This window comes from Panthera uncia, unplaced genomic scaffold, assembly GCF_023721935.1.
Source record: "Panthera uncia isolate 11264 unplaced genomic scaffold, Puncia_PCG_1.0 HiC_scaffold_1550, whole genome shotgun sequence".
NCBI classification, from domain to species: Eukaryota; Metazoa; Chordata; class Mammalia; order Carnivora; family Felidae; genus Panthera; species Panthera uncia.
The window spans coordinates 1-53956 of NW_026058196.1; the positions used below are offsets into that span (position 1 = coordinate 1).

Below are 53956 nucleotides of genomic sequence, written 5' to 3' on the forward strand. Positions count from 1 at the left end.
CAGCTTTATGAAGATTTGAGGGTGGTGACGGCGGGGTTGCTTGGAAAACCAGTCCCTCAATCCCTCTGAGGAAACTTAGTGCTGCTGTCTTATGTGCAGCTGGTTTGTTATAAGCATATTTTAATTAAGCCACATAGTGAGTGCTGAATAGGCTTTGCAGAAGTTCATGTGGAAAACAAAAAGGGAAAAGAAAAATGGCGAGGTAGTTTCTTTCCCGATAGCACCAAAATGAAGTGGTCGGCTTAGTGAAATCAGTTTTATTTGATTTCCGTGAAGTAAACTGATCGGTTTGTTTGTTTGGCTCAGCTGATTGTCCAGTCAGTATTGTATGCGTGAGAATGGAAGAACCAGGGACAGCAAGAAGGGGGAGACTTGGCTCATTGCTCAGAGTGGCTGGAGTTTCTGTTCAGTCATGAGAGACGGCAACGGGCTTATGTGTGGAATTTACAAAATGGAAGAAATGTCCCTCGCCCACTAATGGCCCCTCTGTGTTTCATGAAATCCTAACAGTTTTGTCCCTACCATCTTGGGCCCTGAAGAGTGATATACAAATATAAATGATAGACAAATGCAAAATACAAAATGCCCCGTGGAATAGTACATTAAATCACTATGATATAGTCATACGACAGCTCAAATTCATGTATAAGGGGCCTTCTGGGAACCTACCGGGGTCCTCATAAATGGGGGCAAAAAGAGAACGATTCCAACGGGCAAAGGGGAGGCAGGGGAAACGCAAAGGGCACAGGGGATATTTGACTAAGGTGGTAATATAGTGAGAATTGGAGCCTTGAGACTGGGGCTGGAAAGAAGTCTCGAAAAGGGAGCTTGGAGCCAGGGATTAAGTCGATTTATTTTCTAATTCTGCATAGGGCCAGAGCTGCTGCTGCCAGAAATGGAAATTTCACATACACCGCACTGACCTCCTTTCCTAACATTATCCTGAAGCCCTCTTCTATTTGGGCTAAGAGGTGAGAATAAGGAGGACAAAAGAGCAAAAAAGGGCCAGTTATTTTGGGTAGTCAGAGAGGGAACATAAGAAATACTGCAGTTAAAATTGGACAGAGAGAAGCAGCAGTTAAAAGCCAACCTGTAGGAAATGAGACCAAAGGGTAAACTTCAAAGTCCCAGCTCTGCCTCCATGGAGTGTCCCCCTTCTCATCCTTTTTCAGCAAAAAGGACACCAGTGAGTTTGTCCCAGTGATGGCCAGGGACCAGGAGCGGATGCTGTAGTGTGTGGTGTTGTTTCAGTCTCAGGACAAAGCCCTGTGTCCCGGGCCAAGCCAAATGATGTGTGGAGGTAGGTCCACAGAATTGCAATCTAATTGTTTTTCCTTTGGGAAATTCCCTGGGAGTTAATCCTTTGCTTGGAGGGGTCATTGTGTGCTGAGTACTTTGTTTAGGGACTGATCTGCTGAGCCAACAGTTTGAAACATCCTGTGTTGAGAGTACTGATGAGGGACAGGGCTGAGAATAGAAGCAGAGCCCCAGAAGTACAGCCCCTGGGGAAAAAAAAATACCACCGTGCCTGTGAATATGAGCACGTCGGAAGAGGAACTGTGCCTTATAAGTTGTTGTAGGTTGGGTCCCTTGGGAAGCAGACTGTGAGAGATGGGTATCGGCAGTAGGGAGTGCCTTTGAGATCCTGGCATCAAGGGAAGGGAAGGGAGCAGGATTGGATAGAAGGAGAAGTTGAATGTGCCCATGGGGAACTCTGGGCCTGGTGTGGCCATTCAGTTGACATGAGTACAAGGGAATGAATGGGCCTTTATATGCCCGCAATGATTGGATTCAGGCAAGAGGTGGGACCTTGGGTAAGGCAGGTTTCTCCTGATGAGGGAGCATAAGGCAAGCTGAGGGCAAAGCACAAGCTAGCACACCTGTACCCCCCACCCCCTCCTTGGGACATGTGTGACATTCCTCAGGCACTCCTGGCTGCCCAAGAACAAAGGAAAGAAAACAAATGGTTAACTGATAGAGATCACAGTCATGCAGGACAGGAGTCTCCATCACTTTACACGTGTCTTAAGAAATTACAAGAAAAAGGCAATCTTACCAATAGCCTGATCTCCAGAAACCTGGAGGAAACTCAGTTTCCTGGAGGCCCAACATCACCCATCCCTCTATGGTGATGTGGGGAAGAAAGGCAAGAAGGGAATGGCAGGTAAAATTAAATGTCCTTCTGACCTGCCGCCCGTTGACAGATACTTGTTTCTCGAAGAACTCCTACTGTCCTATTGTTAGTGTCTTAATAGAGGGAAAACAACCTTAGGTTGTTGTTGGTATCCTAAGATACCAAGCCTCAGGTATCTTAGGATTCCTCTTTAGCATATCAGAGTCCCTCTGGAGGCTTCCCCTTTGACTCTACCTCCCTCACCTCCATAGTATATGGAGCCACTCTTCACAACCCCAGTGCAGCTCTTCCTGCCCCCGGGTCCTGACCCTGTGCTTTAATAAAATCACATTTCTGCACCAAAGGCACCTCAAGAGTTCTTTCTTGTCCTTTGGCTCCAGACCACTGCTCCCCCCCGCCCCATTCCAAAATCCCATAACTCCAGCCAAGGCAGGCACCAAAGAGGGACAACAGCTTAAAACTGTCTTCCGGGAAAGCTCCGGGCAGCTGGGAAATAAATCCATACAATCTGACATCCTTAGCACCTAACTTGATACAAGGTGTACGGTCAGTGCTGACACGTATTTTCTGCCCAGGTGTTGGACTGGTTTAAGAAATAAGGAAAAAATGACCAACCCATCCTTCTCTGGATCCCATCTCCGTTAATCCTGTGACTTCCATCTGTGCTTATCCTTGGCAGGTTGGGATGAGTTAAGGACGGTTTATAGAAAACCACCGCCTGGACATTATCCACGTTAGTGGAATCGTCCCTGAATGCAGAGTGTCACTTACATTCTTTCCAAGTGATAGTCCCAAGTGGGGCCACTTCAGCCCGCTAAAGGACATTGGGCACGTCTGGAGACATTTTTGATTCTCATGATAGAGGACGCTGGTGCTCCTGGCATCTGGTAGGGGGAGGTCAAGGATGCTGCCGAATGTCCCCAACGCGCAGGATAGCGCTCAGCGCAGAGAAGCATTCGGCCAAAATGTCGGTAGCTCGCGAGTTGCCGTCTCGGCCCATGGAGTACCGAGCGTGTCTGACGTACTCTCTGCCCTTGCCGGGAGCCCCGTCCACATTACCACAGGTATCTTTTGGCTTCCTGTCCCACCGCGCCTAACTTCTGTGTTGATTCAGCGTTGCGGGATTCCGCCTCATTCCCGCAGTAGACTGAGGGTGCCTGGAAAGCCAGAACGGTTCCTGTTGACTCTGTGTCTCGCACACACCCCGCACGGGGTAGGAGCTGGTGGAGTTGTAGTGAGACGCTTTGGGCGAGCACCGATTTCAGGAGGCCGGTGCTCCTGTGACCGACAACACCGGTGTTCCTCTCAGGGTACCGAGCACTTGCTAGAAGGCACCACGAGGTGGGTCTTAGCGTGGACCGTCAGTTGAACTGGACGGAGGAGAGCGGAGCGTTTGCAGCGTGCGCCGGAGACTGTGGCTGACCGTGGGCCTTGGTTCCTGTTTGTATAGCAGGGTGACTGGCGACTCGGGGGAATCCTGGCCCGAAGGTGGTGGGTGGTGTTTCCTTATTTCCTCAGGGTCTCAAGTAGAGGCTAACCAGCGTCTGAAGCTGAAGACAGGAGGAAGCATCCTGGGAAAAGAGGACTTTGGCACATTGCTCTTTTGTGCCTTTCTTCCCCTCTGGTGATCTGGACCCCTTGCCCTGTGCACAGAATCCAGGGGACATGCGGTCCTCCTCCTGATTTCTTTGTGTCTCTTGGAATCGAGACTGCCCGTGAGCTTGGGTAGGGGCCACGCGCCGGCTGCAGTCCTCTGCTGGGGGAAAAAAGGGGTATAAAAACCTCTTCCGCTTGCCTGTGCCTGAAAGGAAAAGCAGAATTAATTAATTATTATTATTATTATTATTATTATTATTATTTTTTAGAGAGAGAGAGAGAGCGTGAGCAGTAGAGGGACAGAAAGAGAATCTTAAGCAGGCTCCATGCCCAGTCTGACGTGGGGCTCGATCTCATGACCCTGAGGTCATGATCGGAGCCTAAATCGAGAGTGGGATGCTTAACCGACCAAGCCACCCAGGCACCCCTAATTTTTTTAAATTCATTTTAATTTCCAGTATAGTTAATATACAGTGTTATATTAGTTTCAGGTGTACAGGATGTGATTCAGCAATTCTGTATGTTACTCAAAGCTCATTACAATAAGTGTACTCTTAATCCCTTTCACTTACTTCGCCCATCCCCCCTCCTCCCCAGTGGTTACCGCCTCTTCTCCAGCGTATGCCTTTTGGTTTGTCTCCCTTTCACTTTTTTTTTTTTTTTTTTGCCCCTTTGCTTGTTTTTGGTTTGTTTCTTAAATTGCACCTGAGTGAAATATGATATCTTTCTCTAATGAACTCATTTTGCTTAGCATAGTATTGTTTAGCTCCATCCATGTTGTTGCAAATGGCAAGATTTAATACTTTTTATGACTGAATAATAGCCCATTGTATATATATACAGAGCATATCTTCTTTATGCATTCATCTATCGATGGACACTTGGACAGCTCCCATAATTTAGCTATTGTAAATAACGCTGCAATAAACATAGAGGTGCGTGTATCCCTTTGAATTAGTGTTTTTGCATTTTTTGGATAAATACCCAGGAGTGCAATTCCTGGATCGTAGGGTAATTCTATTTTTAATGTTTTGAGGAACCTTCGTACTGTTTTCCACAGTGGCTGTACTAATTTACATTCCTACCAACCGTGCACAAGGGTTCATTTTTCTCCACATCCTCATCAGCACTGGTTGTTTCTTGTGTTTTTGATTTTAGCCATTCTGACAGATCTGAGGTGGTATCTCATTGTAGTGTTTTATTTTTTTACTTTTAAAAAAATTTATTTATTTTGGGAAAGAAAACATGGGAGGAGCTAAGAGGGAGGGAGAGAGAGAATCCCAAGCAGGCTCTGCACTGCCAGTGCAGAGCCCATTGTGGGGCTTGAACTCACAAACCATGAGATCACGTCCTGAGCCAAAATGAAGAGTCAGATGTTCAACTGACTGAGCCACCCAGGCACCTCATCTCATTGCAGTTTTGATTTGCGTTTCCCTGATGGTAAGTGATGATGAACATGTTTTAATGTGTCTGTTGGCCATCTGGATGTCTTCTTTGGAGAAATGTCTATTCATTTATTGTCCCTATTTTTAATTGGATTATTTGTTTTCTGGGTGTTGAGTTGTATAAGTTCTTTATATATTGTGGGTAGTAACCCTTCATTGGATATGTCATTTGCAAATATGGAGAAGCAGAATTACTAATCAGTTTTCAAATTGGCCTCAGAGGCTGGATCCTTGTCCCTACTGACAATAACCCTGGGTCAACAGATTGTGTCATTGTCCCCAACAGCTTGTCATTTTAATGTGCAAGTTTATTAGACCACCCAGTATAATCAGTTCAGAGTATTAAAAGTCCCCAAGATTAAAACTGCTTCAGTATAGGGTATATATTATTGTTCATGGAGTGATTTATTTTTCTGCAAGAAAACTATAGGTATTTCTTGTAGAGCCGTTCAGCCTCGATTCCTAGTTCTGGAGTCTCATGTGATCTATCCTAAGTGGGATTGTAATGCTCCTCCCTCTCTAGTCCTTGAAGACCTACTTTGTGGTGCACAGCCCTTAAGGAGACATCGGAGGCACTGTTTTGCTCACACCTATAAAGCTCATATCCCCCCTGTGGAAGAATATGTCACTTACATAACACATTCAGTCCAATTGTCACAGTCATGATCTATCATTCAGTTAGGTGTTTAGGATGTGTTCTCGTCTACTCAGAATAAAATCATTATGAAAATCCAGGGAGATAGGCATTTTTCTTGGGCAGACATTAGTTTTTAAATTGGAACATCTCCCTCTGTTATTGATTATTTTTGTATGAACATACCGTAAGTGATTGGATCAACTTATAAATCAGTCATCTGCCAAATTAAGTTCTTAAAATCACCATCACTACTGGGTTATGCTAATGTGAAACCCAGTAAGCATGAGAATGTTCTTATATATCTAACAAGTTGAGAGATAGGTTGATGTTTTCCCAAATGCTTCATCCCCCAAGCTGCCCACCTTCTTTCCATCCCCCTAGTGAGTGTTCATGCGTGCACGCACACACACACAAGCACACTCCTAACAACCACCTAGCAATAGATCAAAGTAATTAAAGCCCTAAATCCATAAATGTAGTCATATTTGGAATAATGACTTGTGAGCCTCATCATTTGTGATCACTGGTTCCACCTGGTTCATATCGCTCTGGATGTCTGATCCCAACTCAGACATCTGGTCTTTTACTTGGGGAGACACACAGAATTTTAAAGTAATTTTTTAAGGCAGGATGGGTAGGGGGCAGTGTTTTAGTGAGAAGAGAAACTTCTGTAGATGTAAGTGCAATATATTTATTTATTGCACAAAACATTTAACCTAATATAAAATTTAAGCAAATTTGTATGGGTGCAACCACCTGGAAACTCAATTTTTTCCAGATTTATTGTGAAATAATTGACGTAACATTGTTTAAGTTTAAGGTATACAACATAACGATTTGGTATATGTCTGTGTTGTGAAATAATTACACAGAAGATTGGTTAACACATCCATCACCTCACGTAGTTACAACTTTTTCCGTGTGTTCACTGAGAACTTTTAAGATCTCCTCTTAGCAGCTTTAACATACACAACACAGTATTGTTAAAGACAGTCACCATACTGTACGTTACGCCCCCAGAACTTACTCATCTTAAAACTGGGAGTTTGTACCCCAGCTTTCTTCACTGCCCTGCCCACCCCCATCCTGGACAACCACCAATCTCCTGTTTCTAATGAGTTCTTTTTTTTTTTTTTTTTTTTTTTTTTTAGATTCTCCATGTAAATGAGATCCTGAGTGTTTGAAAAAGATTTTTAACAACAAATTTATTAATAATGTATTAATAACATAGTAAATATATTATTTAGAGGCAAAAGCCAAGTCTGAGTTCATAGTATATCAAGCAGTTGCATAGAACATGGAAGAAGAAAAATGCTTGCTGAAAAAACTCCAGCTGGAATGACAGGAAAACATAGATTAAGGAAATCAGAGATTCCATGAAAGTGTTGTGAAAGAAGATGAAGTTTGGAATAAGAAAGCCCAGGTTAGAAATTTACTGTCTTTTGAGGCTCAGCTGTAAAATCAAACAGGCCTTCTAGGTTAAGATGGAGATCAAGGAGATGTGTGTGAAGCTGTTTTATGAACTCCAGTGGCGTATCAGTTACTACCTACCATCATCATCATCATGATTTATTCAATATTTATAGTGAAACTGATTTTCGTTGAGTGGGGCACTGAGTTCTAGTCTCCAGGGAACAGCAAACACAGTGGTTTTTTGTTTTTGTTTTTGAAAGATGGAAATAATTCCCTAATCCTTCTGACTTATTAGAAGCATCTGTTTCACCAGACAACCTCTGATTTCCTTTCCTGAGGTGCTTTTTACAACTGAAGTAAAAGGGACTCTCGTGGAATAATTTGGCCGGGGCAGGACGTTTTAAGACTTTTCTAATCGTCACCCGTTTCCCTGAAGGAGGGCCCTGTCTCTCAGGGTTTGAAGCACAGGGGAGGTTCATTTGATGAGAAAACTGAGGCCGTGGCACCATGAAGCTGCCTGGGTCGTAGGGCATGTGTTTGGGGGCATCTGGAGGGGCAGAGAGTTAGAGCAGGAGGGTCCTGGCAACTAGATGCAGGACCATATAGAAGTAGGAGAGAGCTCTAAGCCGGCTTCCTGACATCACAGGCCAGTTCTGCTCAAGAAAGACTGATATTTATATGTCTTCAATATTTCCCACAAAGAAAACCCTACCTGAATATGGATTTTATAAATCTGGCTTTCTCTCATGCCTTATGTGTAGTTCTTCCTTTTTGCTCTTTTCTTCTTTGGCCAAGAGAGAGAGAGAGGAAGAGGGAGGGAGGGAGGGAGGGAGAGAGAGAGAGAGAGAGAGTGATTGATTGTAAAATGCCATGACTGACCAGCCCAGAGATGGTGTTCTGATTCCTGGTTATTTCGGGCTTCTGGTCCTAAAGGAGGGAGGCTAAAGTCCTAGGCGGAGAGAAGCTATGTGCTAAGGGTGGGGAACTTGGGGTTCATGATGTGAGGTGGAGCCAAAGAAGGTAATTCTTTGATGCAGAGTCAGCAAAGGTGCCCAGAGCATCCGCTTGGGGGAATCTGATGGACAGGAGCACCTTGGATCGCCATAACTTGGTGTCACATCAGGGCCGGCTGAAGGCTGCAGGTTACTGATATGCTGCTAGACTCAGAAAAGATGGACTAGGGTCCAGAGAGAAGGTGGCCGCAGGCGACGTTAGCCCAAGTCTGCAGTTTGGTAACAGCCCGGCCCGAGCAGTGGCTTGATAGGCAGCCCCTGACTTGGATAGGATGACGGGAGTGCCCGGATCCCCCTGCCCCCAATGGGGCACCTGCATCTCCGCCTGTCACAGCTCTCCCTTGCTTTGGGTAGCTATTCTCTCTTGGATCTTTTCTCTCGGTTCCCTGGCCTCTCATACCCTGCTTGTCCCCCACTCCTCAGTTTGTGAGCGTACCTAGATCTTCCACACCAGTGTCTGAAATAGTCCACTAGTCCTTTCTTGCCTTCACAGCCACCCTTCACCCCCTTCTAGAGCCGCTTGCAATCCCAGGACTAGCAAGGCCCTGGTAGGAGAAGGCCTTTTCGATGGCAGAGTCTTTTCACCAGCATAGAACACAAATCTCTACCACAGGTGAACCAATTTTATTTCTGCAAGATGCCACCAAGTTCAGTTAAGCAACTACTCAATTTGGCCACGGGTGAGGGAGAGCATGCGTTGGAAATAAATCAATTAAACCAGTTGAATTAAATTGACTGGTCATTTTGGCCCAAATGCTTGATTGCTTTGCACTGGAGAGACATAGCCTTAGAGAGCTTCCAAAACACAGTTCCCATAGCAACCATACAAAGAAGAAATGGCAATAAGAAACAGTGCATGTGAAATTTATTTTATCTTCTTTTGCCTCACTTCCTGTAGGCCCATCTCATATTCCCTTAGGCACTGGCCATCTGGGCATGTTCTTTTTTTCTTAGCAGTTTCCCCCAAGAAAGGACTCTGCATAAAATGCCCTTTCTTATCTGCCTCTGACTGACAGCTTGAGATTGTGATTTGCAATTGCGGACTTCAGTCCTTTGTGTCTCTAATGAAATCCTGCCTCAAACTGGCCCGTCCTTCTCCCTTGAACTTTACTGGTTTTCTTTGCTATAGGATTAGGGAGTTTATTGCAAAAAGGGATTAAGATTTTAGCTCCAGGACCTGTTCTAGATGGTTTCTCTCAGGGAGCACATCATTTTGCACATAACTGCTCCTGCGACTCTGAACTCCTCAAAGGAAAATCCCGGCTTCCAGGGTATCTCGTTCTCCTCCTCCCTGCCCTCCTTTTCATCAGTAACGAGGAGGCGATTCAGAACTTCCCGTGTTTCAGCAATTTACAGGCTGACGTTTAATTCAGCCTCCTCTATTGATCTTCGTCTTAACTCGGATGTCCGTCTTCTGAACATTGGACATGTCTTCATTTGAACCGCACTGGGTCTCTGCCTTCAAATAAACACATAGCACAGCCGAGCCACTGGTCTCCCCAAAGCCCCCTGACTATGTGGAAAAGAATTTATTTCCTCTTCTTTTTGAAATCACTGTCCCTGGGAATTGCCTCCAGCTCCTGTTTCTAATACTGGTGCAAAGAGCTTTTGTTAAAGTTGCCTGTTCAGTCCCGTAACACAAATGCGGCTTCAGTCTTTTTTAACCATTCTTTCTAGGATACGCTTCCTGTTTGCTCAGGCTGACATTCAGAATCTTTCTTTTGCACATTCATCCCAACTTACCTTTGCACTTTATACCAAAACAAGAAAAATGAAAAATCTTTTGCTTCCTCCAGAGTGGTTCCTTACTGGACCCCCCAAAGCCACCTGGCCATTTCTAGCTGCACATCTTTGTTCCTGCCTTCCTTTAAACTGGGATGGTCTCTATCTGCCTCTGTCTGTCTCTCCACTATCCACTTCAATTTTTTAATTCCATTTTCCCCCCAAAGTATTTTTTTTTAATTTTAGAGAGAGAGCATGCATGCATGAGCTAAGGAGAAGGGCAGAGGGGGAGAGAGAATCTTAAGAATCAATGTGAGGCTCATTGCCATCACCCTGGGATCCTGACCTGAGCTGAAATCAAGAGTTGGACACTCAACCAGCTGAGCCATCCAGGTGCCCCTTGACTGCTTTTAAGGCCGATTTTTATCATAGAAGTTTGTGTGTGTGTGTGTGTGTGTGTGTGTGTGTGTGTGTGTACATAGTTATTATTAGGTGCTACTTGTTTGGGCTTTTGTTAGTGTGTAATTGCTGTGTGAGAAACCACCGCAAAAATCAGCTGAAAACAGGAAGCATGCGTTCTTATACGCAGGGATTTGCCATTTCAGTTTTCACTGCCCTAAAAATCTGTGCTCCGCCTATTCATCTCCCCCAATCCCTGACACCCCTGGTCTTCGTCTCTCCATAGTTTTGTCTTTTCCAGAATGTCATATAGTTGAACCAGACAATATGTAGTCTTCTCAGCGTGGTTGCGTTCGCATGGTAATATGCATTTAAGGTCCTCCGTGGCTTTTCATGGCTTGATGACTCTTTTTTTTCAGCACTGAATACTATTCCATTGTCTGAATGTGCCACATTTATTCATTCACCCGCTAAAACACATCTTGGTGCTTCCAACTTTGGAATACAGCTGCTAAAAACATCCATGTGGTGGTTTTTGTGTGGACATAAGTTTTCAGATCCTTTGGGTAAATACCAGTGAGTGCATTTGTTGGCTCATATCGTAAGAGCACGTCTAATTTTGTAAGAAACTGCCAAACTGTCTTCCGGTGTGACTGTACCATTTGTGTCCCCAGCAACAACGAATTAAGAGAAAGTTCCTATTGTTCCACATCCTTGCCAGCCTTTGGTTTTGTCAGTGCTCTAGATTTTGGTAATTGTAATCAGGGGTATAATGGTATCTGATTGTTGTCTTAATTTTGCATATCCATGATGACATATGATAGACATCATCTTTTGATATACCTGTTGGTCACCCACTGCTTTTGGTCACCTTTACCATATACCAAGAGGTAGTCCAGAGCTAGACCTGTGAGCCATGAGAGTAGTTCCCAGGGGTGCCATCAGTTCAGAGTAAGCAGTCAGTGAGTATTTCCAAATTCTCAGGCGTTTTAAGTAAGGACTGTATAGTTGCACTGTGATGAATTGAGATGGACAGGTGGTGGTATCTTTATTTGGATGGTATATTTACTCTGTTTGGAAAGCAGAAGCGCTGAAAGAGTGGACCCTGATCAAAAGTTACCCTTAGAGTCTATTCAAGGGTAAAACATTGGCTCTTTATTGTCATCTTTGTAGATGTAATTGCCATATATTTGGTCAAAGCCTCCATTTACTCTTGGCAACAATTGCTCTCTTTTTCTTTCTTCTATCCATCTAACTCTATCACATAGACTGCAAGTGTCCCCTTGAGAGAATTCTGGATTGGCTTAATGCAAACCTCCAGTCTTTCTGATGAGCCCTGGACACACCCTTGGCTTTCTCTTGCAATTGCTTTGCTGATGGACAGGTAAGACTTCCCAAGATGAATTGTTTGTACCGAGAACTCTTAGAGGCTACAGAGGAATTCACAGATGAAAGGTATTATAAACAGTGTGGGTGAGAAGGTAAGACAGCCCTGAGTTTGAACCAGCTCTATCATTTTCTGTCTCTGTAAGCACAAGTTATGTAACCATTTCCAGCTTGAACTCACTTATTTTTAAATTGGTATGTTCAGTAATTGGTATTACTGTAATTGATAATATTTATCAATTACTTGTAATGTGTTTGGAAGGGTGGTAGATGCAAGGATTAAGTGAAATAATGCATATTTTTATGTAAAGCATCATGCTTGGTGAATATGAGGTGCTTTTATTGCTTATCACTTCTCTTATTCTTGACTTTTTTAAATGTTTATTTATTTTGAGAGAAAGCACGCATGTATGAGCAGGGTAGGGGCAGAGAGAGAGAGGGAGCGAAGGAATCCCAAGCAGGCTCCATGCTGTCATTGTAGAGTCCAATGTGGGGCTTGATCTCAGGAATGGTGAGATCGTGACCTGAGCCGAAACCAAGAGTCAGATGCTTGACCGACTGAGCCACGCCGGCGCCCCTTATTCTCGACCTCTTGGGAGCTTCTGTTCTTTATGCTCTGACGCCCTTCCTCTCATGACCAGTTCATCCACACATTTACATTCCTTGATTTCACTGAACTTTAAGCAAATCATCGATCAACCAACTGACAAATCATAAATAAATATGTTATGAGTGTAGATCATCCTGGGAGCCTGTAAATGAGTAGTTCCTTTTATGATAGGCCAGGAAAATACATGTCTTTGGAATTTCTTATTCTCGAATTTCTTATTCTCAAGCTATACCTCTGTCCACCTCAGCAGTTTTTAGTTGGGGACAATTTTGCTCCCCACCAGACACTTGGCAATGTCTGGAGACATTTTTTATTTCCACCAGTGGGACCAGGACAGAGTACTACTGGTATCTCATGGGTAGGGGTCTGGGTTGCTGGAGCATGTCCCACCCCACACCGGATAGCTCCCTCCCTCCCTACAATAAAACATTATCTGGCCCAAAGCGTCAATAGTTCCAGTACTGGAAATGCCAATTGGAGTCCAGTTGGAGAGAAAGGGATTCTTGAAGTGAAGAGAAGATCTTGGAGATTCCCACTCTTACTTGAAGAAGCATGTGGAGTGTGGACTTAGGGAGATGACTAATGGTGCTGAACAACTTGGGTTATTCACATTCTGAAGACTCTGTAAAAATCCATGTGGCTCTGGTTGATTAAATGGAGGGAGCAAAGTTCTTCTCCTCTCATTGCTGACGGATTAAGGTAAATGACTCAGAATTCCTTGGCAGAAATTACTGACAACAATCTTGTTTTCAACTGCTCTAGAGCCTAGGATTAAAAAGCATACGAACATGGGTTGACAGCCAAAACACAGGCCCAGAGCTGTCCTTCCTCTTACTCACTTAAGCTTCCCTGTGTGTGAAGCTTGGATGCTCAGAGAATGACCCTCCGTTTCTCTGCAGCTTCCCTCGGAGCGGTGGCCGCGTTGGCCCATTTCTCTTGGGCACGTTGTCCTGGGAGGATTCCCACCACACACCCTCACTCCTCCTTCCCTTCCATCACTTATTATGTGGAGTCTCGGAGATCCTACCTCTTAGGTTGCATGTGGCTATTGACAGAGGTGAGTCCAGGAATTGAAGTTTATCATCCAGAATCAGGCTTCATCTATCAGAAGTTGTTTGAAACAACAGAACTTTGCTGAATTACACCAGGAGGGAGAGGGTCAGAAAGTAAAAATCAAGGGGAGGGGAGCTAGCCTGAAAACTGGAGTAGTGGAGTGGTCTGGGTAGCTGTCCACCAAATCCATTTCCTTTTTCCTCCCGAGCTCACAGCTAGGCTTTTCTCACCTCCCTTGCAAGTAAGCTTTGGGCTTGCTCGTTCGTACCAGACCCATAGAAACTTGCCACCTATTTGCCCACTGGATTTGGATGTTTAGAGCCACCTTGAAAGCCATATGTGGAAGATGGCAGCAACTCTTCTTCCCGAAGTAACATGATAGCCAGGGTGTGAGAAGCAAGAACATAGCCAGAGGCCTGGATGGAAGCCAACTGGGGACCAAAGAAGTCAGCTGGCAGCCAGCAGGAAGAAGCAGATGCAAGAAGACAGTGATGATGATGGAAGAAGGGGTAGGTCTGATTTTTACTCACCAGCTATTACTTGCTGGGGAGCTTTCACTCTGGCTGCATCTGGCAGATACCATTCCTTTTCTGGACAACGATTTCGGACAGTCAAGGAGGGATTTGATAAACTCCTGGGACTAAAGAATAATTATGTCACTGTGGTCCGAAGCACAGCCCTCGCTCTGACCGGTGTGTCTGGGGAGGTGGGAGTCAAAGGCAGATGATTTCACTCCAGACAGCACCAGTGATGTCCTCCCCTCTTCACACCTTCCACTTACTCTGGCCAAATATTTTTCCTTCATTATGTTCCTTGGGGTGAAGAGGAATTCTTTTCAACAAAGAAAAAGGTACACTGATGAAAAAACAAGCGCTTCTTTCCTGAACTTTCTATTGCAAGTACCCTCAGGTTTTAATTAAGAGTCTCTTTTTTCCCCCCACCTCAAACCTGGCCTCTTTCTGAGCAGCACAGGTGCCCATAGAAATCATTTGGAAATGGCCCGGGAGCTTGTTTAATGTCACTGCCTAATCACTTTGCTAAATGTCACTGCTTCAGAGTGTGCATTTTTATCTCAGGTTCCTTCTCTTCGCAAGATAGGAGCCTTTCAGTACATCTGCGAGGAAGAACAAAACCTTCTTCAGTGTGGTTTCACTTTTCTTCCCCCCTGGTATTTCGGGAGAGATTCTAGGCAGGGACCACCTGTACAAATGGCCAGGTAGTGTTTCTCTTGCAATAAGGAATGTGGTCATTTGTGACACCTAAGATTCCTTGTCATGCAGAGATTCAGAATTTTATGTCTTTGTGTCTTCCAGACTCCTGCAGTTTAGTGAGGCCCTCTGTCACCGTGACCCGAGGGCATACACGGCACTTCTCAGTTTTCCGTGTATGTTTTAATGGTGTAGATAACCGCTCTGATCTTCCCTTAAGCTTCGGCCCTTACCCCAGACTCGTATTCCATGCTCATTTTCTCCAGCAAGCGAAGAACATTGGTATACTTAAGCATGTTGTAAGCAAACCTCCGAAAGAAAAGGACAGTGTTACTCATTCTCTTTGGCCTTGGCATGGAGGAATAGGCTGATCATACACACAACATCAGAGCACTTACACAAACGATGCAAACGTGGACAACTGAATAGAGAAACAGACATCAGTGTAATAATAGCAGGAGAATTCAATATCCTACCCTTGACAACAGCTAGAATATCAGACAGACAACCAATAAGGAAACAGTGGGCTTGAACGACACTCCAGATCAAATGGGCCTAGTAGACATATCCAGAACCTTCCATGTAGCAGCAGCAGGAAAGGTGCACATGGGACAGTCTGTTGAATAGGTCATGTTGGGTCGCCTGGGTGGCTCGTTTAAGGGTCCGACTTTGGCTCAGGTCATGATCTCAGGGCTTGTGAGTTTGAGCCCCGTGTCGCTGACAGCTCAGAGCCTGGAGCCTGCCTCGGATTCTGTGTCTCCCTCCCTTTTTGCCCCTCTCCTACTCACGCTCTTTGTGTCTCTCAAAAAAGAATAAACATTAAAAAAATCTAGAATAGGTCATGTTAGGTTACAGAACATCTTAACAAATTTAAGATGGTTGAAATCCTACCAAATATCTTTTCTGAGCAAAACAGAATGAAACTAAATATCAGTCTCAGAAGAAAAAGGAGAAAATCCACAAATGGGTGGAAATTAAGCGACATGGTCTTGAACAACCATTAGGTCAAGGAAGCAATCAAAGAGGAAAAAAAGGAAATATCTTAAGACAAATGAAAATGGAAACACAACATACTGAAACTTATAGGATGCAGCAAAAGCAGTACTAAGTGGGACATTTGGAGCAGTCAATGCCTATATTAAAAAAAAAGAACTCAAATACACAACCAACCTTACAACTCAAAAAAATAAACTAACCCCAAGTTTGGCAGAAGGAAGAAAATTAAAGATGAGGCTGAAATAAATGAAATAAAGAATTGTAAATAAAAAAAACAACCAGTGGAAAAATCAATAAAACTAAGTTGGTTTTTGAAAAGATAAGCAAAATTGACAGATCTTTATGTAGAATAACAAAGAAAAAAGAGAAAATGCAAATAAATTCAGAAATGCAAGAAGTGACATTAAAACTGATGCCACAGAAATAAAAGTGATAAGAGACTACTTGTGAACAGTTATGTCCCAACACGTTGAACGGCCTCAAAGAAATGGATCCCTTCCTGGAAACATGCCTCCTACGAAGACTTAATTATGAAGAAACAGAAAACTTGAACAGATCAATAATAAATAAGGAGATTGAATCAATTATCAAAACCCACATAACAAAGAAATGTCCCAGGACAGATGGCTTCACTGGTGAATTCAACCAAACATTTAGAGAAGAATTAATTGCAATCCTTCTCAAACTTTCCCAAAAAGTTAAAGAATAGAAAACACTTGCAAACTCATTTTGCAAGGCCAGCATTGTCTTGTTATCAAAGCTCGATAGGGATACTCATCTAGCAACCTGGCTTCAGAGCCCGGAAGAAATTCCAGCGATGCGCACTGCTCTCAAAGTGCCTCTCTTCTAGCAAGAGGGAAGTTTTTAAACCCAAAGAGTAAGGTGGCTATGAGTTTGAGACTAAATGGCCTAGTACTACAGAGGCTGGATCTTGTAGGGTTCATGCAGAGAAGAGCCGTGGAGGCATTTAGGATGAAGGGGTGGTCACAGAGCCAACCGCGATTGAAAAGCAACAAGAGCTTTTCAGGCAATACCGCAACCAGACGTGACCAAAGCTAGATGATCACCAGGTGACCCTATGTGACGGGAACTGGAGAGAGCCATCAGTTGGGGGAGATTGATAAATAACCATTCTCTGCCCCTTGATCTCTGCTTGAATCCTGTTCTCTCCTGTCACCTGCTCAGTTCCATCTGCCTGGCAAGCTTGAGCTCATTCTTCCAGAATCATCTCGAACATCATCTTCAAGAGTTGTCTTCTGTGAGACTTGTCTTGGCTCCCGGAGGAAAGTGCTTTCTTCCTCCTCGTGTCTGGCAGATCACGTTTATGCTTGTCATTGTAGTGTATACCACACGGCCTCATTTCCCCTTAGTAGATTAAAAGGCATGTTACAGACTTTTGGTAAATAACCATAACTCTGTAACTAATAAATTGAGTGATGGTGGGAGACAAATATTTCTGTGAAGCACGGAGGCCTGGAGAAGGAAGTGTTACAAAAAGTAGGCATGATTGCTATGGGGATAGTTTAGAGAGGTCTATAGGCATTCACTGCCAATGAACCAGGAGGTCTAGGAGCGTGAAAGTCAACAGATAGAATCTTATCCTGGGTAATTTAGAAGCGATTGAAATGTTCCTAAAATCTAGTGAGATAAGCTTGGTTGTGTTGGGTGAAATTACCTAAGGAACCTGAATCTCAAGATAATTCTACCTCCTGTTTTTTAGATACAAATAAAACACAAAATGGGGAATGGGGAAAAGACTTTTTTTCCCAGATAGAAAGCTGGTGGTCTGTGCTTCGCTGAGCATCATCTTCCTGGAATATCCCATCATGTCATCTAGCCTTATTCTCCCGGAATATTTAACACATCTGTGCATATTTCTATACAATTATAATTGAGTTACATATGATGTATGCTTACAGCTTGCATAACTATGATTATAGATTATATATATGGCTAATCTCCCGTAAGGTATCTAGGTCATTGCTTTTCATACGAGAGATGTGAAATCCTAGTTACCATATAACATAAAATCCTCATTTTGTAAAAGAAAAAGCTGAGCCCCAGAAACATACAATCTTGTGTCATACATTTGTTTAAACAATGAATCATCAAATCATCATTCAACAAATACTTCAGTGACTTAATTTCCAAAAACATAAAGATGTTGGGTACAAACATGAATGACACAATCCCTGCCATCAAGAATATCACAACTTTCTTGGGAACAGACACCTATAAGCAGTATACTGCCAGTGGAGTGTTATCCTTTAGTTTAAATCTTTGGAACACAGTTTGACAATATATAAGTTTTTTTTTTTTTTTTAATGACTTTGGTCCTTCAATTCCACTCTGAAGAAAACAAATCCAGTGGAAATAAACTTGGATGTAAGCAAAGATTTATAGAATGGTTTTCCCACCCTTTTAAATAATAGTGTTGCTTATGAGGGTGTTGCTAGATTTCAGAATAAACTAGGGCTTGTGATACACAGAAGTCTTTGCATTCATTAAAATGTATGCTGAGGAAGAATATTAACATAGAAAGATGGTCATGACATATTTTTCTAGAGGCAAAAAAGTAGATACCATTGCAGTTTATATTTCACGAACCTATTTTTTAAGTGTGTATCTTTATTTATGCCGAGAAAAAAAGCTCTCAAGGTATTAATAGTCCTCTCCAAATGGTAAACTATGGATATTGTTCTTTTTCTTGTTCCTCTTGGCTGTATTTTTTGAAAAAAAATGTTTTACAATGAATATACATTTGCTGTAAAAGAAAAAAAATACTTCTAAGGAAAATAAGCTATCTGGAAATCTAGGCACCTCTTCAGTTTCTGAATATCGAGATCTTTCCTCATGAAGCCAGAGGCTGGGAAGGTCTGACTTGTACTAACCCATTAATCAGTGACCCACTGGACATGAGCACTTGTCCTTCACTGAATTGTCCAATTAGGCATTAAACGTAAATGCATGTTTAAAAATTTCATGGAGGAAAGTCTAGAGCAAATGTTTTCTCTAAATCCCCATGAAGAAGAGACAAGTAACGAATGACTACATCAGAATCCAAGATGCTTTGGAAAAAATTCCGGAGCATCTGAGAGTACAGCTCTGCTCACTCTGTTTTACCTGCCAGAGTTGTTAACTCTTCTGCATGAGGTCTGTGTCCCCGCCAGCCTCCAAGGGGGCTCCCAGATCACAAAATCTCTCTTTGTGTTCAGTGCTGGTCTTGTGTTTTGATGGGTTCTATTCTTTGAAAATTGCTAATTCAGGCATACGTGCTATCTCTTTATTAGAACAGCAAGTTACCCAGAACATCCCACTTCCCCATTGTCCAGGGTAGACAGGTATTTACTGATTATTAGATCTCACTAATCTCTGTTCTCAACAAAGTGCTTTCAATCTATTAGAAAGGCATCAGCATGACATGAAAAGGACGAACTGAGACAAATTCAATGGGAACGCTGTACCAAGGTCAGAGTGAAAACAATATTTAGCTCGAAAAGACCTCCAGGCACTCAGACAGATTAAATTAGAACAGGAATGAGTACATGCTCTCCTCTATTTATTTACTTGGCAGGAGGTGCTTTATTTTATATAGATCACATAGCCATCAGTGAAAATGTACTCGGTTTTTAAAGTGTCACACCCTGTCAGAGAGACACAGAAGGTTGGAAGAGGAAGAGAGTGAACATTTACTGAACATCTCTGGGCATCTCCTATAACTCTCACCCTTGAATCCTCCCTGATCCCAATTCTGAGTCCTTTCAGGGAGTCCTTTCTGATTCCCATTTCACAGATGAACAAATTGAGGTTGAGTTTCAGAGAGTTTAAAAAATAAATCCCTGGTAGCATGGTTGGTTAATGGCAAGGATAGATTTCAGATCCAGATTTGCCAGATCCCAAAGCCAGTGCCTTTTATCAAGCAACCTGCTGTTCCTGAAGGTCAATGAAGGCCACAGTGTCACGATAAATCAAAAAGGCAGAGAAATCTAGTGTCAGGGAAAATAGCCTCAGCATTTAGACATTGAAAGCCTTATATGTAGTGTCACATACTTTCCCACACTGGTATCCGTGGAGCCTGGGAGATGGGGAGGAAGGGAGGAAGAGAATGTGATCAGGTTATTTGTACCTTTGCGGACACTGGGGTAGGACTGACCTCCGGCAAAGTTGAGGTGCGGGTGGTCATTATCTCTTATGTTGAGTGGGCCTGCTGCTTCAGGGTGGGGCATGGTGTGCAGGTCTGCGGTGGGAATCCAGTGCCCACGAGATTCAGCCTAGTCCCAGCCTGCTCCATACCTTTAATGTGCTGTCTGCCCATTCCTAACCTCCCTGCACCCCTCATCCTTGTTCTACAAGCTTCTGATTTTAAGTCAGCCTCAGCTCTGGCATCAGGGACTCACAAATGGTGAGTCTACCATTAGAAATGTGTTTCATTTGTGGGGAGTGGAGGTGGGATGGGCTTGTCTTACTTTCTGGGTTAGAGAGTCAGGATTGAGCTCAAGGTAACTGATGCTTCACTGACTTGCTCCTCTCAGAAACCATTCCCCTTGAAGTCCATTTGGTTTCTGATCCTTCGCAGACCTTTCTTCAGGCAATCAGGGCCATGCTGGACTTTTCAGGATTCTTCGCTGAGAGAACCACTAGGTCACAGTCCTCCAAGCATGAAGATTTCGATAAAACTTAGCTCTCCCATCTCCCCTCTCCTCAGCCCCTGCAAGATAACTGGTTACATTTGAAAATCTAAAATCATGGAATTAGGACTTTGACTTTAGAAGTTAATAGAATTTGATCTCAAATCTCTTCCAGTTTAATAACTTCCCCCATTCACCCGGAGTTATTTGGAAGTTTGGTCTTATGTTCGATCAGAATTGTTACTTTTTTCTTTTTTAATTAAGCTTATTTTGAGAGAGCACGTGAGTGCGTGCATGAGTGGGGAGAGGCAGAGAGAGGGAGGGAGAGGGAATCTGAAGCAGGCTTTGAGCTCACACAGCACAGAGCCCGACCTGGGGCTCGAACCCATGAACCATTAGGTCATGACCTGAGCTGAAATCAAGAGTCAGACTGAGCCGCTCAGCTGCCCCCAGTCACAATTGTTCCCATAGCTAGCATTCACTGGTGTCAGTTCTGCTGTCTAGGACCACGCAGCCCACAGAAAGGCTATGCTGAAAAATGCTTAAGAAGAACGGATAAGCTTAATGAGATTGTTGAGAGAGGCTTCTAGTAAGAGGAGGTGTAGGAGGAACGTGAGCTCTTGGCCCCTTCCAGGAGTTACTCCTGAATTCTCACGGATTCCATTTCCTCCGTTAGGTGGTGTTTGGGGTTTTTGTTCTTCCCATGAAATAAGCCAGGAGTAGGCAGACGTCCAGTTCCAGGCTGTAAATCTTCTGAGGACAGCTTCTGTGCCAAATCCTTAGAGAGGATGGGCTGTGCAAAACGAGAACTTCAGGCTCCAGCAAGGTCCCACTTGACATCCCAGATAGAGCCAGAGCCCCGGCTGGAAGAAAGAGGTCCTTTGGACAATTGGCCTGCACATAAGCACATATAAATTATATAAGGCCTGGTAGAGCATTTAACACAGATTGTCAGTATAGAAACAAATAATAGTACTTGGTGCATTTTATAAAACTGACCACAGCTCACCCACTGGATGTTGGATCATTGAAAACACAGCAGCCATAACCTGAGCCGAGGGCAAGTTAACTCTGTGGGTCCCAGGAAGTGCCTAGATCACACCAGCTCTGCCCTAAGACCTGAACCTCCTGGCTTTAGGGCTCAAGGGACCCACCCAAGTGGAATCACCGCTGGGACCAAGAGACCTGGACACTGGAGGATATATCCACAAGTCCAGTGGCTTTCTAGGTAGTATCTTCCGAAGAGACACCTTGGATTAATGGAAGGAGCAGGCTTTGGATACAGGCAGACTTGGGTTTGAATTCTGGCTTCATCCCTTAGCCCTTGTGTGCTCTTGGACAAATTATTTAACCTCTCATCTTCTCCCTCTCTAAAATGGAGATAATCCTCTATCCCATAGTGGTGTGCCAAGGATTAGGAAGGATCATGTTTGCAGAAGCTGTATATACTGCAGTAGCTGTCCCCTATCCCTGCGCTACTGATAACTTCCTTGCCTGTCACTCTCTCTCTAGTCTGCAAGTTTGGGGTAAGGACGTGTTAAGAAGCACTTTCAGATGTAACTCCCCCCCACACCTTATCTTTGGGAGCTCTGCCTCTGTTGACTGCTCCTGCTTCCTCTTTTGACCATTTTGATCCTCATCGTGACCTCCACAGAAAGATGAACCAGAGGACATGGAACGAGCAAAACTCAAATCCACCTGTTCAGATCTTTGCACAACTTTTGGAAGGAGGCTAAAAGCTACTAATGAAAGCGAGTATATATGAGGCCTTCATTTATGACGCATCTATTCTAGACGGTACAGAGAGAAATCAAACATGATGACAGCCTTCCACGGCCTTGCTGTCCAATGAAGGAGTTGTGCATATAGGTAAATAATTTCAGCCATGTAATAAATGTTATAATGGAGGTAGACCCAGGTCACTGGGCCAGGAAGATCCACAGACTGCTTCTTTCTCCCTCTTTTTTTTCTCTCTCACATGCACAATGCAGCTAAACAGAGTTCCTGGCTTGTCGCTGTTGAAATGACAGCTAACTATGGGCCTGGGAGGGACATTAGCCTTCTTAAATTTGTCTTGGGTTTTGCTCCTAGTGAATTAATTCCTAGATGGTGGTAAGGAACTTGAAGGCAACTTTCTATCATTAGATGTGAAAATAATTTTGAATTGTGCTAATGTTCTGAAAAACAAATGAGCTCCTGTTGACATAATACCTGATTTAAATAATGGATTACAGTGTACTACATTTCAGTGCCCTTACTGGAAATCTCGGTCTAAGAGCAAGTTCTTGTGAGATGTGATGCCATCATAATCCCAAGAGTTTGCTTGTTACTTCTTATTAAAGGAGGAGAAAAGTCAGTTTCTTGGTGTTACCTAGTCAAATCCCTAAGAAGAAAAGAGTTACACTTGAGGCACCTGCTGAACCCAGGACAGGCAGGCAGCTGCTTGGAGGTGGTGGGGAGGAGAGGGCTGGGCCGGCCAGGGGGCAGCGAAGATGCTCAGCTTCTGTGCTGCCCCCCAATGCATGTGGACAGGCAGTCAGACCTGGCCTTCCTCAGGTTCCTGCACAAACATGCCAGATGCCAGAAGTGGGTGGATCGTTGTAAGGAGAGCAAACGTAGAAGAGGAAACAGCCGATCAAGTAAATAAACGTTATCGATTACGTGTCAAACACGTTGAGACCTGGATGATCTGTACAACTAGTCTTTAGAGGGCGGTTCTTCAAGATAATGCAATACCAACAGTATTTGATCTTACTAGACATTTGAACAATCCACAAAGTAGACACAGAAGACAAAGAATTGAGTGAAGGTGAAATCAGGACACTGTAACAGAAAAAGAAAATGGATGAAACTTCGAAGCAGGAACAGAAACATGGAGAAACAGCAGCAATGCTCAGAGCCTCAGTGCAGAAGAAAGGGGTTAAGAAGAAGATGAAGACCTTTCCCTTCAAATTAATCCTTAAGGAGAAGGAAAACACCGAATACTCAAAATCTTCATCTGAAATTTGGATTCTTATGGGAAACCAAAACCTGTCTCCCTCTGGATGGACAAGACGTTGCTGGCATCGTGGACTCCTTTTTTTTTTTGGAAGTTCTCTACTCCTAAGAACTTCCCAGCACTGCCTGAGTGCTGGATAGATTCCAGTGAAGAGATGCTGAGGAGCCTTTTCGAGACCATGGCAGTTAAGAGCAGATACAGGTGCTAGACATGTGAGAGCTGCATTCCGGAAGAAACCCTCAGGGAAGCGGGAGACGCTCACTTCCTTTCTATTCTCACTGACCACGTGGTGGACATAGCAGGAGAAGAGCAGCTGCCTGCTTTGGTGAAGTTTGTCGACAAATCTCCTCACCTGAGAGAGAGATTTGGGGGCTTCCTACCTCAGGAAGCCGGTGCAGACATTTTGGCTGTGCATCTTCACACTGTGCTCAGAAGTGGGGATTAAACACGGAATATTGTCATAGCCAGGCTTACGTTGAGTGCAGTGGAGTTTCTTCCAAAATTGAAGCTGTTGCCTCTAGACTTTCCGATGATTGCCTCCAAGCTATCTGCACCCTCTGTTCCGCCGGCGCCTTAAATGACGTGGTGTTTGGAAAAAGCAATAGACTTTATGGGAATATCTTTTGCATTGCATTAGGAACAGTTGAGAAAGCTCATTTTTTCCCATCAGCTGCTGCACCTGCTTTTGGAGTGTGGCAGTGTAATTTCTGTCCTCTTTCAGAACAATGAGGAAAGGGTCAAAGAACAGAAGGAAATTGGCCATCTTCAGTGGACAGGCAGGAATGACGCTTTTGAAATTTTAGTGGACCTCCTACAAGCACCTGTTTTATGTTCAGATAGTATAGTGACACAAATATTAGGTGGGGTAAGTGTGTAGATGTCCGGGCATTTGTAGTCTGTAGTGCGGTAACAGATTCTTGTTAGTGTTGTGGTTCTTAAACGTGTTCTTTTACAAGAGCCTTGGGGAAAATCTCCAGGGGCAGACCTCTGATGTTTTCTTTGCAGCCGGACACTTGACTTCCCTGCTTTGTTCACTAAGTGAATTGATGGAATATATTGAAGGTCACCACGGATTTTGGTTTGCGGAAGCCACACATTTGGCACCCAAGCCTGATAGTTAGTTGAAACTTCCCGGAAAGTTCCGTAGAGCCCAGCAAGGTAACCTGGAATGTCAGCTAATGTCTGAGATTTCCTGAGGAGACTAAGAGTTCCAACCCTGGAGCACATTGTTCAGGAACAGAAAGACAGAGTCTCAGACAGTACCTGAAAACTCTTAAATGCTTCTCGCCGATAACCTTTGTCATGGGACGGCTCACATTTAAAACATCGGAGGAGCACCATGCTGGCTTGAACATGGGGGGATTTGCATAACCTTGACCTGCTCTCAGCTCAGCCGCATTGTTAAAGAGGCAAGTGGGGAGAACGTGGAAGGGAAGATATGGAGCTTCCACCCCCCATTTATGACGCCCTCTGTCTGCCAGGTGTCAGTTTTTTCCCTAGTGTTTATGCATGGCTGAAGGTCATATGTATTTATTTCTGTGATGAAGGTTGAGACTGAAGGCTATAAAAATTAGGTGAAGTGTCTCAAAGCATACCGGAGGAACACTTTGACAAACCAAAGGTGAGGTAACTTGGCTTTGCTTAACCTAAGTTTTGACATGAAACATGATCTGAATTTAATAATGATGGACACATACACATCAAAGTCAGCACAACTAAGTCAGAGCTTCCTACAGGTAATTCAGAAACAAGTGAAAATACCTAAGAGACTTTAAAAATAGGCTTTCGCTTATATTTGATATCTGAAAAAATCTCAAAGAAATTTCAAAGCAGCTTCCAGAAAAGCTGTAGGTGTAGGTAGGTAGGCCCCTTCATTACTGAATATCTTGACCTATGGGCCTCCCATTCAGGACATTAGTCATTGATAATCTGCCTATTTAAATGGCTCCCATTTGAACTCTCTCACTTTGAAGACCTAACTGTTCATCCAGAAGATAGCATTAAAAGTGCCACACTTCTGTGAGATCTCTGCTCCTGGCATTTAGAATTTGCTTTAGTCCTCATTTTAGTTGTAGCATTCATTACCGCTGTAGAACCAGTAACCGGGTATTAGGTTATCAGTTCTTTGACGAAATGAATTTTGAAGAAGTGTAGGGGGAAGGAATGCATTTTATAAAATGTTACGGCAATGTTTGCTACTGACCTTTGAACACTAGAAGTTTTAAGTATGTTGTTAAAAATGTGTAGTGAACAGTTTAGGGGAATTACCAGACAGGGAGAGAAACATATGAGCTCACCAAAAAAGGATTTCAGAGTAGATTTTTGCCTTTGTCAAGTGAACTTAAGGAAACAGGTTGCAGTTACAGTTTGAATGGAACAGCCTGCCTTTGTTGTTCTGCCTCTGGTTGTTGCTGTTTACTTTCTTTTGTTGAGTTTGGACACTTCTCTTTCATGGTCAGGACAGCATCAGAGTCCATGAGTCCTGAAAGCTGATTTGCCTGTTTTCTTCTGTCTTTTTCCATGTCTGTTATCTGTCGCCTCTTTGTGACTTATAAGTAAAACCTGAAAACCCTACAAAAATAAGTGCTTCTTGGTTTATCTAGAAATAGTACAGAAAATATTGCTTGTGAGTTTTGGTGAAGAAAATCAATTTGGTATAGTTTATTTCACCCTAAGTAAACTGTGACTTTTTCTTAAAGTACACTTGACAGTGCTTTTTTTAAAGTTTTTACTTAAATTTGAGTTACTGAACATACAGTGTCATATTGATTCCAGGTGTATAATTTGATGATTCAGCACTTCAATACCACAGCCAGTGCTCAATACAAGTGCCTTCCTTAATTCCCATCACCTATTTCACCCATTCGTGTCCCCCCCACCCCCACCTCTGGGTAACTATTAGTTAGGCATTTCTGTACATCAATAATGAAGCAGCAGAAAGAGAAATTGAGGAATCAATCCCATGTACAACTTCACCAGAAATGATAAGATACCTAGGAATAAACCTAACCAAACAGGTGAAAGACCTGTACTCTGAAAACTATAAAACACTGATGAAAGAAATTCAGGACCACCCAAAGAAATGGAAAGACATCCCATGCTCATGGATTGGAAGAACAAACATTGTTAAAATGTCTGTACTAGCTAAAGCACTCTAGAGATTTAATGCAATCTCTGTCAAAATGCCAACAGAATTTTTCACAGAACTAGACAAATAATCATAAAATTTGTATGGAACCACAAAAGACCCCAAGTAGCCCAAGCAGTTTTGAAAAGGAAAAGCAAAGCTGGAGGCATCACAATTCCAGACTTGAAGTTATATTATAAAGCTGTAGTGATCAAAGCAGTATGGTACTGACACAAAAATAGGCCTATCAATGGAACAGGATAGAAAACCTAGGAATGAACCCGCAACTGTGTGGTCAGTTAATCTTTGACAAAGGGAAAAAAATATCCCAGGTGAAAAAGACAGTATCTTCAACAAATGGTATTGGGAAAACTGGACGGCAACGTGCAGAAGAATGAAATGGACCGCTTTCTAACAGCATACCCAAAAACAAATTTAAAATGTATTAAAAACCTAAATGTGAGACCTGAAACTTATAAAATTCCTACAGGAGAACACAGGTGGTAACGTCTTTGACATAGGCCATAGCATCTCCTTTCTAGATATGTTTCCTGAGGCAGGGGAAACAAAAACAAAAATAAAATCTAGGGACTTCATCAAAATACAAAGCTTCTGCACAGCAAAGGAAACAATCGACAAAACTAAAAGGCAACCTACTGAATGGGAGAAGATATTTGCAAATAACATACTTGATAAAGGGTTAGTATACAAAATACAGAAAACACTTAAAAAACTCAACACCCAAAAAACAAAGTCCAATCAAAAATGGGCAGAAGACATGAATAGACTTTTTTTCAAAGAAGACATACAGATGTCCAACAGACACATGAAGAGGTGCTTAACCTCACTCATTATCAGGGAAATGCAAATCGAAACTGCAATGAGATATCACCTCATACCTGTCAGAATGACTAAAAACTACAACACAAGAGAGAATAGATGTTGATGAGGATTTGGAGGGAGGGGAACCCTCTTGCACTGTTGGTGGGAATGCAAACTGGTGCAGCCACTGTGGAAAACAATACAGAGGTTCTTCAAAAAGTTAAAAATAGAACCACCCTATGATCCAGAGTTGTACTACTAGATGTTTACCAAAAGAATACAAAAATACATGCACTTCAATGTTTATAGCAGCATTATTTACAATAACCAAATTATGGAAACAGCCCAAGTGCCCATTGACTGATGAATGGAAAAGGAAGATATGGTTTGTGTGTGTGTGTGTGTGTGTGTGTGTGTGTGTGTATGTGGTATTTACACACACACACATACATATAATGTAATATTTAGCCTAAAAAAGAATGAAATCTTGCCATTTGCAATGACATAGGTGGAGCTAGAGTGTAATATGCGAGGCGAAATAAGCCAGTCAGAGAAAGACAAATACCATATGTTTTTCACTCATGTGAAATTTAAGAAACAAAACAAATAAGAGGGAAAAAAGAGAAGCAAACCAAGAAATAGACTCTTGACTATAGAGAACAAACTGTTGGTCACCAGAGGGGAGGTGGATGTGGAATAGGTTAAATAGGTGATGAGGATTAAGGATGCACTTGTGATGAGCACCAGATGATGTGTGGAGGTGTTGAATCACTATATTGTACAGCTGAAATTAATTTTACACTGTATATGTTAACTATACTGGAATTGAAATAAAAACTTAAAAAAAGATGTATGTATATATGTGTATATTTGTACACACACACACACACACACACACATGCGCGCAAGGGACTATTACTCAGCCACAAAAAAGAATGAAATCTTGCTATTTATAATGACAAGAGTGAAATAAGTCAGAGAAAGACAAATACCATATGATCTCACTCCTGTGGTGGGATTTAAGAAACACTTGAAAGATTTTTGTAAACCAACACAAAACTGCAAAAATGTATTCTGTGATACAAAAATAATATAAGACTATTTGTTGGACTCTCTGTCCTGTTTTGATTTTTGGCTTCTGAATGTTAATGATCACAAACTTATTTTAAAGAAAATATACCTGTGTTTCCAATAATGAAATGGCATAGGATATCAAAAAATATCTGTGCTTCCTTTTCTCATTAACCCTTCAGACCCGAGGGGACAGTGGTTCTCTGTCCTCTTCTGCCTGACGTTTCTCTATCAATTCAGCATTAGAGTCAGACAAAGATTGCTTTTCTGTCACTAGCCCTCCATACCTCCCTAGTTGTAAATAATCTGTGAAATCTGTGTAGAACCCTATATACTCTGGATGTCCCCATCATCATCATCTTCTGTCTGTGCCATAAAATCATTAGGAATAGAGAGGGAGGTTTAAAGAAAGGGGAGAGGACTAGACTAAAATACGACTGTATATGGGAGAATTTAAGAATTTCTGTTTGTAGAATGCCTTCTGTGTGCTAGGAAATTTTTATACAAATTTTGAAATCTTGACTTTGTACCACACAGGAGTTTGTTATCCCCATGTTACGGAAGTAGAAACTGAGACAGAAATTAAATGATTTGTCACAATTTTCAGAATTAGTGGTGGGTGAACTAGGGTCCATGCCTAGTCCATAACTAGGGTCTTCCTTCAAATTTTCTACAATGACTTTGGTCTAAATCAACAAATTAGGGGCTCATGGGCCTGAACCCAGTTCAAGATGATGGTATCTTGTTTTGCTTGGTTGGCTTTGAATATAGTCCAGTTAGCCATTTTCATTCTGATACACCCTGTCATATATCATACATGTATTTTCTCTTCCTGGTCCCTACTAGCATTTGGAGTTTTTGATCTCTGTCCTTGGTTTAATGGAATGATTGTGGGCTCTGGAGCCATACAGCCAAGCATTTAAGTTTGGGCCTAGCCAGTTGCTAATAGAGTATGTGCTTTGGGCAAGGCTTAAACCCAATTCCTCCATAGGAATGGAGATAGCCAAACTTAGGTCAAACAGCTGATGTAAAGATTAAACGGGAACCCATGTAAAGTGCAGTCAGTGCAGGCCCTCTGCAGTCCCTTCCAGTCCTCATCACCATCCATTATAAAATCACCTTGAAAACTGTCTACACGTTCACTACAAAGACCGTGTCTGGAGAAGTTCAGTTAAGGCTGTAGTCTCCGTTACTACTATGAGAGGGTATCAGACCAGGTTCTTGCTGCCTCCATTTCTACTGAGGTATGGAATTACTACAGATAATGTGAAACCAGTCTTCATTTATTTATTTATTTATTTTATTTTTTTATTAAAAATTTTTTTTAATGTTTATTCATTTTTGAGAGACAGAGCGTGAGTAGGGGAGGGGCAGAGAGGGAGGGAGACACAGAATCTGAAGCAGGCTCCAGGCTCTGGGCTTTCAGCACAGAGCCTGACCTGGGGCTCGAACCCACGGACTGTGAGATCACAACCCGAACTGAAGTCGGACGCTTAACCGAGCGAGCCACCCAGGTGCCCCCAGCCTTCATTTTTTTAAAGTTTATTTATTTTGAGAGAGAAAGAGACCATGAGAGTGGGGGAGGGGCGGAGAGAGAGGGAGAGAGAAAGAATCTCAAGCAGGCTCCACCCTGCCAGTGCAGAGCCCAACATGGGGCTTAAACCCACAAAACCATGAGATGATGATCTGAGCTGAAACCAAGAGTCAGATGTTTAACCAACTGAGACACCCGGGCATCTCACTAGTCTTCATTTTTATGTGGGATAACTTGTAACAGAAATGTGCAATAACCCCCTTCATGATCCTTGTCCCTTAGCCATATCAAAGATACAAAGAAGAGTCGTAATGAGGGAGGGACGGGGAGAGCGGTGAAATATTTCCTGGGAGTTGGGTGTTGCTGTGCTGAGGGTCTACCTTTTCCCTCCTCTGCTTTGCCTAGATGGGGATTGACTTCTCTATGGAGAAGCTCTGTAGTCAACAGAAACAGTGCAGGTATTGGTGGGAGGGGAGCTCCATATGTGTGGGTCAGATTGTTAGGCAAGAGATCTAGAGGACGAAAGTCTGACGGATTGTTCTGGTGGCAGAATCAGGGGAGTGTTTCTCAAATTGCATTGATCCGCGCTCCTTACTCTCATTGTGGGCAAAGGTATATGGGTGTTTCTCTCGGGTCACTGCTGTCCACATGGAGCGGCTTTAACAGATGTCCTCAGTACTTCACACGTGACCCTCAGACCCTTCCCTTTCTGTGTGCTCCTGCCGACTTCTCATTACTCATGACTCTATTCCTAACGATTTTGCTAGAATGGGAGGGTGCCGTTCTGCCCAGGGGTGAAGTAGGCTAGATGTGTCAGAGCATTAACCCCTCTGGAGCAGTGTTGAAACAAGATTGACTTGAGATGGGAAGTTGAGGTGTATGTGTATATTTAGAAATAGCACAATTCCCTTGTTTCTAAGCTGGGATGATTCTAAAGCACGCATTCGACACTATTTCCCAAATTTCCCCGTGGGATTGAAATCTCATGGTAACTGGCTTTTTGTTCTGCTCCTTCACTGGAAGCTCTTCTTCGGTCATTACCTTACTGGTATTCTCTGCAGCTGCCAAATCCTTCCTCAGCGCCTCCTTGTGGAGGAAACCGGACCAAGACAGTCGGCCAAGGAAGAGGTCCAAGGAAGAAGTCGCTTACGATACGATTCTGGAACTTGCCAACCAGATTATAAAAAACAAAAACAAAAACAAAGGCGCTTACCAACTAGATAAGAGAGGTGATGATAATCCCTGCCATGCCAAGCATCACAGTTAATGAATGTTTTCATTTCTGGTGAATTGGAAAGGGAAACAGGCTTATAGACTATCTCCAGCATTTTTTAGATATGGTGGCAGTGGTAATTATGAGGACTCTGGGACTGATACTGATCGTCACAGCGGCACTGGAGGAAAAAGACCACCTCAGTTCAGCTCACCATCAAATTATTCTCCATGTGAAGCCCAGAAGACCTTTAATTCGGCATTTAAAGAACCCATATTTCCTGTGGCCAGAAGGCAGATCCAGCTGCTGACAGGTGCAGATGTGAGTGTGAAAGAGGTAGAATTGCAGACATAGGATTCTCAGCCCTGGCGAGTCTCCCATGCTGAAATCCAGGGTCTCGATACGAGAGGAATGTGACCTGAGACCTGAGATGGGGATATTTGGGACTGATCCTTGTGAGAACTTTGAGTTAACGGATTGTCCTGAACCCCTGGGTCGACGAAAATGGTTCCCTCCCCATTGTTATAGGACAGCAGATTGTCAGTGCCTAGAAATGATGCAGAGGCAGGCACCTTGTGAGGTGACACTTAAGTTTTTCAAGGTTTACCTTTACTTGCCTCATAGATTGGAGGACAATAACTGGGGTCAGAACTCAGCTTGAACTCCTGGGAAAATACTTTCCCTGCCCCAGGGGGGGAAAAAAGATCATTAATAACATACCGGCAAGACTTGGCTAATATATCCTGGAAGAATCAGGCTCTTTTAAAGTCACATTGTAACACTGTGTTGTCTGTTTTCTTTTACAATCCTAAAATGACGTATAGACGATGGAGGGGGGGAGAAGAGACTTTAAGACACAAAAGGCTGAAAAGCGTAAGGCCATTTGGCTTTCTTTCTTGATTCCCAAAATAAATACGGTAATGTATTTATTTAAATACCTGAAAGTGGACTTTGAGGGTGATGCCCCAACAGCGAGGAGTCACAGGCTGGAGAGGCAGAATTGGTTAAATGGGGGCATTCTGCCGTGATGTCAGCTTGAATGTTCTGGAAAGGACTCCTGTAGTGGACCCCTAACACGCTGCTGGGATAGTTCCTCCAAGTTTGAAAAATGCTAGCTGGCAGCAAAAGAGATGCCGTTAGTGTGTAAATACCCAGCTTTCTCGCTCTTTGTGTGGGGAAATTCTTAGGTGGTTGTTGGACACTCTTTCCCAGGGTTTCCCCTGAGGATGAAGAAGCTAGAAGCTGAAAAAAATAGATTCCTAGTGATGAAGAAATAGTCAACAGAAATAGTCAATGCAGTGACAGCTGCGTAAAGGGGTGACTATAACCAGGTCAGGCAAGAAGTTCTCCGTCCTGAGTCAACCTGGACATCTGTTAGGCCCCAGGAGTGTAGCGTCATCTTGGGACAGAACGGTCGAAGTAAAATTTTCCTATCCCTTTACCATTTTCCCTTCTGGTTCATCTCCAGAGAGATATGAAACTGTCTAGCGATCTAGGGATGGGTGGTGAAGAAAAAGGAAAAGACATACAAGTAAGAGAAATAGAGAAGGGGCCAAATATTACTCCTTTTCATGTCTCTAGGCTTTCAGCCTAAAATAAGCAAAAGCTGTGAGAAAAGAGAAACTATATGATTAATTGGCTTTTGAATTTTTATATGTGTCTGAGAGTAGATATTATAATGATTGTCTTGACCCTTTCTTCTGATTTAAAAGGATATAAGAATGTCCTTTAAGAAAAAGTGATCCAAAAAATTATGATACCTATCAAATTTCTGTTCAGCAGCAGAGAAAATATTTCTCTTCAAACAGAAACACAGAGTTTCATTTGATTACATCAAATGCAATCAGCACGTGCCCCCTACTACTTGGTTATTGCCTTTGTCTTCCTCAGAAACACTCTGGCTTTATTCCCCATGTGTTCTATTACAAAAATAAAAAGCAGAGTTGACAGCAACTGATGTGGACAAAAGGTAATAAGGAGTGCAGGAAGAAACCTTCATTTTTAAAGTTTATTTTGAGACAGAGAGCTAGAGAGAGAGTGAGCGAGCACGAGAAGAGAAGAAGGGGCAGAGAGCGGGAGAATCCCAAGCAGGTTCCCCACTGTCAGCATGGAGCCCAATGAGGCTCGATCTCACAAACTGTGAGATCATGACCTGAGTCAAAATCAAGGGTAGGATGCTTAACTAGTTGAGCCATGAGCCACCCAGGTGCTCATGCAGGAAGAAATCTTGGTTGTCTCGTGTTTATTTCCTATTCCTAGCCCATCATACTTGGTGATTGATAACTCCCAGGCTATTTAAAAATTTTTTTGATGTTTATTTTTGAGAGAGAGACAGACAGACAGACTGTGAGTGGAGGAGGGGCACAGAGGGAGGGAGACATAGAATCTGGAGCAGACTCCAGGCTCTGAGCTGACAGCACAGAGCCCAACGCAGGGCTTGAACCCATGAACCATGGGGTCATGACCTGAGAGGAGTTGGATGCTTAACCAACTGAGCCACCCAGGTGCCCCACTCCCAGGCTATTTTAAAGACACTTTGCAACATTGTCTGATTTGTTTTCTTTTGCAAGCATAAGATGATGTATAGGTAATGGAGGGGGGGAAAAAGACTGTAAGAGACAAAAGGTTGAAAGCATGAGGCCGTTGAGCTTTCTTTCTTGATTATCAAAATAAATACAGTAATGTTTGCTTCATGAGGAAGAGAGAGAAACAGGAAGAATTGAGATGGCCACCCACCATGTGCAATAAGTCACCTGCCACCGCTGTGCTCCAACAGGATCTTCAAGAGCACTGAGTGTGCCTACCAACAGATCTATGACTTAAACCAAGTGTTTGTCTCTTGCTGAGATATTCTCTGTTATAGAAAACAAAATCCAAAGCTAATAATCAAATCTAGTGAGATCATTTCCTCTTTCTCTGCATGTATTTTTGTTTAACGTGGAAGGCAACAGGGGTGCCTGGCTGGCTCAGTCAGTTGAGCCTGTGACTCTTGATTTCAGCTCAGGTCATGATCCCAGGGTTGTGGGATCACCCCAGCCCCGTGTTGGGCTCTGGGCTGAGCTTGGATCCTGCTTAAGATTCATTCTCTCTCTCTCTCTCTCTCTCTCTCTCTCTCTCCCTCCCTCCCTCCCCCCCCCCCCCCCCCCCTTCTCATGCTGTCTCTGTTAAAACAAAACACCAACATGGAAGGCAACAATTTTTGTTGGAACTCTTTATTCTCCAAATGTTCTTGATTGATCCCTGGGACCTGATGTTTTTTGAATTTGTTATAGATTGATTTCTTAGAGAATTATTGATGGTCTCCTTCTACATAAGAGACTCTCTTGGTCAAATTCAACAACTCAGAGATAACAGTAGTTGAAATTGTCATACATTGTGTGTAGAGCTCAAGATGCCCGTCTCTTCTTGCGGGCCAGTGTTTGCTAACTAAACAGAGACAAGTTGTATGTGTAGGGCAGTGGTTTTCAAACCAGGGGTGATTTTGTACCCCCATTCTTGTGACATTTGGCAATGTCTAGAACTATTTTTGATGGTCACAACGGTCTGTAATGCAGTGATGGTGTTACTGGCCTCTAGGGGGTAGGGGCCTGGGATGTTGCTGAAGAAACCATTTTCCTGTCGCTGTGTGATGTAGCAGCTTATGACAACACTCCTTTATTAACTCACAGTTTTGTAGGTGAGTCTTCTGGGGAGATTGGGAAGGGTGCTTGACCAGGTTATTTACTTAAAGTATCACAGGGCTGAAATCAAGGTGTTGGTTAGGTTGGGCTCTTCTATGGAAACTCTAGAGGAAGAATCCACTTTTAAGCCCATTGACATTGTTAGCAGAATTCATTCCCTTGCAGTTTTAAGACTGAGGTCCCCGTTTCCTTGCTGGTTGTCAGACATTCTTAGCTCCTATGGGGCACCCACCTGAGTTTGATCGTGTCCCCCTCCATCTTCTAAGTCAACAAGAGCATGTTGAACTCCCTGCAGCCCTCTTACCTTGTGCTTTGAATCTCTGACTTCCTCTTCTGCCTGCAGCCAGAGAAAACTCTTCTTTTCAAGGGCTCACCTGATTGGATCAGACCTATCTGAATAATCTCCATATTTTAAGGTCACCTATTTGGAACTTGAATTACAGCTACAGAGTCTCTTCACAGCAGCCCCTCTATTAGTTTTGATTGAATAATTGGAGGTGGGGGGGGGCGTCTGGAAGCAAGATGAGGAGTATTCTGCTTACCACAACAGTCTGTAATGCGTAAGACAGTCTCTCACAATAAGGAATTATTTGACCTCAGATACTAGTACTGCTGAGATTGAGAAACCTTGATCTAGGTGTACTTTTGTGCATGGTGGAAATGTTTTCAGCTTATTTTTCTTACAAAAGGCAGATTCACAGCCTGCAGCACTTGAAAGAAGCATGTGCCCCTGATCTTATGAATTATTGGACATCTGCTGGTCCATCTATCTTTACCCATTGACCCCTCTAGCTTCACATCCATCAGTCTAGATGGTTTACATTCTTCTGTTCTTTGATACAAATGGTATTTTATTTAAAAGTATTAGGAGAAGACAAGGATGTTAGCATTGTTTTGCCTTTGGCCAGGTAATCAAAATATAATTGTGTATGTAATTAGAATGCAAATTCCTGATTACAGAGACTTTTCCTTGGTCACAGATACATTAGTTCAATTTGTGGTACGTGGTAGGCACACAGTCTTTGTTGAATGGATGACTTTTGCAGTCAAGGATAATGTAGTAAGATGAATCTTGACTTGGTACAAATAACCAGATATAAATGGGGCTTAGGCTTGATTAGACAGTGCTTTATTATGAGGTGTAAAAGGGTAAAACATATGTTTCTGCAACTAGAGATTAGAAGTGCCCTGATAGGTATATAAAGGTCTGTAGGCTTTCAGACTTTCTTAGAGAAGCTACCTGGTTTCAAGTCTTACCCCAGTATGAAATCTCCTTTACGACACTCCCGATGGGTCTAATTTGCATTTGAAACTTTCCAGATGGTGTCACAGGATTTGGACACTTTGGAATAGAAATCTTCAAAGTATTTTTTTTCTCCTCCTGAATACTTCATAAAAGAATTTTGGAAAATCATGGATTCCTTTGGACATTTTAATTTGTCATCTAAAACTTCTGATCATAATATTTGCAAAGAATGACTTGTAATTTCTCGCATATTCCCTATCATGTATGTACGTTAAATGTATTAGTCAAAAAAATCAGATTGATAGATTTAGTTCACTCAATTTATATGTTTTCCATACTACCTATCAGGCAAATGCAGTTCAAATTGTTAATCAAAATAGACAAATTGGGTTTATGTTTTGTGTTAAAAAGTCTGGATTCATTTTTCAATTTAAATAATTTAAATAAATTGAATACTTGTATCTCTGTGACAACTATCTCACTTCTCAATTCTAATTCTAAGATAAATCAATGTACAGATAGAGAGCCTTAAAATGAGTCTGTCACCTGGAGGAAATATGGCTCTGTCCCATCAATGTCTCTTACACATGATCTTTATGCTTTGCTGTCACTTTGTCGGGGATTATACAACCTCACGGTATTCCTTTGTCTGGTTCTCCAAAGGTTTGTATGCCCTGAGTAATGCATGGTTGGTGAGGATTGGTAAATATAGGTTCCTCTTATGTAAAGTAGGAGAAATGCACAGAGAGGTGACAAAGAATTTTAACCTTAGATACATTTTCTGGAAAAGTACACATGGAGGTTGAGGATTTGGGAAATGATTCCTTGAAAGCTATACATACTCATATATCCCTGGAAACAAAATCTTAATATATTTTCAGAGATCTCAGTCCCCCATTTTGAAGACTGCTGGTTTAGATAATCTGCATGCATTTCAGTATTGGAAATACTGAAATAGTGAATCGAAATATATTTTCTACCCTATATCTGTTCCACTATGTTTCAGTTCTCCTCTAAGTTCCTAGAATAGTAGCATAAATTCATCTTTTCTTGCCGATGCGCCAAACATTTGAAGATTTTCTGATGCATCCGTGGTGTCTTTCTATCTCTAGGATTAATATTTCAAGTTCCTTGAATTGTTCATTATCTATTACTGTTTTCAGCCATTTACCTTCATGATTATCCTCCCATAAAGAATACTCAAACTTACCAAAATTGTCCTGACTTTTGATGTCCAAAACAGTATCGTGCTTCTACTGTTAGAGATAAAATACTAATCTTAGTGGTTTTCTTTATAATGTAAACAACTGCCCCTTCTGAATGCTTAGTATATGCTTAGTGCATACAATAACACTGCGGAAAAGATACTGCTTTTATTTTCATTTTATAGATGAGAAACTGACCCAGAAAAGAAAAAAACTAGGCAGCTTGAACAAACTCTGGAGCTTTAGTCACTACTTTGTTGATTAACTAATTGCTGGCTGGGCCAGCAGTTGATGTAACAGCAGCCTGATGACTTACAGACTGTGCCTCTGTGGGGATGCAGGGCCCAGGGTAGTCCAGATACACGGTTAGGGAGGATGTCAGGGTCTGAACATCCTCTGGCAAAATCCCTGTAAATGCAAGGAGCCTCGTGTGTGTCCTGCTGCCCTGTGGTCTAGAATGACCTGCCTAGGTAACTTGGTGCTTGGAGGGCTTTGCAGTCTGGACTCTACTCAGTTCAAGGAAGGTGCCGAGTGTGCACTGCTGCAGGGGGGCGGGGGAGACCCCTGAAATGGGGCTTTGCATCTCCCCTCCTCTACTTCAACCAAACAGCTGTGCTTTTCTCTAGTTTGACTTGTTCACACCTGTGGATAGAGATAGAAATAGAGGTGTGTGTGTGTCTGAGAGAGAGAGAGAGGGAGAGAGGGAGAGAGACCAACCACCAGTTTGAAAAGAATACTAACTTTGGAATCAGTTTGCTTGGGTTTGATCTCCATAATATACTTACTCTTAAGTGACCCGGGCATTATCTTTAGCTGCTCTGAACGTTACTTTCCTCTCCTGACATATAGAGCAGGTAGTCAACGTTTTTTGTTGAGCAAATGAGTGAATGAATGAATGAATGAATAAATAATTTTGCATTTTGGCAAAAATAACCTTGCAAAGTTAGGTTGAGGATTAATACTATTACAGCCTGGCACATAGGTATTTTGAAAATCATAATACTCCCAGCATTTGTTGTTATTGATTCAATGCTTTCTTTTGGATTGACGTACCAGGTGCCCATCTGGCACTTCTCTCTACGCTGGATGGAGATCCCTCATCAAAGTCGAGAGTGAGTATTTTATGTGGCTGGGTATTTGGAGTCTGCCTAAGTCAAGAGGGCCTTTCCTATTACAAAGGGAAGACTCCAGGAATCTCAGAAGCTTCTTGGCCCTCCCAGTCTTGAAAGTGTGGCTCAGTAAGTTTGGTGGCAAAAACAGTGGCAGCAGTTGTCTGGAAGAGACTTGCCATCGTGCCAGGTGTTCCAAAATCACGTAGCAACTCAGTGGGCTCAGTTCCTAGAGATGAAGAGGTGTGTGAATTTGTGGTCACTGGTGTTCCTGGGTCTCGAATTCCACTGCCTAGTGACATCAAGTCTGTGTGCCCATTCATTCTCTGGGTAAGAACAAATTATGAACCTATAGCTTACTCTTCGTGAATGAGAAAGGAAAAGAAAAGTGTGCTGGGCTTTTCACCTGAGAATTGATGTCTTTACCTAAATCATTTTCTGTTAAATACCATTGTCTTGTGGACCACATTCATCTGCCGTAGAGTATAAATTCTCCAAGGCAAGACCATGTCTTTTATTAGGTTGAGTAAAATGGCACAGACACTTGTAGCAGTCGTGGGATAACAGATGGTTATCATTTATAACAAAAGAATAAGAACAATGGCAGCCTACTCATATATCCCAGAAACTTGGTGTACCAAAGGAACCCCATTGTATATACATGTTTACGTATTTATATTTATAGAGTTACATATGTTGTAATCCCCTTACAACATATTGCAAAGGTACGCATGTTTCTCCCTGGGAAAACCTGATAACTCATACTTCCACGTCTAGAAAACAGATCAGTGAGAGTTAAGTCTAATTATGTAAAGATTCTTTGCTTAACAAGACAGTGCTTCTAAAGAGTCTCTTTAAATAGCCAGATCTCTTTTTGGAATATTCAAAATTGGATTTGCCTTACAAAATGTTGATTAGACTCAACTTTTCAGGAGCAGAGAGAGTGTACAAAAATGGGGCATCACATGGCAGGTGTTAATGGTGAAGTCTCACTTAGTGATCACAACGAGAACAAGGTTCACCATTGCATCCACTGAGCCTATCAGAGTCAGAATGTCCAAATATGGCATTGGGTGCCCTCACTCGAGGCAGGAAGGCTAAGCCAGCATTGGGGTCATTGGCCACCATTAACTGTGTGAGTCTGGCAGCCAAGGGCATTAATCTGTGCTCTGAAATGATCTTGAATTATTCAGCATGTACCGATACTAGCTTAAATAGGGATCTTTTTTTTTATTGAGACAATTCTGAAGAAAAATCTGATGGCTTTTCTTCAAATAAATCAAAACAGAATTTTGAGGAGAAATGCTGCATTTCTGCCTTCAAATTTAAGTCATGAGCAAGGAGAGGAATAGGAGAAGTTGGAGTAGGACCAGGGTCAAAAGGGACCCCCAGATCGTAAACAACCTTTTACTCCCAGTGTCAAACTCTCTTTTTTAAATAAAACCCTCTGCTTGCAACCAGGTAAGGAGGTGTCAGTCATTCCTACTATCTCTCAATTCAGATGCATAGCTGGAAAAAGCAGTATTTACTGCATCACTCAAACTTGCAAGTAAATATCGTACAGGCATCGTGTTAGACTCGAAGATGGGAATAAAACAAGATGGAGGGAAGAAGGAAAGGCACGTTGTCTAAGACAACTGGATGCTTTCAAAGATCACACGGTGTCTTGAGGTGCTGTTCCATGCCGGTTTCTCTAGTAGAAAAATGACAATACTTCATTTTAAAATTGGCTATTGTCACCAAAGACACCGTTCATGTTTTGCCAAGGGTTCTGAACCAAGAGTTGATTAATCTCTGCCCAGATTTGGGCAGGCTGATGCAAATCTTCCAGGAAGTTTTCTCCCTTTCCCTTGTGCTGAAAGGCTGTTGTTAACACTGTGGTAAACTGAGGGGTAGATTCAGAATTTTCTGTTTACTTCTGCCCTCCTCTTAGTGAGCGTTGTCTTCCTGCCTTGTAAGCCTTGCCTGTGCTTTGTGTGCTCGTGAGTGTCTAGATTTCAGAAGAGAAAGAGTGTTTCATATACCGAGTGGGTGTCGGGCCCGAAGACCAACGTGTGAGCGAGCAGGGTGGGATCACGAGCCCGGTGGAGTGAGAGAGAAGTCAAAGACTCTGGGTGGAGAGGAGAACAGTTCATTTGCAGCGTTGGACGTTAAATGCACGTTCCGTTTGTCATTTCATGTTTTGCCACCCGAGTTCCGAAATGCCCCTCTCGTTTCTCACCTTTCCGCAGTTTCTGCCCGGAGCCGGGGCCAGGATAGACAGGCTCCCAGAGGAGAGCCATCCTCATAGCCGAGACAGGAGGGGGAAAAAAACAAACAAACCAACAAACCCTCATGTGTGTGGGGGTGGGGAGGTGGGGGGGGGGGGAGATGGCTGTCTAGAGTGTTAAAAAAATGTGTTGCCGGGACCATGTGGCAAAGGGTCGTGGGCGAGGAGTCGGGCAGCCCCAGAACTGAAGCTTCGGCCCCTTCGCAGGCAGAGCAGGGCGGAAGGTGGGTTGCTCAGAGCGCGCTGCTGGGGTTGCTCCCGGTCGGTGGCCCCTGGCGGGGACGCAGAGGGAGTCTGGGGATGTGTGTGGCCGAGGCGCGCTGGGCCAGGCCGGGGTGTTGGGGTATGAGGGTGGGGTGGGGGCCTGAGGGGTGGCTCGGAGCCCTGGCGGTGGCTGCCTGACGTCACCGGCCTCTCTGGCAATAGGCTGCGAGCTGAGCTCCCCGAAGCGGCGGCGGCGGCGGCGGCGGCGGCGGCGGCGGCGAGGCTCGGTCTCCGGCCCCTTCACTCCGCGCCTTCTGCAGCCGCCACTGCAGCCGCGCGGCGGGGGCTCCCTCCCCGCAGCCAGCCGGTGGCCCCAGGTAAGGGACGGGGTGCGGCTGCAGGCTCCGGGCCGCCGGGGGCCCGGGACGCCCGCGGGCAGGACGGCTCCCGCGGCCTGCGCAGGCCCCCCTGGCGGGAGCCGCGACCCCCACCCTGCCCAGCCCCGGCTCGCACGCCTCCTCTCCGCTCCGCACTGCAACAGTTAGCAGCTGCCTCCGGAGAACGGTCGGGGGGCTCTGCTGGGTGCCGCGCCCCCCACCTCTGGTGCCCGGGAAGAGCCTCGAGCTGGGGCCGGGAAGGCTGGAGAGAAGGTCCGTTCGCCAAACTTTGCAGACGAGAACCCTTAGCCTTCCGTTTCCAGTCCCCCTAGAAAGGAGCAGGAGGATACTGCCCAGTGCGGGGCACCGGGAGATGGGGACAAGGGGGCGTTTGCGGGGATGTGCTTTAGCTGAAAAAGGTGTTTGAGCTGCTTTTTTTTTTTTTTTTTTTTGGTCGGGGGGAGGTACCAGGGAAGAAGGCTGGAGAAAGGATGGAGCGCGATCTTGCGCGTCAGCTGTGACCACGGACAGAGGCGGAGTAGGATGTGGTTGTTGTGGTCCCTCAGGGGCGCGGGACTTAAGGGACCTGAAGCCGGCCAGGGAAGGAGAGTCTGGAGGGGGAGGGAAGAGAAGGGAGCACTGCGTAGCGGAGTCGGCTCGCTGGGCTGTGGGGGGTGGGTGCTGGGAAGGGCAGGATCCACGGGAAGACGTCCACTAGGAGGGCGAAGGAAAGAGGCGAGGCGGCGCTCTGGGAAGCGGGGACCACGTTCCCAGGCGGCCGTGTGTCGGTTGCAATTAGAAAGTTGTGGAGGGCGCAGGAAGCCTGCCTTATCTGCTGAGTAATCCGTGCCTCCGCGGTGCCGGCGCAGACCCCTTCCCGGCGAGCGGCGCGAGCACGAAGCCGGCGGCTCGGGTGCGCGGTCGGGGGGCGGGCGGGCCGGGGTCCGCGGGCCGTGGGGACGGCGGGCGGCGCCCTGCTGGGGCAGCGTGCCCGGGGGGGCCGCTCTGCGGGGCTGGCGGAGCCTCCCGGCGCTCCGCACGGCCCCGGGCAGCGGCCGGGGTCCTAACTCAGCCTGTTCTCTTTGCAGCCTGGTGCCTTGGGAAAGGAAAAGGGCGCGCGGACTCGCGTTCCAGGCGGGGCCGGAGAGGATCTCCTGCGTGCCGCTCGCCTCCCGGCCGGCTCGCCCGCCCGCCCGCGGTGGCCCCCTCAGCCCTTGGCTCGCGCGTCATCCTCTCCCGCACCAGGGAGTAGTTTGGGGTGGCGTGGGCTCCGTCCTCCTCCTGGCTGGTGGGAACGGTGTGCCCGGGAGAGGAAGTGTGGTGGGCCCGGCCCCTCCCCGCCCAGTGCCGATGAGTGCCAGGGCGCCCAAGGAGCTGAGGCTGGCGCTGCCGCCGTGTCTCCTCAACCGGACCTTTGCCTCCCCCAACGCCAGCGGCGGCGGCAACGCGAGCGCCCGTGGCCCGGGTGCAGGCGGCAGCGGCGGCGGCACCTGCATCACGCAGGTGGGACAGCAGCTCTTCCAGTCCTTCTCGTCCACGCTGGTGCTGATTGTCCTGGTCACCCTCATCTTCTGCCTCATCGTGCTGTCCCTCTCCACCTTCCACATCCACAAGCGGAGGATGAAGAAGCGGAAGATGCAGAGGGCTCAGGAGGAGTACGAGCGGGATCACTGCAGCAGCAACCGCGGCGGCCGGGGGCTGCCCCCAGCGGCGAGCGGCCAGGCCCCAGCCCCTGCCAAAGAAACCCGGCTGGAGAGGCAGCCCCGGGACTTCGCCTTCTGCGCCCCCTCCGACGCCTCCTCTTCGTCTTCGGCCCCCGGCCTCCCGTGCCAGGGTCCCCGCGCTCCTCCTCCTCCTCCACCACCGGCCCCCAGTCCGCAAGGAGCACACGCGGCCTCCTCCTGTTTGGACACAGCTGGCGAGGGCCTTTTGCAAACGGTGGTACTGTCCTGATTGTTGAGCCCCTCTCTCCTCTCCTCTCCCTCATGTCCAGCATCTTGGCCTTCCTTGCTTTTATCCCCCTCCGTCCTTCCCCTCCCACTTTTCTCTGGCTTCTCTTCCCTCTTCCTTCTTTCCGTATCTGCCCTCCCCTCACTCTGTTTCTCCTCCGCCGAGGCACTGTGCGGTATTTGTAAATATTGGGCAAGGAAAGTCTCGGAAGAAGAAATAACGCTGATAACACTTTATTATTAATATTTATAGTAATTATTATAATACTAATAACACAATCCAAGCGCATGACAAATCACGTAATTTCTCATTGTCAATGAACGATGCGTCTTCCCTCTCCACCCTGCACCCTCTTCCCCCCACCCCCCACACACACAATAAGGAGGAGAAACCGCACAAGCTACCAAATATGAAAAGAAGGCATTGATTCCCGGAGCAAAGGGAGTGGAGGGGGCCCGGTGTGTTGTACATAGCTGTCAAGTTAAGGTTCAGTTAACTTCCTTTCCTTCCCCCCCCCCCCCCCCCCCCCATAAGCTTTCCCTTTTTCTTGAGCTGCCCTCCCTTCCCCATTCCTACCCTCAGCCGGGCTCAGGCAATAGTATATTATAAAGAAAATGTCTACATTAAGCACCAGAACTACAAGAGGCCACAGAGACAGTCCCAGAAAAACATAAATGACATGAACCCATCTCCGGTCAGCCCTCTTCTCACCCCTTAGCTACCCATTCCCTTTTCTAGGACCAGGCATTTAAATTTACTTTTAGAAATGTCCCTTGCTGGCTAAAAATCTTTAAATGAGTTGAAAAAAAGGAAGGAAGGAAGGAATGAATGAAAGAAAGAAAGAAAGAAAGAAAGAAAGAAAGAAAGAAAGAAAAGCAGAGAAAGAAAGAGAAAGAAAGAAAATGAAAAAGAAAGAAAGATCTGCTTTTGCTGCCTGCCCTGCCCCCGGCTGTACACCTTTTGAGTTGTGGCATTTTCAGGATTCACAGAGGATCCGGAAGCTGTCCAGCCAGGTCTGGTGCTGAAATTGCTTCACCAAACTGGTTACTTTATTTGGTTGTGCAGGCGGAGGAGGGGCTGTTTTGGGAAATGACTATTTTAGCTTTTTGTTGGCTTCTTTCTTCTTTTTCTACAATCGGGTTTGCGCGTGTACTATTGGTTTTATTATTGAACATTGCATTAGTTACCTTTTTTGTAAAAAAAAAAAAAAAGTACTAGGTGATGTGCAGTACTGAAAGTGCAGTATCTAACCAACCAGAATGTTTCTGTTTAATTTTTAGAGCAAGTGCACCTTTGTTATATATTTATTATATTGGTACCAAATACAGAAGCAAACTATAGTTCTGTACTACATCCTCCAAACTGTATAGTCTTGTTCTTAATTTCTAGCTGTTGATATAATGGTTACCACTGGATGAACAATTCCGTGGTACAGGCCTGGCTTCCGCTGTTTCCAGAAGTGTTCTTTTGTATCTTACTCTGTAGTGGGCTGTTATAAAGAGATAACACATGTTTTCTTTTTTCTTTTGCGAATAGCAGAAACAACCACAACAGAAAACAAACAGATAATGGATGTGCAGGAATGCCATCTATTAAAACATGGTTAATATTGAAACAGTGCCTCTAGTCCTCGCTGCATGCACCTACCACCTGGAGGCAGTGGCGTGTGTGCTTCATGTACTGTGTGCGTTGGGGGCGAGACTGGTGGGGATATTGGGCAATTTGGATGACAGGACGTGCAAATTTCAAGAGACGTTAAACCCAGTAACTGACAGGACATGCAGATTTCAAGAGAAGTTAAACCCAGTAACTGCTTGTCGGATAAAAATATTTGAAGCTTGTTTAGTTACAAATGTGTGCCTGCATCTGAGATGCAGCGATAGAAAGGCTCTTTATCTTTTCTTACTCTGGCTTACCTACCTTCCCTGGATATACGAAAAAAAGATGGAGAGAAAGACACAGTGAGAGAGAAGAAGGTCAGTGTTTTTGTTTTCTCTCTCCTGTTGCCAGACAAGGCCTTCTGTGTTAGAAGTGGGTCCACCTATGCTCATTTACCACTCTGTTTCCCTTGGATTGGTGATAGAAGGGGCCAGAAGCCTATTACAATCTTAATTACGTGCACTGGCGTCCTTTCTTGGGAATCAATTCTTTGACAGCTATTTAAATGTTTGGATAATGTATGAATGAGAATGTTCTACAAAAAGCTCAACCAGAAGAGTTCTTATTACCTGAAGCGTGTAAGGCAACAATGCCCTTAAGTGCATCCCTCTCTCAAGTAACTAGTAATTCTAGATTTTCTCTCTCGGTTCCAGGCTGCTGTGCTCTTATCTACAGAAAAGATTACCTCTGAGGTTTTAGGTCATCTGTTAAATTGCCCAAGCTCAGTCTGCATCTTTTATACAAATAATTTAATAAGCTTAATTTTAACGACCCATTAGATACTCAAGTCCTTTCCTGAAGCACAGAGGATCATCACTGAAGCATGCCATATATTGTGATATTAGGAAGACCAGGTATAATCTTTGGGTACAGCCTATTAAACAACGAACCAGATTCTCTCCAGTGCCTTAGTCACTTCCTAGTAATAGTTAGAAAGAGTGCATTAACTCCCTGAGGCCACTAGGGAATCCTTTAGAGCATCAGAGCTCTACATGCTACATCAGGATGACTAAGGCACTGTGAAGAAGAAAGTCCATTAAATTTTGTAGCTCACCCTCATCCAGCTGTAGCTCTTTAATACCTTATTACAGAATGACTTTTGGACTTTTGAAATTTGAATAGAATCAGGGACTCAGAAGGGAGCTTCCTCATTTCCAATAAGCTCCACTAAGTGCATGGATATTACTTTCTCCCCCTTATTTGGTGCACTTTTTACAGTGAATAATTTCCCATTTTATTAAAGCAATAAGATGTTCTGTTGTGAGCAGTGCTGGATGATGATTCCATATCCTTGGTGCTGAAGCTACTCGTACGTTCTTGCCTTATGAATCACAGTGCATTCAAGGCATGCAATAATAATCCCCTTCCAAGGAGCAGCCTGTACACTCTAGGGGGTAATTAGGAAATTGTCCTATATCATTTTTCCCCAAAGGAATAGAGGAAACAGGAGAAATGAAAGCATTACGAATACTGTTTAAAAAATATCTTGATACCTCTAAACATGGGCACACATCCATAATATGACCTTATTGTGCACCTTTAAATATGTATGCCTTTCTCCATCAACTGGCTCTGGTTGAATATTTTTAATAGTGCTTTTTGTAAGGATGATGTGGCTTGTGACTCAGATTTCATACTGAGTTTAGGATACTCAGAATTCTAAGCTTCTGGTGGTGTCACTTGAGATTTATATGATAGTGAATTACATGAAATTCTAGTAAGACCAGTCCCCACACCCACTTATTGCAATAAGCACATATCCCAGCAATTTGCACAGACCCTGTTTAGAGCATTGCATCTTATTGAGCTCAAATGACAGTCTCAGGAGTTTGGGATGCTACCAACAGGGCATTTTGGATTTCATTTGTATGAAACGAAAGGCAATCTGGAAATAGCTAAATTTATTTTAAGGATTTTATTCACCGATGTCCCGTCAAATGAATTGCTTCAAATCCCTATAGCTGCAGCCCAACTTCTGCAATGGCTCTTCAGTATAAATTAAGGTGGCATGCTTGATTCTTGCTGTTTTTAAAAATGAGACAATTGGAGAGAGAATACCATTATGTCAGCTGTATGGGACTCTGAATCTTAAAGATGTAGATAAATATAATCTTCTTTAGAATTTATATACACCCATAGATATGTATTTATATATGCATACATTTTGTACAAATTTACAATGGACTTTTTGTATTCTCTTTTCTGTCATTACAAGAATGAGATGGAAACCAAATAGTTGTTCCATCCTCTTCTCCAGAGAGGATACTGAGGTGTCAGGTATATGCATGTACTTACTTCTCGGGTTAAATCTGAATGACTTTCTCTTTATTTAATGAAAGGGGAGAGTCTCGGTTGGCTCTGGGAATTGGTAATTAGATAAGCTTCTTTTCCTAGTTAGTGACTCAAATGTAGCAATGATAATGAACTTGTGACCATATCTATGTGGTCTAAATATCTAGATGGAAAGCAAACACATCTAGAAGAGCTTTAGGGCTATCTGGGCCACAGACCTGGATTGTGGCTAGGTTTTTTTGTTTTGTTTTGTTTTGTTTTTTAAATTTTCAGCCTGTATGTTGTGTGGAGATAGAACTTATATCTGCATATCCAATGGTAAAGTGAAAATATGACCATTATCTGTTTAGTTTGATATGTAGCTTCTGAAAAATATGGATAAATTAGCTTTAAAAAAAAAAAACCTTTGGCATCTGACTTTTCCACCATTTCTGTATCGATTGACTTAGTTAGATAATGGTTAAAATTCCATATTTTTTCCCATTGTGTACACCTACGCTTTAAATGTTTTTCTGTGGGTGACAGTTGAGCAATTGCTAGCTGGTACTATGTGGAAGTTATAGGTTAAATTAGAACCAGAAACTTTAATCTGGTCAGGCTCCTCAGGTCCATCCCCCTATTAATCTGAACTTTGAATCTGAATTTGAAAAACCACTTAATCTGGGCCATCCTTTCTTGGGATTAGTGATCATGGCTCCTAGATGTTTTCATTCACATTAGAATGAACTGATGTATCTATAGAGGGGTATTTAATCATTGAACTGAACATCACTCCGATTCTGATTTGGTTTCTGATTTACTTGATAGCATTTGAGAAGCAGCTTTGATGACTTAACATCAGTACTTATTAATGTCACCAACCTAGTAATACCATTGGTGCCCTGTAGGAATGCTTTGCTAACAATAAGAGTTTAATTAACTTCAGTTGGGGACAATGTCTTACTAAGATAGTTCTACCTTTTTTGAAGCAGGGACACTTGTGATTTCTTTGGGTTGTTTGTATAGGGAGATCAACAACAACAGTAATGACAAGAGCAACAGAAAAACTGATTTTTGAACTCCAATATATCCAATAGAATAAAACAGATATTAGAATTCATGGAAAATTTGTTTTGCTTTTCTATCAATAAAAGAGTTTTCTTGTTAATTGGCTTTTTGGACACTATTCCTTATTCATTTATAATATACCAAGATTATAAAAATTACTCTATTGCCCTCAGATACACAAAGAAATTAGTTTTTACTTTTAGTTATTACTCATCTGACCTTCTTCACAAACCAACCACATCAAAAAATGGGAAGTTTATAAATTTTACTATAACCCGATAAACTGAGTCCAGTCCAATTTAGCAATCCTTTTTGGCAGATGTTCAGGCTGTCTAGGTCATATACTTCGTCTTTCAGATTTCCTCTTTGCCTGCCTGCACTTCTCTAATATAATCAGGTATGTGGAGAAAGGGTGTGGTTAACATGATTTTGTGGCAGTTATGGAATTGGGGAGCCTCAGATTCATAGAAATCCCTTGGGCTCTAGCTGAACTGTGCTGGAAAGTAGTTGAGTAGGGCTGCTCTCCAGGCTGAGGTGCTTTTGTCCTGACATTCACCACTGCAGTCGTGTACCCAGTCTCGAGTCCTCTCCCATGGGAGACGGTATATCCCGCACCCTGCCATCCCTGGGTCCAGCAGGGCTCTCACAGTTTGTCCTCTTCTTGGAGATACAGGAACTTCTGGGTGTCCTGCACGCCATTAACCTCCCGTTGAGAGGCATTGGTTCTAGCCCAGGATTATTCTTCTATCACTTCCACCTCCGTCCAACTAGTCTTGTTTCATGTCAGGTGGTGCCACAAAATAGGTTTTCATTCCAGGGGGGAGAGGTTGCCATTAAGCCCTAATCCTTGGGCTTCTCCAAAACTATTTACATGTTTATGAAGCACCACCCCCTTCTTTCTGACTCCTAACTGTGTGGAGAAGAGAAACATGATAGCCTTAACAGCTGCCTGCCTCACTCTTCTATTCTGTCTCATTTTCCCCCCTCAGAATTACCCCAGACTGCAAGAAGCAGATTTTCCTCTTAAAGCTCCCCTTTTATCTACCTGAGATTCCTTCTACCATAGGTGGTGTCCTACCTCTGCAGTGGGCCTTGTTTATCTTCTGACTTCAGCCTTGTGACTAACCCCTCACGGCAGTTGGGGAACAGGAGACAGACAGAAGCTAAGGATAAGGGAGCCTAATTTGGGAGATGTTTGAAACCTGTATTGCTACCACAGTAAACCTTTGTATTCTTGAAAAGACATTAATTCGTGATTAAGGTCTTACTCTCCCTTTTCCCAAGAAGGTGAGAGCTTGATTATTATCCTACATTTATTTCTTTGTGCGCTCGTACCCAATCCCTCCAAGTTTGGCTAGCAAATCTGGGTATGGATTGAATCTTTTACCTTGTATCAATCACTATTTGGTCTCCAAGAAGGCACAGCCTCTTCCCAATACTGGTCCATTACGTGACCCTACACCCACACCTAAGAGTTGCAGATAGTATGTTGGAAATGTTTTCCTTGAGCTAGGAAAAACTTCTAGTGGCTTCTAGAGTGGAGATGAGTGACTTTCTTTACCAAAAGACACTGGGAAAGATGGATTGGTTGGTGCCAAATCTAATCTTTAATCATGGTCTGCTTTATTCCCAGGAAGTAAATACTTTTTAATCTCTCTCTCTTTTTTTTTTTAACCTCAAGAGAGGGGATGAGTATTGACTCAGCTAGATTTCACAAGACTACTAATGAACCTACTCCCTGACTCCTGGGATCTTCCTGGGTCGACTTAATTAAATATTGGCTGCGTATGCTCTTTATGATGAGTTGTTGAAGTCCATTCTCTTTTTTCCAAAAATACCTCTCTAAATGTGCCCCAGTCTTGAATTGATGCTGGTAGTATTGGGCATTGCTCTCTGAAAAATTGGTTCCGCCTCTCAAAACTTTACAGACCAAGAAGGGGCTCCAGTGATAACTTTTCTTCACCCTTCTTTTCTACTTTATGCTGACAATTCTCTATCTGCATTCATGAATCTTCTCACTCCCTGGGTCATGGGTCTGACTTAGGATTTTTAATTTTAGCCTAGAGATATATAGTCACTCCATGATACGAAAATTTGTTTCACATAGACTTTTAAAAATCCTGAAAAATACCCTGAAATGCACTACGATGGCAAAAATACCTTTCCTGTGCAGATGTGAAAAACAAATGTGGCTCTATTCTTTCTTCCTGTGATCCAGCTTATCTTTCTCACAGAGACCTCAAAAGGTAGCCCTTTAAAAAAACAATGTCATACTCTCAAATTTTCTCTTCTTCTCTCTTCCTTTCCACAGTAGTGTCTGGGAATAATTTATGTTATATCCTGGTGGATGAAGAGGAAGGTTCCTCAGACTTGGACAGTCTTAAACCAATCCTTTCTGGTTTGGGTGAGAGAGTGGCCAGTCTGTTTCCTGGGTAGCACCCACTGCTGGAACCTGTGATTCTGGTCTTTTTCCACCGAGTCTCCCCAAACCTGAGTCTACAGTGGCTTTTTTGTGCCAAATGCAGGATTTTGTTGTTTTTCCTGTGTTTAAGCATCTCTGGGCCCCCTCAACTGGGACCAATGAGTATCTCTGAGTCTCATTCAGGCCATGGGACATAAAAACACTTCTTGTTGCCTATAGTCACCACCCCTGTCACAGTGCCACTGCCTCTCTGTAGGAGAGAGAAGAGTACTCTAGCTGTCTCTAGTACTTGTTCCCCCTAGTAGAGCCAGGGAGATTCTCCAAAGCCCTTCCTGGCCTCAAAGTCCTCGGACTCCCTGATCCTAACAGAGTACATATCATTGGACGTCTCTCAATAGCTGTTTGTCCTGAATCGAGGGCAATCAGAGGGTTTGGCATCCAAGAACCTTGGAATCTACCCTTCTCTCCATCAACATTTGACTCCCTTCTTCCCTCCAAACTACACAGAACTGTAAGGGATAGACTTTTTTTCTATATGGTCCCTTATGTGGTCCTTAGGTAAAACGACTCAAGAAGTCATAGATTTGGGCTGTTTTGCTTTCTGAATGTAGTATCCTGTGCCCTGACTGCCTCCACACAGGTCAGTCTTAAGTGGAGAATACATTGTGGAAGAGGGATTGACCTGCTAATAAATGGGCCTCCATTAAGAGGTGCTTAAGAAATACTTTATTAGTTATGCTTGTTTACACAGAGGTAGTTATTTCGACTTGAATGGCTAGAATTTGGTGATAAAAGAAAGACACCGTCTCCCCCTTCTACTTGGCAGTGTGTGAAATCCCTAAATTAATAGCTTGGTCCCAGGAGGGTTTATGTTGTGGGCCCCAGTCAAGTCTCTATGAGAGAGATAATAAGTGTCACCCTTTTGTAGGGTGCTGCCATAGAAGGCGAAGAAGTGTAGGTCCCTAAGTTCCAAAGGTACACACGTCATCAGAGAAGAACAAAGAAAGGAGAGGCTAGAAGACATACTCCTCTATCTTTGCCCTTGGGGGCTACACCCACTTCTTTCTGTCACAGTGTGTTTTATGGGGAGATGCACAGAGAATCATGATTATGCCCAACGTGTGACCATGTGGCCTTGATGTGACAGCTGTATTTTCAGGGGCCACCCAGGTTAGTCCTGTTCTTAGACTCATAGTTAGCTTCATTTTCTTGCTTCAATTACACTACCCTGTTTCTGAGAGTTGTCAGTCAGCCTACAGTCCTCACTGTTGGACCACATCTCTGTAGCTGATCCTGGTGTGGCTGCTGACTAGGTGTCAGTGACTTTTTTTTTTAAATCCGGTTGATGAGATGATCCCTTTGAACCTTTCACCTCTAACATTTGAGAGCTGATTCAGTCAACAAATATTCCTTGACAGCCAGCTCTATGCCAGGCACCATTTTTGGTGCCAGAGATACAGGAGTACAGGTAGATTTCTCGCCCTCATGAGAGTTTTGTTTTGTTTTGGAGAGAAACAGTAAATAAAACACATGAGTATTATGGAGTATGTTATAGGGAGAAAAGTGCTATAGAGACAATAATTCAGTAAAGAGGATAAGGGATGTGCCGGGAGAGAATGCTACATTTTAAATAGGGTGGTCAGAGAAAGCCTCCCTGACAACATGATATTTGAGCAAAGACTTAAAGGAGCCATGCAAACATGTGAGTTAACTGATGAAAGACCGTTTGGCTCTAAGGATTTGTAAAACCCATTTCACCCAAGCCCCTAATTTTGTAAGTAAGCAACTAGGGATCTTGGTAGGCAGAAGGCAGGAAACTGACGCTTACTGAACGGTATGTCAGCTGTCACTCCTCAAGTAGGGGAGATGGGTAAAATCTGCCCCTAACCTTGAGGAGCTTATAGTCTGATTCAACAATAAATTTCAATTCCGTTCCACCGTGGTAGCAAATACTTGCAAAAGTTACTCTGGGCGTACAAAATAAGTAGCAGTGGTCTGTGTGGTAGGGTTAGGAAAGGTTTCCCAGAAGAGATAAGACTTTAGGTTGGCTTTAAAGGATGAGTAGGAGTTAACCAAGAAAAGGAAAAGCAATTTAGGCAGAAAGAAAAGCACGTCATCTGAAAGCACAGAAGGAAGAGTGTTGCGCATCTTTGGAGAATGTCACGCTGGGAGTGACATAAAAGAAGTCTGAAAAGTAGGAGGAATATTCTTAAAGGCCCTTCAAGAGTAGCTCTTAAGAAGATGCCTTTCTGTTGTCAATGGGGAGTCAGTGGAGAGTTTTGAATATAGAATAGAGTTATACATTTGGATTTTTAAAGTATTACTCTGGCAGCATCAGCGTGCAGAGTAGATCACTGGCGGTCGCAGAGCTGGACGTAGAGACACCAGATAGAATACAGCCGCGGTAATCCTGCAGCAAATGATGAGAGTTTGAACCAGTAGGGGTGGGGGCGAAGAATAATGGCATATTGCCGAGCATGTGAGATTATGGAACTGATGGAGCTGTCGATTATTAGATGCGTGATGTGAGGGAGAGGAAGCAAAGGAAGGAGGAGACAGCAGGGAACGGATGGATGCTTTCCTATTTTGTTGGTTAGGGCGACCCTAGCCCGAGTGCTGCTTAGCTGTCATGAGTCGGGGACAAAGTGAATCATTCATAATGAGCGTTCACATGGAGGTCTGGGCTTTGCTGGCACAGCCTCGATGGGTGTGTCCCCAGGCCACGTTCAGACTGGTGAAGCCTAGTGCTGTGGAGCAGCCTGCAATTTGGCATATGAGCTTCAAGAAATAGCACTGTCACTATCATGTAATTCCTGGATGACTACTCATCGTCTGTCAAGTTGGAGGAGTCCTCCGTATGTCTGGAAGTGTGTGCGTTCTGACATTAGTTTCTAAGGCATTTGTTGCAATTCTGAGACATGCCTGCAGAGAATCGTGAAGTTGTACAGGATCTATGATAAACCCTGCTTGGCTCTCTTAGAGGAGAGAAATAATCAGATTTGACACCATTGGCAGGGACAAGAATCGATACGCTGCTGAGAAGGAATCCCAGGATGTTGGTGAATTTGTTGAAAAAACAGTACAACCGGAATTATGGGGAAAGGCCTGAGTTCAAATCATGGCTCTCTCACTTGGTAGTTGTGAGACCTTGGACAAGTTCCATAACTTTCCATGTTTCAGTTTCGTGAAGGTTTGTCGTGTGGATTACCTGAGAAAATACACGCAAAGGTCTACCAATAGTGGGCATGGTAGTTCCTGTTTTTACTTCTGTGAGGGTTCGGTGGCACAGGGAGGGCAGAGTTTCCTAGGGGATGATCAGTAGCAAAGTCATGTTCTCTGTGCTCCAACATCACATTCTAGTCTCTAGCAAAGTGCCTGGCATAGAGTAGTTATTCAGCATAAACGTTGAACAAACAAGTGTGTCAATCAGTTAAAATTCTACGGACACACGCCTGATGAAGTCTTTGACACTGCTCTAGGATCTAGCCAGA

The 53956-nt window shown here is 43.8% G+C and overlaps 2 protein-coding genes and 1 pseudogene across 2 annotated transcripts; 2 read left to right on the forward strand and 1 right to left on the reverse strand.

Moving 5' to 3' along the window:
* The first annotated feature begins 22732 nt into the window (after window positions 1–22732).
* Window positions 22733–25003, forward strand: LOC125917164 (52 kDa repressor of the inhibitor of the protein kinase-like; annotated as a pseudogene).
* Window positions 25004–40918: 15915 nt separating this feature from the next.
* LOC125917163 (sterile alpha motif domain-containing protein 1-like) lies at window positions 40919–42325 on the reverse strand. Its single transcript, XM_049623431.1, has 3 exons — window positions 42223–42325; window positions 41564–42191; window positions 40919–41423 (listed from the first exon to the last, which is right to left on the reverse strand). Exons 1-3 carry the CDS (start codon window positions 42323–42325, stop codon window positions 40919–40921), a joined length of 1236 nt encoding a protein of 411 aa, XP_049479388.1.
* Window positions 42326–42424: 99 nt separating this feature from the next.
* LOC125917165 (uncharacterized protein C11orf87-like) lies at window positions 42425–43236 on the forward strand. Its single transcript, XM_049623432.1, has one exon. It carries the CDS (start codon window positions 42446–42448, stop codon window positions 43046–43048), a length of 603 nt encoding a protein of 200 aa, XP_049479389.1. The 5' UTR covers window positions 42425–42445; the 3' UTR covers window positions 43049–43236.
* Window positions 43237–53956: the final 10720 nt, after the last annotated feature.

What these genes read in the sequence shown, in the direction of transcription:
- LOC125917165 (XM_049623432.1), top strand. Translation starts at nt 42,446, where the DNA reads ATGAGTGCCAGGGCGCCCAAGGAGCTGAGGCTGGCGCTGCCGCCGTGT.
- LOC125917163 (XM_049623431.1), bottom strand. Translation starts at nt 42,325, where the DNA reads ATGACGCGCGAGCCAAGGGCTGAGGGGGCCACCGCGGGCGGGCGGGCG. An exon ending in TCTCCGGCCCCGCCTGGAAC is followed by an intron (nt 42,192 to 42,222) that starts GCGAGTCCGCGC and finishes TCCTTTCCCAAG; the next exon opens with GCACCAGGCTGCAAAGAGAA. An exon ending in TTCTCCAGCCTTCTTCCCTG is followed by an intron (nt 41,424 to 41,563) that starts GTACCTCCCCCC and finishes GCTCCTTTCTAG; the next exon opens with GGGGACTGGAAACGGAAGGC.